Raw genomic sequence first — 72,089 nt, 5'->3', positions numbered from 1 at the left:
CGAGTAGGGAAGTGATAAAGACTGAATTTTTGATGTGGAATGCTACCTAGCATATTTGTCCTTTGTAACTTCTTTCATGTGACATGAATGTTCAGATCCGTAAGATTCAAAATAATAGTTTGCTATTGACATGACAACAATAATACTTCAAGCAAACTAGCAAGGTAATCATGAACTTTCGAAATAACAAGGGCAAAGAAAGTTATCCCTACAAAATCATATAGTCTGGCTAAGCTCCATCATCCCCACACAACGAATTTAAATCATGCACAACCCCGATATTGGCCAAGTAATTGTTTTCGCACTCTTATTTTCTCAAACCTTTTTCAACTCTCACGCAATACATGAGCGTGAGCCATGAATATAGCAATATAGGTGGAATAGAGTGTGGTGGAGGTTGTGAGGCAAAAAGGAGGAGATGGTCACATCGACTCGGCGTAACAAAGGGCTATGGAGATGCCCATCAATAGATATCAATGTGAATGAGTAGGGATTACCATGCAACGGATGCACTTAGAGCTATAAGTATGTGAAAGCTCAAAAGGAGAACTAGTGGGTGTGCATCCAACTTGCTTGCTCACGAAGACCTAGGGCAATTTTGAGGAAGCCCATCATTGGAATATACAAGCCAAGTTATATAATGAAGATTCCCACTAGTATATGGTGGTGACAAAACAAGAGACTCTCAATCATGAAGAACATGGTGCTATTATGAAGCACAAGTGTGGAAAAGGGTAGTAGCATTGTCCCTTCTCTCATTTTTTTCTCTTTTTTTGTTTGGGCTCTTCGGCCTCCTTTTTTTCATTTTTTTGGTGGGCAACTTTGGCCTCTTTTCATTTTTCCTCCCATGGGACAATGCTCTAATGATGATCATCACACTTTTATTTACTCACAGCTCAAGGCTCAGAACAATGATGACTCTATAGGAAATGCCTCCGGCAGTGTACCGGGATGTGCAACGATCTCGCTTGGCGTATGACGTTGAAACATCTCGCTAGCTATCTTACGATCATGCAATGGCAATATGAGAGTGACGACACAAGTCATGAGACGGAACGGTGGGAGTTGCATGGCAATATATCTCGGAATGGCTATGAAAATGCCATAGTAGGTAGGTATGGTGGCTGTTTTGAGGAAGGCATATGGTGGGTTTGTGCACCGACGAAAGTTGCGCGGCACTAGAGAGGCTAGCAATGGTGGAAGGTGAAAGTGCATCTATACCATGGACTCACATTAGTCATGAAGAACTCACATACTTATTGCAAAAGTTTTTATTAGTAATCGAAACAAAGTGCTAAACGCATACTCCTAGGGGAAGGGTTGGTAGGTGTTAACCATCGCACGATCCCGACCTCAACACAAAGGATGACAATCAATAGATCAATTATGCTTCGACTTCCTAACATAGTGGTTCACCATACGTGCATGTTACGGGAATCACTAACTTCAACACAAGTATTTCTAGATTCACAACACCCTACTAACATAACTCTAATATTACCATATCCAAGTCTCAAAACTAATTGAGAGGAATCAAACTTCTCTTTCTAATCAATGCACATGAATATGGGAGTTTTATTATATCCTCTTTCGATGCCTATCATCTTTATGACTACTTTCATAGCACAAGCCAATTACCCAGCTACTCAAGGAGATCACTCTCAAAAAGATATAAGTGAAGATCGAGAGTTCATATTTTTCCAAAATTTGACACCGCCGTGCTCTAAAAAGATCTAAGTGAAGCACTTAGAGCAAAGTTATCTCGCTTAAAAGATATAAGGGAAGCACATGCGAGCTAAATTGCCTAACTCAAAAGATATAAGCGAAGCTCAATGAGTATTCTAGCAGATTCACGATGAGTGCATGTCTCTCTCAAAAGGGTGTGCAGCAAGGATGATTGTGACACAAAAAAAAAGACTCCTATAATACACGACGCTCCAAGCAAAACACATATCATGTGGTGAATAAAAATATAGCTCAAAGTAATGTTACCGATGGATTCAAGAAGAAAGAGAGGATGCCTTCCCGGGGCATCCCCAAGCTTAGGCTTTTTTGTGTCCTTGAATTTGGCTTCAGATGCCTTGGGCATCCCCAAGCTTGAGCTCTTTCCACTCTTTATCTCATTGTCCATGAGAACATCACCCAAAACTTGAAAACTTCACAACACAAAACTTAAACAGAAACTCGTGATATCATTAGCACACGAAAACAAACTACCACCTCTTCAGGTACTGTAGCAAACTTGATTTCTAGTTATATTGGTGTTATATTACTGTATTCTCACTTTTCCATGGCCAGTACCCCCGATACTATCCATAGTTTCATCAAAATAAGCAATCAACACAACAAAAAATAGAATCTGTCAAAAACAGACCAGTCTGTAGCAATATGTATACTTCGTATACTTCTGGTAACTCAAAAATTCTGAAAAATTATGAAAATTTGTGAAATTGGCATATCAACCAACAGAAAAAAGAATCAACTCAAAATATCTTTCTGGATAAAACTGAAAATAATTTAGTGAGCTAAAAGTTTCTGTCTTTTTCAGCACGATCAAACAACCATCGCCAAACTAGTCATAAAGGTTTTACTTGGCACAGACAGAAAAATAAACACAAAAAACACAATCATAACAGAATTATGATGGTGTGGACGCAACAAAACAGAAAGCAAAAAAGCAAAGATAAATTCATTGGGTTGCCTCCCAACAAGCGCTATTGTTTAACGCCCTTAGCTAGGCATAAGGCTACAGAATCACGTATCATCGTCTTTGGTACTCAAACCATAAGTAGCCCTCATCATGGATTCATAAGGCAATCTTATTTTCTTTCTAGGAAAATGTTCCATGACCTTATTTAATAGAAATTGAAATCTAATATTCCCTTCCTTCATATCGATGACAGCACCAATAGTCCTTAGGAAAGGTCTACCAATAATGATAGGACATGTAGGATTGCAATCAATATCAAGCACAATGAAATCTACGGGTACATAGTTCCTATTTACAATAATAAGAACATCATTGATCCTTCCCATGGGCTTCTTAACAGTAGAATCCGCAAGATGCAAATTAAGAGAGCACTCATCAATCTCATTGAAGCCTAGAACATCAAATAAAGACTTCGGAATCGCGGAAACACTAGCACCCAAATCACACAAAGCATTGCATTCATAGTTTTTGATCTTGATTTTGATAGTAGGTTCCCACTCATCATGAAGTTTTCTAGGAATAGAAACTTCCAATTCAAGTTTCTCTTCAAGAGATTTCATCATAGCATCGACGATATGATCGGTAAAGGCCTTGTTTTGGCTATAAGCGTGTGGAGAGTTTAGCATGGATTGCATCAAGGAAATACATTCAATCAAAGAGCAACTATCATAATTGAATTCCTTGAAATCCAAAGTAGTAGTTTCATTACTACTCAAAGTTTTGATATCTTCTACTCCACTTTCAATGCTTTTAGCATCAAGATAGATAGACTCCGAATCATTGGGGCGTTTTTCAACCAAAGTGGATTCATATCCCGCCCCATCATCATCAGGTTTGACACTAGAAAACAAGGATTCAATGGGAGTCGCACCAAGCACTTTAAGATCTTCGTGATTCTCATCACGAGAACACGCCTTTTTAAGCCATTCGTGTCTAGCACGAATTTGGGCGGTTCTTTCCTTACTCTCATTCATGGAAACATGCATAGCTTTCAAAGTTTCATCCATATTGATCTTGGGAGGAGCACATGTCAATTTCATAGCATCAATATCAAGAGACATTCTATCAACGCTCCTAGCCAAAGCATCAATTTTGAGCAGTTTTTCTTCTATGGATGCATTGAAAATCTTTTGCGAGTTGATAAACTCTGTAATATTATTCTCTAGATCAGCGGGTAATTGATTGTAATTTCCATGATCATTGTTGTAGGAATTGCCAAAGTTATTAGAGGGATTACTAGGAAAAGGCCTAGGAACATAGTTTCCTCTAAAAGCATTATTGTTGCCAAAATTATTCCTACCAACAAAATTAACATCCAAGCTCTCATTGCCAGTCCCAATCAAGAAAGACAAGGGCATATCATTTGGATCTAAAGGAGCACCTTTACTAGCAAACAATTTCATTAACTCATCCATCTTAGCACTCAAAGAGTTAATTTCTTCTATAGCGTGCACTTTTTTACTAGTAGGTGACCTTTCAGTGTGCCACTGAGAATAGTTTGTCATGATATTGCCTAGGAGTTTTGTGGCTTCTCCTAATGTGATTTCCATGAAGGTTCCACCGGAGGCGGAGTCCAAGATATTTCTAGAAGCAAAATTCAAACCAGCATAGAAGATTTGTATAATCATCCAAAGACTCAAGCCATGAGCTGGACAATTTCTAATCATAAATTTCATTCTCTCCCAAGATTTTGAAACATGTTCATGATCTAGTTGCTTAAAATTCATGATATCATTACGGAGAGAGATAATATTAGCCGGTGGAAAATACTTGGATATATAAGCTTCTTTGCACTTGTTCCAAGAATCAATACTATTTTTGGGCAAAGATGAAAACAAAGTTTTTTGCTCGATCTCGCAATGAGAACGTAAATAGCTTCAATTTAATCACATCATTATCCACATCTTTCTTCTTTTGCATATCGCACAACTCAATGAAGGTATTAAGATGGGATGTGGCATCTTCACTAGGAAGGCCGAAAAATTGCTCTTTCATAACAAGATTCAGCAAAGCAGCATTGATTTCATATGATTCCGCACTAGTGGCAGGAGCAATCGGAGTACCAATAAAATAATTATTATTAGTATTCGAGAAGTCACAAAGTTTGGTGTTTTCAGTCATGGTGACTTCAGCAAGCAGACAAGCACACAAGTGAACAGAAAGCAAGCGAAAGAAAAGGGCGAACGAAAAAGGCAAATATTTTTGTAAATTTTTGTTTTTCAGAAGTGGGGGAGAGGAAAACGAGAGGCAAAAAAAGTAAATGCAAGAGATGAGTTTGCGACAGTTACTTGGATAAGCTTCACTTGGAATAATCCCCGGTGCTAGAAATTGACACGTTGGAGGAAGACTATTCTTGACTTGATGCTCCCCGGCAACGGCACCAGAAATTCTTCTTGCTACCTCTTGAGCTTGCGTTGGTTTTTCCCTTGAAGAGGAAAGGGTGATGCAGCACAGTAGCAGTAAGTATTTCCCTCAGTTTGAGAACCAAGGTATCAATCCAGTAGGAGTATCAAGGCAAGTCTCCAATGTACCTGCGCAAAAATAGGAAACTTGCACCCAACGCTACAAAGGGGTTGTCAATCCCTTCACGATTGATTGCAAGGTGAGATCGGAAGGCGGAAAGTGCAACAAAGTAAAAGTGTAGGACTGAAAATATGATGTGAAGTAGACCCGGGGGCCATAGTGTTCATTAGAGGCTTCTCTCATGATAGCAAATATTACGGTGGGTGAACGAATTACTGTCGAGAAATTGATAGAACCGCGCAAAGTCATGACGATATCTAAGGCAATGATCATACATATATGCATCACGTCCGAGACAAGTAGACCGATACTTTCTGCATCTACTATTATTACTCCACCCATCGACTGCTATCCAACATGCATCTATTGTATTGAGTTCATAACAAACAGAGTAACGCCTTAAGCAAGATGACATGATGTAGAAGGATAAATTCATGCAATAGATATAAACCCCATCTTTGTACCCTTGATGGCAACAACACGATGCATGCCTCGCTACCCCTTCTGTCACTGGGTGAGGAAACCGCACGGTATGAACCCAAAACCAAGCACTTCTCCCATTGCAAGAACTGTAGATCAAGTTGGCCAAACGAAACCCACAACTCGAAGAGAATTACAAGGATATGAAATCATGCATATAAGAGATCAGAAGAAACTTAAATAAGATTCATAGATAATCTGATCATAAATCCACAATTCATCGGATCTCGACAAACACACCGCAAAAGAGGATTACATCGGATAGATCTCCATGAAGATCATGGAGAACTTTGTATTGAAGATCCAAGAGAGAGAAGAAGCCATCTAGCTACTAGCTATGGACCCGAAGGTCTGTGGTGAACTACTCACGCATCATCGAAGAGGCAATGGTGTTGATGAAGAATCCCTCCGTGTCCGAATCCCCCTCCGGCAGGGCACCAGAACGTGCCCCAGATGGGATCTTGCGGAGACAGAAGCTTGTGGCGGCGGATAAGTATTTTCGTGGCTCTCTCCCGTGGTTTCAGATTTTTCGGGGATTTATAGGCGGAAGAAGTCGGGCAAAGGAGCCACGGGGGGCCCACAAGCCTACTAGGCGCGCCCCCTAGGCCGCGGCTAGGGGTCTTGTGGCCTCCCTCGGGACCCTTTGCCTTGGTTCTCAAGCTCCCTGCATATCTTCTGTTCCGGAAAAAATCTTTTCGTAGGTTTTATTCCGTTTGGATATTCTCCTCTGAAAGATCAAAAACACGGAAAAAATAGGAACTAGCACTGAGTTAATAAGTTAGTCCCAAAAAAGATATAAAATGCATACAAAACATCCAAAGTTTGACAAGATAATAGCATGGAACCATCAAAAATTATAGATACGTTGGAGACGTATCACGCCCCCCCCCCCTCAAGGGGGAAACCCTAAAGAGGGATGATACGTCTCCATCGTATCTACTTTTCCAAACTCTTTTGCCCTTGTTTCGGACTCTAATTTGCATGATTTGAATGGAACTAACCCGGACTGACGCTGTTTTCAGCAGAATTGCCATGGTGTTGTTTTTGCGCAGAGATAAAAGTTCTCGGAATGACCTGGAAATTTACGAGGATTTTTTGTGGAATATATAAAAAATACCCGCGCAAGAATTACCTGGAGTGACGGAGCCAGGAGCCCACAAGCCCAGGAGGCGCGGGCCCCCCTGGCCGCACTTGGCAGGCTTGTGAGGCCCTCGTGGCTCCGCCGCTTCCAACTCCAGCTCTATATAGTCTCTCTTGCCCAGAAAAAATTAAGAGAGAAGAGTTCATCGCGTTTTATGACATGGAGCCGCTGCCACCACCTGTTCTTCCTCTAGAGGGCAGATCCGGAGTCCGTTCTGGGCTCCGGAGAGGGGCAATCGACGTCGTCGTCATCATCAACCATCCTTCATCGCCAATTACATGATGCTCTTCACCGTTCGTGAGTAATCTCATCGTAGGCTTGCTGGATGGTGATGGGTTGGATGAGATCTATCATGTAATCGAGTTAGCTTTGATGGGGTTTGATCCCTAATATCCACTATGTTCTGAGATTGATGTTGCTACTACTTTGCTATGCTTAATGCTTGTCACTTGGGCCCGAGTGCCATGATTTCAGATCTGAACCTATTATGTTTTCATCAATATATGTGTGTTCTTGATCCTATCTTGCAAGTTGTAGTCACCTACTATGTGTTATGACCCGGCAACCCCGGAGTGACAATAGCCGGAACCACTCCCGGAGATGACCATAGTATGAGTAGTTCATGTATTCACTAAGTGCTAATGCTTTGTTCCGGTTCTCTATTAAAAGGAGATCTTAATATCCCTTAGTTTCCATTAGGACCCCGCTACCACGGGAGGGATGGACAATAGATGTCGTGCAAGTTCTTTTCCATAAGCACGTATGACTATATACGGAATACATGCCTACATTATATTAACGAACTGGAGCTAGTTACATATCTCCCCATGTTATAACTGATACATGATGAATGTCATCCGACATAATTGTCCATCACCGATCCAATGCCTATGAGTCTTTTCCTACTGGTCCTTGCTACGGTACTTTACCGCTACTGCTGTCACTACTGCTACTGTTACCGTTGCTACCATTGCTATCACACTACTTTGCTACTGAAACTTTGCTGCAGATACTAAGTCTTTCAGGTGTGGTTGAATTGACAACTCAACTTCTAATACTCGAGAATATTCTTTGGCTTCCCCTTGTGTCGAATCAACAAATTTGGGTTGAATACTCTACCCTCAAAAATTGTTGCGATCCCCTATACTTGTGGGTTATCAAGACTATTTTCTAGCGCCGTTGCCGTGGAGGCATAGCTCTATACTGTGAGTCACTTGGGATTTACGTCTGTTGATCACTATGAGGAATTCGAGAGATCCAAAAACTAAAGTCTTGCCCTCAACTACGAGGACAGGTAAGGAACTGTCATCTAGCTCTGCACTTGATTCACCTTTAGTTATGATTAAGTTTGCGACACCACCACCTACTAGAAATTCTGATATGTCGCCTGTGCTTGATGATGCTACTTCTGCTATCCATGATGCTTATGATGATGCTTTGCTTGATACTGCTTTGCCACTGGGTGCATTCCTTGATGCACAAATTGCTAGAGTTGCTGCTGAATGTGATGATACTTGTGAAACTGCTGAAATTATTGAAGTAGAACCTGTTGTTTCACCTGTTAGAACTAGCTCTCCTAGATATGAATTGCCTGATATACGTGAGGGTTATGTTATGGAGGGAGAGGTAGCTGAGGAATTTCTTGCTTGTAAGGATAGCTATGATCTTGAGAATTTATTGCGCAAGTGGAAAGATAAATCTGTGAACGCTAGAATGAAATACGATCCTAAGTTGGCTACTTTGCCCATCTTTGTTATTGAAAAGGATTATGAATTCTCTATCGATCCTGAGTTAATCACTTTGGTTGAATCTGATCCTTTTCATGGTTATGAGTCTGAAACGGTTGTAGCATATCTTACCAAACTGCACGATATAGCCACCCCTATTCACGAATGAGGAAAAGATCCGCCACTACTATATCCTTAAGTTGTTTCCTTTATCGCTAAAGGGTGATGCTAAGACTTGGTTTACTTATCTTGCTCCTGGTTGTGTGCGTAGTCCCCAGGATATGATCTACTACTTCTTTGAGAAATATTTTCCTGCCCATAAGAAACAAGCTGCCTTGCAGGATATATATAACTTTGTGCAAGTTGAAGAAGAGAGTCTCCCACAAGCTTGGGGGAGGCTTGTCCAGCTACTTAATGCTCTGTCTGATCACCCTCTTGAGAAAAATGAAATACTTGATATCTTTTATAATGGACTAACCGATGCTTCTAGGGACCACCTAGATAGTTGTGCTGGTTGTGTTTTCAGGGAACAAACTGTGGAACAAGCTGAGATTCTATTGAATAATATCTTGAGCAATGATAATGCTTGGACTATTCCCGAACCACCTCCGAAGCCAACTTCGAAGAAAAGAGGTATTCTATTCCTCAGTCCTGAAGATATGCAAGAAGCCAAGAAATCTATGCAAGAGAAAGGTATTAAATCGAAGATGTTAAGAATCTACCACCTATCAAAGAGATACATGGTCTTGTTAAGAATCTACCACCTATCAAAGAGACACAGGTAGTAGAGGTAAATTATCTTCGTAGATTCAATGAGAGTGATATTCCTTATGATAAACCTGCTAGCTTATGCTTAGATAAATTTGATAACTTTGTTGCCAAACAACAAAGTTTCAATGATTATGTTAGCAGGCATTTGAGGCAAAATGCTCGTATGATTGATCATATAAGTTCTTGTGTGGATAGAAATGTCAATGATCTTAAACTTTTGAGTAAACATGCCTCTATGGTCACTACTCAAGTAGAACAAGTACTTAAGGCTCAAAATGACTTGCTCAATGAGTTGAATGACAATTCTATTACAGTCGTCACTAGAGGTGGTAGAATGACTCAGGAACCTTTGTATCGTGAGGTCCATCCTAAGAGGATTGAACAAGATTCTCAAGGAGTTAGCACTGAGGCACCTAGTCATCCTAGTAATAGGAAGAAAAAGAAAGATGATAGGAACTTGCATACTAGCAAACATGCTGCTGTTACACCTGAGAATCCAAATGATATCTCTGTTTCTAATGCCAAAACACAATCTGGTGATGAACATGAGCCTAGTGATAATATTGGTAGTGGTGTTCATGTTGATGCTCAACCTAGCAATGATAAGGATGTGGAGATTGAACCTGTTGATCTTGATGACCCACAACCTAAGAATAGGGGATATTATAAGAACGACTTTATTGCTAGGAACCATGGTAAAGAAAGAGAACCATGGGTTCAGAAATCCATGCCCTTTCCTCCCAAACCATCCAAGAAAAAGGATGATGAGGATTTTGAGCGCTTTGTTGAAATGATTAGACCTGTATTTCTGCAAATGCGTTTGACAGATATGCTCAAAATGTCTCCTTATGCTAAGTACATGAAAGATATTGTGACTAATAAAAGGAGGATACCTGAGGTTGAGATTTCCACCATGCTCGCTAATTACACTTTCAAGGGTGGAAATCCTAAGAAACTAGGTGATCCCGGAGTGTCCACTATACCTTGCTCCATTAAAGGAAACTACGTTAGAACTGCTTTATGCGATCTTGGAGCTGGTGTTAGTGTTATGCCTCTCTCTTTATCGTAGACTTGAATTGGATAAGTTGACACCTACTGAAATGTCTTTGCAAATGGCCGACAAATCAATTGCTTTTCCTATCGGCATTTGCGAGGATGTGCCTGTTGTAGTTGCTAACGTTACTATCTTAACGGACTTTGTTATTCTGGATATTCCCGAGGATGATGCCATGGCGGTCATGTGACAGCCCGATGCCGACGTTCCAGAAGATTCCCCCTTCTTTCCGTTTTCGTCGTGTGTCTATCTTTATTTGTCACATCATCCTCGCATCATGCGCATCATCAGCATTGCATCGGCGTTTCCGTTGCCGCCAGTTTTCAAAAGTTGCATCCGTTGTTAGTTGCCGGTTAACGTCGTTGTTCGTTCCGAGCCTGACCGCACACGCACGCGCCCGCGGCATCGTCAAAACCCTGTTTTAAAAGTGCGTTTAAAACTTTCTCTGATCGAGGTGAAGCTAGGCATGCGGTCGTGATTAGATATAGCTAGGCCGCCTGTCGAATTTAGTCGCGATCGGAGTCCGTCTGGTACCCGAACGGTCGACCGTAGCGGCATCGTCTTCGATTATTCGTCGGACGTTTGTCGGTGTTTTAAATCGCGTTGCCGCGCCGCACCGTTTCCCTCTCTTCCCCGGCTAGCCTACTCTACACGTTCACTTAGCCGACCCCGCGTTCGAGTTCGTACGATTCCGATCGCGTGGGCGAAAACGTGGCCGAATTCGGATAACCCTAGCCCCCCCTTTCTCTGTAAATAGGCACCCCTCCTAAATTTTAGGCTAACCTAACCCTCTCCTCGTTTCCCGTGCTAACACCACCAAACCCTAACCTCCACCTCCCTGTCTCCCTCCTCCAGCCACCGGGCCCGCCCGAGCCCGGGTCAGGCCCGCCGAAACCCATCTGGGCCTGGGGCAACCTCTGCCCAGCCCCCATGGCGCGCCGCCTCGCCTCCGGTGCACCTCCCGCACGCAGCCCCGCCCAGCAGCCCGCACCGCGCCTCCTGCCTCTACGCCGCCGGCGACCCCGCAGCCTGTCGGGGCCGGCCACCGCAGCATCCGGCGGCTCGCCGCGTCGGTACCGCCGACCATGGCCCGAGCTGCCACGACCGCCGCCGCCTGCTGTCGCCTCGCCCCGCCGCGCGGTTTCTCCCGCTTCCCGGCCTGCCGGTGGCCAGATCCGGTGGGTTCTGCGTCCCTTGGCCGCCCGTGCCGGCGCCTCAGCCCCGCCACGTCGTCGCCGGCAACCGCCGCCGCCACCTTCGGCTCCCGCTCGGGAGGACCCCGACGGGAGCGCCTCGTCTCCTCGCGGCGCCACATGGGCCGCAGCCCAACTCCTCCCTCCCGCCTGGGCCCCGATCCGTCCTAGGGTGGCTCCAGGCCCGACCGGCCTCCTTCCCCTTCGGCCTGCAACCAGCGCCCCAGCCCCAGCTCGGAGCCCACCTCCAACACCCCTTCTCCACGGCCCAAGGTGAGCTTGTTCCTTTTTTTCCTCTCTTGGCTATATGACGCCTGTGGCGTGAATTAGTTGTGACAGGCCGTGCGCTATTCGGCCCGGTAGACTGATTAGGCCCGTTAGTAATTGAGGGATTTTTCGGAATTAATATAAATTCCAGAAAAATAACGTATATTTGAATGCCCGTAGTTTCTATTCCGTAAATCGGATCGAGACGTGTAATATATGGTTTTGTGGTAGTTTTGCGCGTAGAATACGAATTTGAAACATGCATAATTGTTTGACGTTGTTTAGCGTGCCGGATGCCTAGAGTAACGTGCTGTTTTAATAGGATACGCCCCGTATTTAATTTTCGCGCAAGTCCGGATTGTTCGTATGCCGTATTAGAAATGCCCATGTTTTAGGACTCATTTTTGCATGTACTTTAGAGCGGTCATTTGTATTTTTACGTGTAGAGAATTGCTGGTAATTTATTTTCCCGTGTATAGGTTATTTTTCTCGCATTAATGTGCGGCATTATTTTGTGTTGCAAACCCCACACATTTTATATGTTTCCGGGGTAAAAAAATCTCATGGATTTTTCTGTGCAATTAGTTTTAGTTTTTGAGGAAGTTAGTTCGCGAGATATTTTGCTATGTTGCCCTTTTGTTTAATTCGTAGGATTTATTCCGTGCGTCGTTTGACGGAGTTGTCAACTAGAGAGTTGATCTTGGATGTTTTGTTTAGCCCATGGTATTTTTGGTTGCAATAGAAATGCATGTTTAGGTGTTGTTTGCTTGCTCTCAAGTTGCTAGAAATAGTGCTGATTTGGAGGAGCTGAAATATTTCTAAGACTGGGATCTGTTATTATTTTGTTGTTGTCTTGTCTTGCTTGCATCTTGTGATCTGTAGCTCTTTTGAGGTTGGTCCAATGGAGTTAGTTGTACCCCTTGTGTTTCTCTAGCATGCTGTAAAGTTTCATGCCATTTGGAGTCATGTAGCTATAGGTTTTGCTGCTGTCAATATTGCTTCAGATCGAAAACTGCACTTTCATGAGGTGTAATTTTCACTAAGTCTGAAATAGTGTGTGGGAAGCCATTTTGTGTCTTCTTTTCCTAGTGCTCCTTGCTGCCATGCTAGTTGTTGTTAGTTGTTTGTAGTAGTGCTTCTTGCCCTCTTCTGTGTCATGCCTTGCTTGAGTTTATCGGAGTTGTGTAGCTCGTAGTTGTGGCGCGTAGAAAATGCCATGTGGCTGATTTTGGCAGATTGTAGTGTTTTCTTGTTTTGCTTGTAGATGTTGAACCATAGCTCCGTTTTGATCGAGTCCTATACGAAACTTGCTTAGAATCTCGTGTAGTTTCTTTTTCTCTTGCTGGTTAAATGTTTTGAAGTGCTCGTAGCCGTCGTTGCACACATATTGCATTCATGCCATCATATCTTGCGGTGTCCGTATCTTTTGAACCGTAGCTCCGTTGGAGATGTTCTTTATGTGTAGGTTGCTTGAAATGACGCGTAGAATCACGTGAACCTATTTGTTTTGCTGTTTAACAACCAATTAAAGGTGTTAGTTCAGATCTGGTCAGATTTGTAATTTAACATGTAAGGTCGTCTCGGAGATGCTATATGTCATTTTCAACCTCATTTAAAATGTCTAGATAGGTAGTTTAATTTGCGCTTCACCTCTTGCCATGTTTAACCACATTTATTATTGCCTTGTATCTAATCGGGATAGAACTAAATAAATAAACGTGAAGTTTCGTCAATATGCAACTTGTTGCATATTGAACTTCACTTAATGTGTAGTATGTGTTTGCGTGAATTGTCATGCCGTGACTTGCATGCATTCAGCTGCTCATGCATCATTTGTGTTGTGCATCGTGTGGTGAATATCGTGTGTTGATGCTTGTTTCCGGTTTCCTCCGTCTCGATAGAGTTCCGCAAGTGTGCCGGATGTGAGGACCGTTCGACTACATCGGTTCGTCTGCTTCACGGAGGCGTTCTTCTTCCAAGCGGGATCTCAGGCAAGATGATCATTTCCCTAGATACCATTACTATCATTGCCATGCTAGTTTACCGTTTCTATCGATTGTGTCTCGTTGCCTACCACATGTTAAATATCAGCCTCTCAACCATGCCATGAAAACCTTCAACCTGTTCGACCTAGCAAACCACTGATTGGCTATGTTACTCCTTGCTTAACCCTGTTGTTAGCGTTGATAGTTGCAGGTGCATTGCTTCCATGTGAAAGCATGGGTTCCTTGTTATATGACCATATTAGATGCTATTTAATTTAATGCACCTATATACTTGGTAAAAGGTGGAAGGCTCGGCCTTTCTAGCCTCGTGTTTTGTTCCACCTTTGCCCCCTTAGTTTCCGACTACCGGTGTTATGCTCCATAAATGAGTGCTCCTAACACGATCGGGGTTGTTATGGGGACCCCCTTGATAATTGGTTTTAGATTAAGACTGGTCTGGAAAGGCCCAACTTTGGTACTACATTTGCCTAATAACCTAATAATAATGCATAGGGACCCGCCGGCACCCGCGAACTATTTAAATCAACCCCCGGGCCAGTGCTCCTCATGAGTGTTGGCCCCACCTGAGCGATGTCCGGCGCCCCTCCGGTCACTCGGAGGTTTAGCGATCCCGACGTCTAGCTCATCCGCCGTAACCTGAGAACGAGGTACGCGACTCCTATCGGGATCATCGACACGACGGGCGGCCTTGCTGGATTAATTTTACCTTTGATGAGATATCTTGTGCATCGGGATTCCGGTGATGCTTTGGGTAATCTCAGAGTTGAGGTTTTCCACTAGGGAATCCGACGAGATCGCGAGCTTCGTGATTGAGGATTTCTATGCGGCTTGTGGTAATTTGTGATGGACTAGTTGGAGCACCCCTGCAGGGTTAAATCTTTCGGAAAGCCGTGCCCGCGGTTATGTGGCAACGTGGAAGCTTTGTTTAACACTGGTTCTAGATAACTTGAAGTTAACTTAATTAAAAAATGGCAACTGTGTGCGTAACCGTGACTGTCTCTTTCATGAGTTCCTTCTCCGATCGAGGACACGGTGGGGTTATGTCTGACGTAGGTAGGTGTTCTGGATCATTCATTTGATCATCAGTATTTCACGTCCGTTATGCTAGATCTTCCCCCTCTTATTTCTTGTATTCGTAAGTTAGCCACCAAATATATGCTTAGTCGCTGCTGCAACCTCACCACTTAACCTTACCTCACCCATCAAGCTTTGCTAGTTTTGATACCTTTGGAAATGAGATTGCTGAGTCCCCTATGGCTCACAGATTACTACAACACCAGTTGCAGGTACAGGTAAAGGTTACTTGACGCGAGCGCGTTGATTGTTCATTTGGAGTTGCTTCTTCTTCTTCTTCTTCTTCATCGATCTAGGATGGGTTCCAGGCCGGCAGCCTGGGATAGCAAGGATGGACGTCGTTCTTCTTTTGTCGTTTGTTTTTGTCCGTAGTCGGACCCTGCTCTTACTCTTGATGATTATGTAATGTACTGATGTGACTCTGATGTAGCTTGTGGCGAGTGTAAGACAATTCTGTATATATATCTCTTCTTTTCAGTACATGTACTTGTAACGATATCCATTCTTGCGACAGGACGAGATGCGCTTCTGTCCCTGACGAGGCCTTCGTGCCAAATTGAGGATAGGGTCGCATCTTGGGCGTGACAAGTTGGTATCAGACCAGTACCGACCTAGGAGCCCCCTTGATTGATCGAACTTGGCCGAGTCGAGTCTAGTGAAAAAAAAACTTTGAGCCTAGTTATATATCGGAGAGTAGGATTATTTTTTCTCCTCTTCTATGCTCTGGTGAGGAATCTTGACGTAATATTTAATTCTACTCCTCTTCTCACTCAAATTTTTTTTAGGATCACGCGGATATTTTGGAATCTATATGATGCCGATGTGCCGGAGTTCTGTCTTGGTGCCTCCTATCTGCTTTAAGTTTCAGGGGAGTTGAGCTCCAGGGGATTCTCGAGCACACCGTTATCATTCAGATTTGTTAGTATCTCAGAACGAAGGATGTTCGTAATTGCTTCAATACTAGTAGTGGCGAGATAACCCCGATGTCCCCAGTACTCGTGTAGATTGTTCGGGAGTACTGCCATACTTTGTATCGTTGTGATCACGAGGGTTTGTTGTAGATGAAGGTCCGAGATTCTGGTTGTGTGTCGACGGATGTGATATAGGTGACGGGTTAGTATAGGAGTTGTGTGATATTACTCCTTGTATCCGTGTACCAGATTGCATGACCAGATATTTCGGGAATTCATAGGTGGGAATTCAAGTAGCTACTTATAGGACATTCTTCCAACAAATGCATGATGTTAGGTTGGGGTTCGTTGTCTAGTGGATTCGTTTGTTCACGGTCGACTTACAGTGGTACACGTTGTGTCTTAAAGAGTCCTTGTAGCTTTCTACGACTCGGGGACGCTTCGTATGTCGGGTGCACTGCCTTGCACTTGATGGCTACTGTAAAATCGAGCCCGTGCGATCCTGTCCACAAAAATATCGGACGAAATCTTTCTCATGAGTTTGTTCTGGCTAATTGCAAGCCGCACCCTTTGTTTTGTTGACTATGGTAATTCAAGTTGCTTCGATGTCAAGTGGTGATTTCAGATCTTTCCAAGAGGTGTTCTCATATTTTTATGTGAATGCAATTCTTGCTCAATCAGATTGTCTTATCATTTCTTGTCAACCGGAGTCGTCCTGCTAATTCTTTTTCTACCGGTGTGTTTATATTCAAGTGCACTCAATCCTCTCCTATTTTGCAAGATCATTCTCTGAATTCTTTCCGGAGTTATCTCATGTGTCTCAAGTTGTCTTTGTTTTTCCCCGCCCTCCCGCCCTTTTTCTTGGTGATTGGATTTCATCCAAGCGCATTCATTTCATTGTGCTTCCACTATCTCTTCTTCCTTTCGTAGCCGGTGATTTATTGTGAAGATTCTCACGAGATTCGTGTCATATTTGTTCATTCTTGTCATCTTTTCTGGTGAATTTAATTAATATGTCCGTGTTCATCATATCCTATTTATCCGTGTAATTCTTTCCTATGTTGGAGGTTCTTATCATCCTATCTTGTTATTTATTCCTCTCTTTTCTATCCGGAGCGTTGAAGTTATCTCAGTACTCCTGCTTTTCAATCCTTTAATTATTTCGAGGTTCTCAACCTCATCTAGTTCTCTTCATACCGGTGCAATATCTCCCTTCTAAGCAATCTTTTCTAACGGTGGTTTCTTCGAGTGGGTCCATAACCCACAGGTTTTCCCAGGATCTTTCCTGATTTTTTTTAATTTTTCCCGGAGATCTTTAATTCATTTCAATTATGACGTAAGTATGAATTTCATCAGTCATATCCCTTTTTCAAGATCTATTTCAATTAATTCATTCTTTGGCTCAACCTTTCACTCTTCATTATTCCGGAGTGTCTCGGTATTCTTAGTGTTGTTTCTCGTCATCATTCTCAGCTTGCAATTTGAAGGAGTGTTTCTCTCAAATATTTGTCCATTCTTGCGAAGACTGTCACCTCAGCTTCGTGTATCCTCTCATTTGTTGCCAATCATGAGTATCCCTTTCTTCGTTTCCGGTGCATTTCTGAGTTGTTTTTATTTCTCGTTCCTCCGAAGGCCATCATTTCAGAAGATTCTTCATTCTCAGCTTTCAGCTTTCATCCTCAATTCTTCTCCATTGTTGTCTCTTCGTTCGTCTCTCGATTATCCGGTGCCTTGTTCAAGTTTTCTCTCAGCTGGCTTATGATCTCTTCATTCTCTTGTGTCTCCATGCTTTCTTGATATTCCATTCAATTGTGAATTCTTACCGGTGCTTCCTTCAATTATGCTTCAAGTGGTGCTTTTCTCTCTGTCTCTCCAAGATTCATTTCTAGAAGAATAAGTTGTTTGCTAAATCCGTTGCTTGTCATCAATTAAACTTGATGAAGGATAAGCATAACATAATTCTTATTCTTGTTCATAAGTAATCTGAATTCTTCTTCCGGAGTGGCTCATGGTTTCAATTCTTTTCTCGTGTGCTATCTTTCTTTTCTGGAGTTCCAAGTTCTTTTAAGTATCTCTTTGTGAGGCTTCATCTAAATCTTGGCAAGGTCATAATCTTATTCTTTTCTACCTTGATATCTTTGCATCATTCATTCGTATACGGAGGTCCTTCTTGGTGGTTCATCAAGGTTTCAATCCATTTTCAAGTGTTCTTCAAGATTCTTGTTGGAGAACCTCAAGTATCCTTTCTCTCGCATTTATATGTGCAATTGTTCTTCATTTATCCTTTGAGGTGGTATTATAGCATTCTTGTTAGTGTAGGAGCCTCGAAGAGTTTTCCTTTCAAGAATGATACAAATAAATCCATCAATTCTATGGTCATGAGATATTTTCAACCCATGATTTCTTCGTTGAGTTATCTTGGTTTGGATTTCACCTAAAGCTTTTCCTATGGATTGTTGCTATTATGGTGCTTGTCATTAATCCAAGTTCTCATTGTATCCTCTTGGTGTAAGAATTGTTCATATCTTGTTTCTCCAAATCTATCCTTGTTTCTTTTAGTGGTTGGTTGTCACCTCTTATATGTTGAGATGATCTTCATAAGCCCACTATTGTCTTGTTCTTTTCGTTGTAGGTTTTCCAACTACTCCGTCTATTCTTCCATCCGGAGGCTCTTTAATTCTATTGTGATGATAGTTGGCATTCTTTCTTCATTCTCTTCTTCCGCTTGAGCTAGTTCCTATTCTATCTGTTCCGGAGGCATTGTGATGTTGCTCTTTTTGGTCTATTATGTTGTTCTGTCAAGATCATGGTGTTCCCTTGCTCTATTTAGTTGTTGGTTATGTATGTCATCTAATTCTCTCTTCTTATCGAATTTTTTGTCCCATTTTCCTACCGAAGTGCTGCCGAAATTTTCCGTGAATTTCTTGCTTCTTTCTCATATCATTCCTCATCTCTTTGCAACCTTCAAGGATCGTTGCTTTCACTCGTTTGTCAAAGAAGCAACTAAGTTTTTGCCTCTTGTTCTTTCTCATCCTCTCCCCCTTTCATTCTTGGATCTCGGGGCGAGATCCTCTTGTAGTGTAGGAGAGTTGTGACAGCCCGATGCCGACGTTCCAGAAGATTCCCCCTTCTTTCCGTTTTCGTCATGTGTCTATCTTTATTTGTCGCATCATCATCGCATCATGCGCATCATCAGCATTGCATCGGCATTTCCGTTGCCGCCAGTTTTCAAAAGTTGCATCCGTTGTTAGTTGCCGGTTAACGTCGTTGTTCATCCGAGCCTGACGCACACGCACGCGCCCGCGGCATCGTCGAAACCCTGTTTTAAAAGTACGTTTAAAACTTTCTCTGATCAAGGTGAAACTTGGCATGCGGTCGGGATTAGATATAGCTAGGCCGCCTGTCGAATTTCTTCGCGATCGGAGTCCGTCTAGTACCCGAACGGTCGACCATAGCGGCACCGTCTTCGGTTATTCGTCGGACGTTTATCGGTGTTTTAAATCATGTTGCCGCGCCGCACCGTTTCAATCTCTTCCCCGGCTAGCCTACTCTACACGTTCACTTAGCCGACCCCGCGTTCGAGTTCGTACGATTCCGATCGCGTGGGCGAAAACGTGGCCGAATTCGGATAACCCTAGCCCCCCCTTTCTCTATAAATAGGCACCCATCCTAAATTTTAGGCTAACCTAACCCTCTCCTCGTTTCCCGTGCTAACACCACCAAACCCTAACCTCCACCTCCCTGTCTCCCTCCTCCAGCCGTCGGGCCCGCCCGAGCCCGGGTCAGGCCCGCCGAAACCCATCTGGGCCCGGGCCAACCTCTGCCCAGCCCCCATGGCGCGCCGCCTCGCCTCCGGTGCACCTCCCGCGCGCAGCCCCGCCCAGCAGCCCGCGCCGCGCCTCCTGCCTCTACGCCGCCGGCGACCCCGCAGCCTGTCGAGGCCGGCCACCGCAGCATCCGGCGGCTCGCCGCGTCGGTACCGCCGGCCATGGCCCGAGCTGTCAGGACCGCCGCCGCCTGCTGTCGCCTCGCCCCGCCGCGCGGTTTCTCCCGCTTCCCGGCCTGCCGGCGTCCAGATCCGATGGGTTCCGCATCCCTTGGCCGCCCGTGCCGGCGCCTCAGCCCCGCCATGTCGTCGCCGGCAACCGCCGCCGCCACCTTCGGCTCCCGCTCGGGAGGACCCCGACGGGAGCGCCTCGTCTCCTCGCGGCGCCACATGGGCCGCAGCCCAACTCCTCCCTCCCGCCTGGGCCCCGAGCCGGCCCAGGGTGGCTCCAGGCACGACCGGCCTCCTTCCCCTTCGGCCTGCAACCAGCACCCCAGCCCCAGCTCGGAGCCCAGCTCCAACACCCCTTCTCCACGGCCCAAGGTGAGCTTGTTCCTTTTTTATTTCTTTTCTCTCTTGGCTATATGACGCCCGTGTCGTGAAAGTTGTGACAGGCCGTGCGCTATTCGGCCTGGTAGACTGATTAGGCCCGTTAGTAATTGAGGGACTTTTCGGAATTAATATAAATTCTAGAAAAATAACGTATATTCGAATGCCCGTAGTTTCTATTCCGTAAATCGGATCGAGACATGTAATATAGGGTTTTGTGGTAGTTTTGCGCGTAGAATACGAATTTGAAACATGCATAATTGTTTGACGTTGTTTAGCGTGCCGGATGCCTAGAGTAACGTGTTGTTTTAATAGGATACGCCCCGTATTTAATTTTCGCGCAAGTCCGGATTGTTCGTATGCCGTATTAGAAATGCCCATGTTTTAGGAATCATTTTTGCATGTATTTTAGAGCGGTTATTTGTATTTTTACGTGTAGAGAATTGCCGGTAATTTATTTTCCCGCGTATAGGTTATTTTTCTCGCATTAATGTGCGGCATTATTTTGTGTTGCAAACCCCACATATTTTATATGTTTCCGGGGTAAAAAAATCTCATGGATTTTTCTGTGCAATTAGTTTTAGTTTTTGTTTAATTCGTAGGATTTATTCCGTGCGTCGTTTGACGGAGTTGTCAACTAGAGAGTTGATCTTGGATGTTTTGTTTAGCCCCTGGTATTTTTGGTTGCAATAGAAATGCATGTTTAGGTGTTGTTTGCTTGCTCTCAAGTTGCTAGAAATAGTGCTGATTTGAAGGAGCTGAAATATTTCTAAGTCTGGGATCTGTTATTATTTTGTTGTTGTTTTGTCTTGCTTGCATCTTGTGATCTGTAGCTCTTTTGAGGTTGGTCCAATGGAGTTAGTTGTACCCCTTGTGTTTCTCTAGCATGATGTAAATTTTCATGCCATTTGGAGTCCTGTAGCTATAGGTTTTGCTGATGTCAATATTGCTTCAGATCGAAAACTGCACTTTCATGAGGTGTAATTTTCACTAAGTTTGAAATAGTGTGTGGGAAGCCATTTTGTGTCTTCTTTTCCTAGTGCTCCTTGCTGCAATGCTAGTTGTTGTTAGTTGTTTGTAGTAGTGCTTCTTGCCCTCTTCCGTGCCATGCCTTGCTTGAGTTTATCGGAGTTGTGTAGCTCGTAGTTGTGGGGCGTAGAAAATGCCATGTGGCTGATTTTGGCAGATTGTAGTGTTTTCTTGTTTTGCTTGTAGATGTTGAACCGTAGCTCCGTTTTGATCGAGTCCTATATGAAACTTGCTTAGAATCTCGTGTAGTTTCTTTTTCTCTTGCTGGTTGTATGTTTTGAAGTGCCCGTAGCCGTCGTTGCACACATATTGCATTCATGCCATCATATCTTGCGGTGTCCGTATCTTTTGAACCGTAGCTCCGTTGGAGATGTTCTTTATGTGTAGGTTGCTTGAAATGACGCGTAGAATCACGTGAACCTATTTGTTTTGCTGTTTAACAACCAATTAAAGGTGTTAGTTCAGATCTGGTCAGATTTGTAATTTAACATGTGAGGTCGTCTCGGAGATGCTATATGTCATTTCCGACCTGATTTAAAATGTCTAGATAGGTAGTTTAATTTGCGCTTCACCTCTTTCCATGTTTAACCACATTTAATATTGCCTTGTATCTAATCGGGATAGAACTAAATAAATAAACGTGAAGTTTCGTCAATATGCAACTTGTTGCATATTGAACTTCACTTAATGTGTAGTGTCTGTTTGCGTGAATTGTCATGCCGTGACTTGCATGCATTCGGCTGCTCATGCATCATTTGTGTTGTGCATCGTGTGGTAAATATCATGTGTTGATGCTTGTTTCCGGTTTCCTCCGTCTCGATAGAGTTCCGCAAGCGTGCCAGATGTGAGGACTGTTCGACTACATCGGTTCGTCTGCTTCACGGAGGTGTTCTTCTTCCAAGCGGGATCTCAGGCAAGATGATCATTTCCCCAGATACCATTACTATCATTGCCATGCTAGTTTACCGTTTCTATCGATGATGTCTCGTTGCCTACCACATGTTAAATATCTGCCTCTCAACCATGCCATGAAAACCTTCAACCTGTTCGACCTAGCAAACCAATGATTGGCTATGTTACTCCTTGCTTAACCCTGTTGTTAGCGTTGATAGTTGCAGGTGCATTGCTTCCATGTGAAAGCATGGGTTCCTTGTTATATGACCATATTAGATGCTATTTAATTTAATGCACCTATATACTTGGTAAAAGGTGGAAGGCTCGGCCTTTCTAGCCTGGTGTTTTGTTCCACCTTTGCCCCCTTAGTTTCCGACCACCGGTGTTATGTTCTATAAATGAGCGCTCCTAACACGATCGGGGTTGTTATGGGGACCCCCTTGATAATTCATTTTAGATTAAGACTGGTCTGACAAGGCCCAACTTTGGTACTACATTTGCCTAATAACCTAATAATAATGCATAGGGACCCGCCGGCACCCGCGGACTATTTAAATCAACCCCCGGGCCAGTGCTCCTCATGAGTGTTGGCCCCACTTGAGCGATGTCCGGCGCCCCTCTGGTCACCCGGAGGTTTAGCGATCCCGACGTCTAGCTCATCCGTCGTGTCCTGAGAACGAGGTACGCGACTCCTATCAGGATCGTCGACACGTCGGGTGGCCTTGTTGGATTAGTTTTACCTTTGACGAGATATCTTGTGCATCGGGATTCCGGTGATGCTTTGGGTAATCTCAGAGTTGAGGTTTTCCACTAGGGAATCCGACGAGATCGCGAGCTTCGTGATTGAGGATTTCTATGCGGCTTGTGGTAATTTGTGATGGACTAGTTGGAGCACCCCTGCAGGGTTAAATCTTTCGGAAAGCCGTGCCCGCGGTTAGGTGGTAACGTGGAAGCTTTGTTTAACACTGGTTCTAGATAACTTGAAGTTAACTTAATTAAAATATGCCAACTGCGTGCGTAACCGTGACTGTCTCTTTCGTGAGTTCTTTCTCCGATCGAGGACACGGTGGGGTTATGTCTGACGTAGGTAGGTGTTCAGGATCATTCATTTGGTCATCTGTAGTTCACGTCCGCTAGGCGTAGATCTTCCCCCTCTTACTTCTTGTACTCGTAAGTTAGCCACCAAATATATGCTTAGCCGCTGCTGCAACCTCACCACTTAACCATGCCTCACCCATTAAGCTTTGCTAGTCTTGATACCTTTGGAAATGAGATTGTTGAGTCCCCTGTGGCTCACAGATTACTACAACACCAGTTGCAGGTTCAGGTAAAGGTTACATGACGCGAGCGCGTTGATTGTTCATTTGGAGTTGCCTCTTCATCTTCTTCTTCATCGATCTAGGATGGGTTCCAGGCCGGCAGCCTGGGATAGCAAGGATGGACGTCGTTCTTCTTTTGTCGTTTGTTTTCGTCCGTAGTCGGACCCTGCTCTTACTCTTGATGTTTATGTAATGTACTGGTGTGACTCTGATGTAGCTTGTGGCGAGTGTAAGCCAACTCTTTATATATCTCTTCTTTTCAGTACACGTACTTGTAACGATATCCATTCTTGCGACACGACGAGATGCGCTTCTATCCCTGACGAGGCCCTCGAGCCAAATCGAGGATAGGGTCGCATCTTGGGCGTGACAAGGGCTATATGCACAAAATATTATGATGTGACGACGGCCAGATCTTTCAATGAGAGTGGGGGTAACTATCGATTTTGTGGATTCTAGAATTGACGATCCGGCTATACCGTACTCGACGATACACCTCGACAATTGCTAAACTAGTCTTCGATGGTTATTGATGTTGCATAGAAATGATCAACCTAAAAAGGATGTTCATGTTCCTGCAAGGCTGCAAACAACCAAAGAACTGGCAAGAAAACACTACCATTGCTAGGTACAACAAATGAAGCTCGAAATATCAAAGATGTCGACTAAAGGGGGAGTCAATAGGCTATTGAAAAATTTAATTTATTGTCGACTCTAGGGACCACGGAGTTGTAGGTTCTTAAAATGCAACAAGGTGAACAACCTATGTGATATTATAGCAAGCAACAAGATAAACAAACTACCACACGAGTATATATAAGAAAGTGGAAACACTCAGAGAGATAACCAATGCTCGGAGATGAAGATGTAATCGAAAGTTCACGCTCTTAGGGCAATGCTAATATTCATTGGAGTGGACATGGCAATCATGGCCTCGGAGTGACAACTTTCTCACCCTTCTTCTCCGAGAGCCTCAGTCAAAATTGGCCTTACTCCCTTCACTAGTAGTAGGTCTCCAGGTGATCTCCAAACTCTCACAGATTTCTGAGAGTAAATCCATGCACTTGGAAGCTCCTTAGAAGATCCAACCATCTGGGATTCCCAAGAAATATAAGAATAATAAAATCCACAATGAAAACAACGAAGAATCAACTTTTGATTGGTAAAAATGTGTATCAATGTCTCATGTCTCGATCCCTAACTTAGTTCAAAGACTGGAGCTCTAGGGCTGGGGATCTCAAGTTTTTGGATGTCCAACAATGGTGGAGAGAAAGAAAGAGTCATCACCTTCCTCATGGGGAAGAAGGGTACTTGTCATAAGTCCCCTTCAAAATATGTCCGTTAAGCCAATTCGCCTAGTGCCCGGAGGCTATGAGTCAATCAGCGACAAAGTCATTTTTTTTGCCATAGAAGTGCCTACATGATGACACACGTGGCACTTCTAACAATTAGTGTTTTTTCTGAGCAATTAGTGTTGTTGACGTGGCACTTAACTAACTATTAGTGATGTTGATGTAGCACAAACTTTACGTCCTAGATATGCAACCCATTAGAGGCCCATGCTGCCATAAACGGGCCAACCCATGTTTACGTTCGAAAAAATGGGTCAACCCACACTACTAGGGAAATACTTATAGATAGAACATCGATAGTAGCGCTGGAAAAATAGCAGCGCTGCTGCTAGTAGCAGTAGTGCCGAGTTTGGACATCGTTATAAATGAAGCCTTAGCAGTAGCTTGTAAATATAGGCAGCACTACTGCTAAGTGGGATCCAACGAGTCCACCGACGCTAGCTGTAGTACTAGCGCTGCCCAAAATACAATAATGTGCTAGACCAATACAGAATCATTTTTGCATCTTGCTTGTATTCCATTTCACGGGGCACCTAATTGCGAGGTACCCTTTCGGGCATAACTTAAAAAACCAAACCAGACCGGACCGGCAGTCGGACCGGAAAAAACCAGTACCGACGTCTCTTTTGTTTTTTAAGCTAAAAAGACCGATCTGCAATCAGATAAAAAAACTCATGTAAATCGGTTGGGTTTTGCATGAACTAGAGGTATAAAATCGGCGGTAGAACCAGTGCCACACACACAAATAAAAAATAACAAGAGCCAAAGGAAATTCAAACCTAGGATCCTATATATAGGTGTGTAAGTTACACCTTTGGCCCAATAACCATCTTGACTAGCCAACTTTCTTGTTAAATTTAAGTAAAGGATACACCTATTTAGTACCCACTAGTACAAAAAAATTATTATTTGTGGCAAAAAAACCAGACATCGAATCGGTGAACCGACGGTCCGACCAGTAAAAACCTGAACCAGCGGCCTCCTCGGTTTGATTACCAGTTCGTTTTTTAAACTATGCTTTCAGGGTTTGGCACCATTTAGGCATATGGGCACTCCCAATGCGCCACGTGGTGCGCCCCAACATCGCCATGTGTCGTGGACGCACCTGCAAGAAACACATATTTGTTTTTTTTAAATGAGGGAGGCATGAGATTGTGTTGGTATTTTCTAGATTCTCATAAAAAAATAAATTACTCCCTTTGATCCATATTACTTATTGATCTTGTACTAGGTGAGGGGCAAATAATATGGATCGAAGGGAGTACCTTTTTTCTCCTTGCATGAAGCGCAATGTGTGAAAAAATAGTTGTGCTTCACGACGAAGGTGGAGAATAGTTGTGCTCCCTGAAAGTAAAAATAAAAATTGGGCTTCACGGAAAAGCACGGTTGTGCTTCCGCGGGAAGCTCACGATGGAATGGGTGCTCTAAATTTAAAAGGCAGCCCCTTCTAGGAGGCCAAATATGGATGACGCTTTATAAATTACGCCAACGTAGCAGAATATGGTCTGTTAGTGCCTTTTTTACTTGAATCGTCATACTGAGAAGTTATTATAGCGATTTGGCCATTATGATGACTGTTGGAGTGCTCTTAGATGTGCAAAAGCGTAGCAACTTTGTTCTAACCATATATGATGCTTACACCATGAGGGGGCACATTATCCGATTGCGGAGATGGGTTATCAATAAGCCTAACCTTGTTATCCATGATAGGGTCCGGTTCCCAACTTAACAGGTGAGTTCGTTCCCATGACATGTAGGTCTAACCAAATTTGGTCACCCCAAGTCCCCATAATTCATCATTTTCTAACCTTTTGTTGTTGTTCCATGTCAAATGAAACAAGCCCATGGCACACGTCCTGCTCCTATGCCGCCATCTCATGGCCACGACGACCGTTGCCTCTCCCCACGAGGAGCGTCCACCGAGCGCTTGACATGGGCATTGTTGGTGGTAGTCGAAGCACCGGTTTGATGTGGACAAGCCTTCTCTGGTTAGCGGCGATGACGTGAACAATATCACCGAGATCGGCGTAATGCATGTGTTAGAATCCGACTCATGGATTTCCCTTCATCGGTGGACGATACACGTGTCGTTACTATATCATATTGTAAATTTTCCTTTTTTGCGAGCTTCTTTTGAAATTTTGAACTTTTGTCTCTCATTTCTGTATTGTGATTTGTTATAACATATGTCGAGGAGTCCTCCCTTGGTGGCTTAAGTTTATCAAAAATTAATGGTGGTTGCTAGACCAATGCACTTTGAAACCATTAGGCTTCGGTACAATGCAATGTGCTAGGAGAGGTGCTTAAAGAAATAAATAATTTTTCATAACCATCAATGCTTATTTATAAAATATAGATGCTTCATTAGATACCCCTCCCTTACAGATAAGTATCGATGCTTAAGAAAAAGTCGGTTTATTTTACTAAAAACCTTGCATCGTAGGCCTTTGCAATACGTTTTCCACAAGTGGAGACGGATAATGAGTAAGTTGTGACCCTGTTATCCATGAGAAGTATCCGGTTCCCATCTTAGAGCATGGTTAATAGAGCAGTCAGTTGTTGGCTATAGTACCCTGCCATGTCATCTAAGCATTCACCTATATAATGGATTAGCTTTTAGGTTAGGCCCTATTAAATATTTAAGCATTTAAATGCTTGCATGTGCACAACAGCTCCAGTATCCATCATACAATACATCTTTGTGGCCATTTCATCAAACAACATTCATATATATGCTCCTCCATAACAAACAGATTACTATTACTATGAAGGACTAAATAGCAGATCAACTTGAAGTATCAGTGATCATAATAATGCCCAGATAACACAATTCTTTCTAGCAACATTGCCCTCATTACCTGCTCGCACACAACACACCAGGACAACAACAATTAAGCATTACACTCTTTCTAATACAAGCATTAACCAAAAGTACTTCAAATAAGTCTTTCAAACTAAAGCATTAACCAAATAGTCCGCCAAACAAGCCATTATCTATTGATCTTGGTAGAAAGAAGCTTCGAACCAGTTTGCGTCAACAATCTGTAGCAACAATGCAAGGTGAAAAGTACCAAAATCAGTATAACATCCAGTTTCGAATTGAAGGAAAAGAATGCACACATTCGGTTTCGAAATCTCTATTTGTCATGGTTTGATTATAAGAACAAGTATTGGCCAGATCATTACCTGTAAGTAGCACCTGCAGCAATCACCACATCATAGCATAGTCTTGAAATAAAATGCATGTAAGATATCATGGTCATCCTCAATGTAATAATAAGAAGAAAAAATAATATGAACATGCAAACATAAAAAACCTACCGTGACTATGCCAAATATGCTCGACCAAATCATTTTTAAGTTGAGTATGTCGTGGACGAGAACGAATACTAGCTTTTCTACGCAACACATCAGCGACACACAAATTACCACCAACATTCACTTGAGGGGGTAGAGCCAATGAAGCCCCTGGAATCTCATTCAAGTCAATATGAATGGTAATCTGCTCTTTCTCATCTTCTATTATCATATTGTGAAGAATCACACAAGCTCGCATGATCCTTCCAACACTTTTTCTTTGCCATAGTCATGCAGGCCGACGAACAATGGTAAAACAGGATTGCAATACCCCCAAAAGCACACTTCACATCTTTCCTTGTTCCTTCTTGCTGCTTGGCAAACAACTTATGCTTCTGTGTTTGGGGAAGTGGTATAGGCTTCATGAAGGCAACCCATTCTGGATATATACCATCAACAAGGTAATAACCTGTGTTATACTCATTTCCATTGACGAAAAACTGAACCTCGGGGCTTCTCCTTTTAATGCATCAAGAAACAATGGGGATTGCTTGAGCACATTAAGGTCATTGTTTGACCCAACAATACCAAAGAAAGCATGTCAAATACAAAGACCCTGGGAAGCAATAGCTTCTAGGACCATTGTTGCCCCTCCATGCTAAAGGACACTTCTCCCATCATCAATGCATGCAATCGATACTTCCTAACATTCCAGGAAAACCGCGAGCCTCATTACCTGAAGTAAACGCTCGACATCCTCTCTAGTGGGGCGTTGCAAGTACTCCCCACCAAACACCTCAATACCCCCTCGTGCAAACTTGTCCAAGTACTCCAATGTTGTACACTTCCCAATCTTCAAATACTCATCCAAGGTATCTGCATGAATGCCATATGCTAATACTACCTGTGTCTATAGGGTTCAGTATATGCTACCATTCTTGAACAAATTAGCAATCATACAAACAGAAAACGCTTACCATGCTTGCAGATCATAATCATCAAGATTCTTAGCCGTGGGTTCAGCAAATGCAGTCTCCAATCCCAACGGATGGTCTCCACAAAGGATCTTGAGTCGACGAACCAACCGTATCTGGTGGCTATACCCCAGCGATCCTGCATGGTAGGGAGAAGACCGCCATGGACTGTGGTGGTCGTCGGGTAACCAGGCGCTAGGACCAAACATAGGCGTCGGCCGTCGGAAAGATAGACGATGGTGCTTTCATCCGCTTGGACTGTCCCGCCATCTCGTAGTGGTCGCCGACGCCGATGGGTTGAGATCAACGGCTGCGGAGCTTGCGTCTAGGGTTTGGGGTGTGAAGATTTGGGGACGATTTTGGATGGCTTAGGAGCTGATTTACGCGGGAGTTTGGCACTGTTTGGATCCTAGGGTTAGAGTTAGAGTTGGTTAGATTGAACTCATCTAACCCTCAAAAATCCAAACATGATGGGTTAGAGTTGGTTAGATGCATCTAACCCACTCAAAAAATCTAACCCACCCAAGAGGTGCTTTTTTGGGTTAGAGTTGGGTGGGGACCAGAAAAAGTTACTTTTCTCTCTCCCTCCACCACACAAAATCCTAGATAAAGGAGTCAAATGATTGAAAAAAGTGCATTTATTGGCAATCTAACCCTTCCATCCAAACACCTCTTTGATTAGAGTTAGTTCAGGGTTAGTCTAGAGTTAGAATCTAACTCTAACCTCTAACCGAGTTAGAGTTTCCAAACAGGGCCTTTATTAGAGTTGTTTTTAACAGGCATTTGTTCCCAACTTCCCATGACATGTCGATGTGGGTACCGGTATACCCACCCAAATGTAGGTCACCACCGTAATTCGCCGTTTCCGATTTTTTAATGCTGTTCCCCATACAATGGAGCAAGCCCATGGCGCGCTGCCTGCTCCTCCGCCGCCACCTCACGGCCGCTTCTGCCGCCGCCGCCGCCGCAGCCACGCCGCCACTCCCCGCGAGGAGCGTCCACCGGGTGCTCGACAGGAGCGCGCACACCGACCGTATCCAGGAGCTCGCCCGGCTCGGCCGCCTGCGGGAGGCCCGGGAGGTGTTCGACGCCATGCCACACCGCAGCATCTTCGCCTGGAACACCATGATCTCCGCCTACTGCAACAATGGGATGCCCAAGGACGCGAGAGCCCTCGTGGATGCCATCTCCGGAGGGAACGTGCGCACGAGCACCATCCTGCTGTCGGGGTATGCCCGCCTCGGCCGCGTGCTGGATGCCCGCAGGGTGTTTGACGGAATGCTCGAGCGGAACACCATAGCATGGAACGCCATGGTCAGCTGCTATGTCCGGAACGGGGACATCACCATGGCGCGCAGGCTGTTCGACGCGATGCCGGGCAGGGATGTCACGTCGTGGAACTCGATGGTCACTGGGTATTGCCACAGTCGACAGATGGTGGATGCATGGCATCTGTTTGAGCAAATGCCAGAGCGCAACCTGGTTTCTTGGACAGTGATGATCTCTGGGTATGCTAGAATCGAGCAGCATCGCAAGGCTTGGGACATCTTTTGCATGATGCACCGTGAAGGCCTGTCGCCAGACCAGTCAAACTTTGCGTCCGTGCTTTTAGCTGTGACGGGTCTTCGGGATCTTGGTGTTCTAGAGGGCCTCCGCCCTCTAGCCCTTAAGACAGGCTTTGAGAGTGATGTGGTCATTGGGACATCCATGTTAAATGCTTATACTAGGGATGCAAGTGCGCTTGACACTGCAGTAAAATTCTTCGAGGGTATGCCAGAGAGGAATGAGTACACATGGTCAACCATGATCGCTGCACTATCTCATGGTGGTCGAATTGATGCTGCTACTGCCGTCTATGAAAGAGATCCTGTAAAGTCCATTCCATGCCAGACAGCACTGCTCACAGGCTTAGCTCGATGTGGCAGGATTACTGATGCAAGGATTTTATTTGATCAGATTCCTGATCCTATTGTTGTGTGCTGGAACGCCATGATTACTGGGTCTATGCAGAACGGAATGGTTGATGAGGCAAAGGAGCTGTTCGATAGGATGCCTTTCAGGAACACCATATCCTGGGCTGGAATGATTGCGGGGTATGCACAGAATGGAAGGAGTGAAGAAGCTCTGGATTTACTCCAAGCGCTTCATAGGAACGGGATGTTACCTAGCCTATCTAGTTTGACTAGTAGCTTCTTTGCTTGTTCAAATATTGGAGCTCTTGAGACAGGAAAACAAGTGCATTCACTTGCTGTTAAGGCTGGTTGCCAGTTCAATAGCTATGTTGGTAATGCTCTTATTACTATGTATGGCAAGTGCGGAAACATGGAGTATGTGAGACAAGTCTTTAATCGAATGAGAGTGAAAGACACTGTGTCATGGAACTCCTTTATTTCTGCACTTGTACACAATAATATGCTGGAGGATGCAAGACATATATTTGACAATATGCTCAGTCGGGATGTTGTCTCTTGGACTACAATAATATCTGCATATGCACAGGCTGAGCGGGGGAATGAGGCAGTGGAGTTTTTCAAAATAATGTTACACGAGCATCAAGTACCAAATTCCCCCATATTAACTATACTTTTCGGCATTTGTGGAAGTCTTGGTGCTCCTAAGCTTGGGCAACAAATCCATACAGTAGCCATCAAGCATGGAAGGGATTCAGAACTTATAGTAGCTAATGCTCTCATGTCAATGTATTTCAAGTGTGGTTCGGCAGATTCTCATAAGGTTTTCAATTCAATGGAGGAACGGGACATATTTACATGGAATTCCTTCATTACGGGTTGTGCACAACATGGCCTTGGAAGAGAAGCCATCAAGATGTATAAACATATGGAATCCGCAGGGATGTTGCCAAATGAGGTCACTTTTGTGGGGCTTTTAAATGCATGCAGCCATGCTGGTTTGGTAGATGAAGGTTGGCATTTTTTCAAGTCAATGAGCAGGGATTATGGACTAACTCCTCTGCTGGAACACTATGCGTGCATGGTGGATCTACTTGGGCGAACTGGTAATGTGCAAGGAGCTGAACTATTTATATATGATATGCCTATTGAGCCAGATGCAGTGATTTGGAGTGCTCTTCTTGGGGCATGCAAGATTCACAAGAATGCAGAAATCGGTAGAAGGGCTGCTGAGAAACTCTTCGCTATTGAGCCATCAAATTCTGGCAACTATGTCATGTTATCAAACATATATTCTTCTCTAGGGATGTGGGTAGAGGTTGCAGAGGTACGTAGAATTATGAAACAACAAGGTGTCACAAAAGAGCCTGGCTGTAGCTGGATGCAGATAAGGAACAAAGTGTACTCATTTATCACTGGAGATAAACAACATGAGCAAATTGAAGAGATAGAATCTACCCTAAAGGATTTGTACACTTCGTTAAGGACTACAGGCTATGTTCCTGACACTGAATTTGTTCTCCATGACATCGATGAAGAGCAGAAGGAGAGTTCCCTTCTGTACCACAGTGAGAAGCTTGCTGTTGCTTATGGCCTTCTTGTTACACCCAAGGGCATGCCTATACAGATAATGAAGAACCTTAGAATATGTGGTGACTGTCACACTTTCATCAAGTTTGTGTCACATGTCACCAAGAGAGATATTGACATTAGGGACGGAAATCGGTTTCATCATTTTAGGAATGGAAGTTGTTCATGTGGTGACTTTTGGTGATACCCTGTTTTGACTTCTTTGTTTTCTACAAGCCCCAAAGAAGATACATTATGATGATTCCAGATGAGATGTTGGGTTGCCATTCAGAAGTTTTTGTTGAGTTATAACACACAAAGCAGAGAAGAATATACTGACTGACTTTGTTGCTATGCTGTGTCCTGCTAACGGGTTCCTGGATGCAATATTGAGATAGTCAACAATCTGTTAACCCCCCTAGAAACGCCTGGACTGGAATCTGGTGAGTGCTTAAAATATTTGCTTTTCGCTGCATGTCAATTATCAATCTATTGTACAGCAAACCTTGTGATCATTTGCATGGTAGCTTAACAAGAAGAAACAAAGGGAAGCTAGATAGGTGCAGCTGAAAGACTTCAACACCACCTCATTGCTCGTGCAAGAGCGCGATGTTGCATGACAGATAAACTATCAATGTATATCAACTGTATGCAGGCAAGTTGACACTATTGATGAAAAGTGACATTTCCTGTGTCGCCTAATTCCTGTTCTCTTACCATGTGTGTTCAGTGTAACGGCCTAGTCTTAGTATTGTATAGGATTCTTTTCTATCAATGCAATGAAACGCAAAGCTTTTGTGTGTCCTTGGGAAATCCTATGGCTCGACAAAAGAAGAAATGGACACTGAATTCATACCTCTTCCTATGTTGACACTTGGACAGACGTACTCTCTACCAAAACCATTAAAGATGTGACTAACATGTATGGATAACTTTTGGCTGCAGTTTTTGTAGGTTAACACAGGATAAGCCTGTTGAAAATTTATTCAGGACATTTACATAATGCACGTGCAAAGCATATTGTTGATTGGAAGTATGGAGTCCATAATACTTTCCGCCTCCAGTAACCCATACCTCATTCAGTTCTATCATGTTGGCCATATTGTTCTTCGCATGGATTCAATTGTTTATGAATGAAGTTATAGCTAGGGCTGTCAAAAGTGTTCTAGGTTGACAAACTATTGAGGCTTGTTTCGAGCCCAGTTAGCTGAGACAGAGGTTGTATTAGGTTAGAATTCACACTTGTGTAATACTATACCATATAAATGTGCCAGGTCGAGCTTGAGCATATGATATACTCATATATATGTATTTACAGAGTAATTAGGCCTTAGGAGTTGAGGCTAGCAACACCACCATGATGTCTGTTTCTCTCGGTAACATGTATATTGTTTAAACAATGATGTCACGTTGAAGATTTGAAGTGTCTGAGTTGCTTGTATTCAATTTCATGTGCTAATCACCATTGTTCTTTTTGGTTGTGGCAGGGAACTATGTCTGAGTGACAATGATGTTATGTGTGTCATCTTTCATGGGTTGCTCATTCTGGTTATGTTGAAAGTCCTTTATATTCTTGTAAACTGAGAGTTTGCATACCCTACACATGATCTGGCTCTAAAGATAACTTAGACAAGACTATCAGTGGAAGCTAACTTTTCATCTTATATTCAGTTTATTCACAAGGCTTGCTGACATCCTAGTCTTAGTGTTGTATGGGTTTCTTTCTATTAATGCAACGAAGGGCAAAGCTTTTGCGTGTTCCTGGGAAAAATAATCCTATGGCTTGACAAAAGTATGAGAAGGCTGGCACTGGATTCATACCTCTTCCTGGACAGACGTACTCTCTACCAAATGAAAGCATTACAGGCGTGACTAAGATGTATGGATAACTTTTGTCTACAGTTTTTGTAAGTTAACATGTGATAAGTCTGCTGAAGATTTATTCAGGGCATCTACATAATGCACCCGCAGAGCAAATTGTTGATTGGAAGTATGGGGTCCATAATACAGCAAAACTTTCAGGTAACCCACACCTCATTCAGTTCTATCATGTTGGTCATAATGTTCTTCACTGAGATTCAATTGTTTATGAATGAAGTTATAGCTAGGGCTGTCAAAAGTGTTCTGGGTTGACAAACTATTGTAAGCTTGACTCGAGCCCAGTTAGCTGAGATTGACCTTGTATAGATAGCTCGAGTACCATACTAATGTGCCAGGCTGAGCTCGAGCATATGATATACTCATATATATGTATTCACAGGCTAATTAAGCCTTAGAAGTTGAGGATGAGCATGATTGAGCCTATAGTGTCTGTACTCACATATGTGTTTTGTAGAATTGACCATGCTTATCAAATCCAGCTTGAGTCAATTCGAGTTTTAATCGAGCCTATAATGTACGTACTCACATATGTGTATTTGTAGTCCTTATCAAATCCAGCTTGAGCCGATTCGAGCTTTGATCGAGCCCAACTCCTGTATGTTGTTTAAACAATGATGACACATTGAAGATTTCAAGTGTCTGAGTTGCCTGTACTCAACTTGATGTGCTATTCACCATTGTTCTTCTTGGTTCTGGCAGGGAACTATGGCCGAATGACGATGATGTTATGTGTGTCATACATATATCATGGGTTGCTCATTTGATTATGTCGAAGGGCCTTTATATTATTTAATTTAAATTGAGGAGTTTGCAAACCCTACACGTGACCTGCCTCTGAAGATAACTTAGACAAGATTATAGGTGGAAGCTAACTTTCCGTCTTGTTCACAAGGCTTGCTGACATCCTAAAATTTCAGAGTTTGTAACCATATGGGAGATTCAAGTGAAAGTGCAAGCACGCTCGTAGCATTTGCTGATGGGGAAATGGATGCTGCTGCAAATTTATGCCGATTGTGTTTCCACCCATATTCTAGGCAAAAAATAAATTGCAGCAAATAAGTAGTTTCTGTGGTAAAAAATGGCTACGTAACACTCCGAGCATGGCACCGAAGGAAATGCAAGCCAGAGCTCAGAAGGAAATGCCAGCCAGAGCTCAGAAATGCCATTTCGCTTCCAGTGAAATAGCTTTTCTACATTACTATTTTAGTTTATTAGGTTGGTTCGTTCGTGCGTGCTTGGTTACTTCATTTCGTTCTTTTTCCTGCTGTGCAGTGTTTGCTCAAGTCACAAGCTTGCCTGATTTTCTTCTCCAGAGTCAGTTGATTCGTATGTTGCAGACCACAGAGATGATCAAAGTGGTGATTTTTCTGGGAGTTTACAGCATGGTGCGTCTGGATTTGGCTGCCCTGCTACTTCAAGGTTGAGCAATGAGGCTCTCTTTACAGACTCCAAATATGGACATGTGTCGCCAATGAAAATGGGAGCCTGGAGCTCCTATTCTAATTGAAAATAAATAAATACATGTGCATGCGGCGATGCATAACAAAGCCATCAATTTTTGCGTGAATATGATAGCAGCCTTTTTGTAGTAACACAATACTATGATATACTCCCTTCGTTCCTAAATATAAGTCTTTTTAATGGTTTTACTAGTGAACTACGTACGAATGTATATAGACATATTTTAGAGTGTAGATTCAATCACATTGCTCCGTATATAGACCTTTAGTAAAATCGTTTAAAAGACTTATATTTAGGAACGGAGGGAGTAGTAGCAGCCTGTTGTGCGAGGCAAGGCAGCAGAAGATAGATTTCTGACTTGTGCCTGTGTGTATCCAATCTACGTGCCTCTGTTTTCAGGAAGCGGTCCAAACAGGCCGATTTTTTTTTTTTGAGAAACATCATCCAGCTTTATTTAAGTTCCTTTCATAGGGATTTCATCCGATATTACATGAAGAATACAATCGGGGGGTCATTAGGCCAGAAACTATTACTATCCCTAGAGATGCCCTCTTTAGCAAGTAAGTGTGCAGCATTATTACCCGTACGTTTAATCCAAGACACTTTGAATCCCTGCAAAGTACGACCCAGCAACTTAATCTCCTTCACGACAGTACCAGCCAGACTTAAATTCTTGACCTGCTCGTTCACCATAGCCGCTACTGCCATACTGTCAACTTCGACGTGCACCTTCAGCGCTCCCGTTTGGATTGCCAGCTGCACCGCCTCCCGACAAGCAAGTAACTCCGCCACCTCAGGATGAGAAACATCCCTGAACACATAGCAGACGCCTCCTCTATAGGCTCCATCATGATCACGAAGAACTACACCTCCCCCTCCACGATTGCGCGCTTTGGCTAAAGCTCCGTCAGAGTTGGCCTTCAACCATCCTCGTTCAGGTGGGTTCCATCTCGCCACCAGCGTTGGAGTAACATTCCTAGGCTGACGAGCGTGGATGTTTAACCACTCCATAGTGTGTTGGTAAATGTTGTTTGCAACACTTTTTGGATCAGCAATCCTCTGGCCATCTCTTGCCTCGTTTCTAGCTAGCCAAAGTCCATACAATGCATCGATTGTTAGTTCCTTTTCGCTTTCGCCTGCCTGTGCTAGCCAACTTAGCAGCCAGGAGGCAACAGCACGGTGATCTCCATCCGGGACCGGCGGCAAAGTCACCAGGGCACCCTTCTCAGAGTTTAGCACCTCCCAAACTGTGACAGCCCGAGACCGACGTTCCAGAAGATTCCCTTTCCTTTCCGTTTTCGTCGTGTGTCTATTTTATTTTTGTCGCATCATGCGCATCATCAGCATTGCATCGGCATCCCGTTGCCGCCAGTTTTCAAAACTCGCATCCGTTGTTAGTTGCCGGTTCTCGTCGTTGACCGTTCTGAGCCCGACCGCACTCGCACGCGCCCGCGGCATCGTCGAAACCCTGTTTTATAAGTGCGTTTAAAACTTTCTCTGATCGGGGTGAAACTTGGCATGTGGTCGTAATTAGTTCTAGCTAGTCCGCCTGTCGATTTTCGTCGCGATCGGAGACCGTCTGGTACCCGAATGGTCGACCGTAGCAGCACCGTATTCGGTCTACCGTCGGACGTCTTTCGGTGTATTATAGATCGTTGCCGGGTGCCCATTTCCCTCTCATCTTAGCCAACACCCCTCTACACGGCCTAAACCTAAACACCTAACCCTAGGACGTTTCCGGAGCGTCCGATCTCAATTGGAAGGTCCGAAAACGCCCGAAACCGCTAAACCTAGCCTGTTTTTCTATATATATGAGACTCCCCTCTCTTCTCCTCGTTTGCTGTGCCCAGCAACCCTAGCCGCCACCTGAGACAGCCTCTCCCTCCTCTCTCCTCGAGCGGGCCCGCCAGGCCCAGATCCGGCCCGCCCGGGCCCGAATCGCCCCGCAGTCGCCGCCTGCCAGCATCTCGAGGGGAGGAGCCCACGAGCTCGTGCCGAGCACCATGGCTTGCCGTCGCGTGCGCAGGTGCCCCCGCGCCTCCAGCTTCCTCGCCGCCTGCCCGGGTCACCGCCGTGCCTCCCCGTGTCCCCGGACCTCGCCGGCAGCCGGAGCTCCTCCGCCGCGCCCCTGCAGCTCGCTGGAGGACCACCTCACCTGGGACGCGAGAGCAGCGCCCGCTGCCATGGAGGCCTCGACGCGGCCGGCCGGCGAGCAGATCAGGTGGATCCCGCGCCTGATCCATCTCCTTGCGGTCTCCCCACCGAACCTCAAGCCCCGCCGTCCGTGCTCCCGCCGCCGATGTTTTTCCCTCGCCTCGACTGAAGGATGGGGAAGACGCGAGCGCAGCGCCCCCTCCCGGCTGGGCCGCGCCCCCAGGCCCACCTCCTGCCCGACCGGCCGAGGCCCATCTCGCGCCAGCCCAGTGAGGTGAGACCCCCCGTTCCTATGTCGTGCCCCGAGCGGGATGCAACTATCTCGCGCTTGCCCTGTTAAGCCCATGCGCGATTAGGCAGAGTACCAATTATCTAGGATTCTCGGATTTAATATAATTCAGGTAAATATTTAGTTCTTCAAACTTCCGTAGTTTTAAATCCGTCTGTCGGATCGGAGCGAGTAATATATGTAAAATGTGTAGAATTTCGCGTAGAATCCGATTTCACAACTTGTATTTTTATTTGACGTTGTTTAGCGTGCCATATGCCTAGATACGTGTGTTGTCTTTATTGTTTCGTCCCATAGATATTTTTCGCGCAAGACCGGATTCCTCGTATGCCGTAGAATAAATGTTTATGTTTTAGGAACCCCTTTTCCATGTATTTTAGAGTAGGCGTTGGTATTTTTGCGTGTAGGGTTTGCCTAGTTTATTTCCTCGTGTATAGGTTATTTTCTCGCATTTATGCGTGGCATTATATTGTTGTGCAACCCCACATATCTTATATGTTTTCGGGGTAGAAAAATCCATTAGTTTTAGCTTTTGAGCAAGTTAGTTCGCACGATATTTTACCGTGATTCCCTTTTGATTATTTCGTAGGATTATTTCCGTGCTTCGTTTGACGGAGTTGTCTACTAGGGAATTGTTCTTGGGTGTTTAGACTAGCCCCTGGTATTTTTGGTTGCAATAGAAATGCATGTTTAGGTGTGGTTTGATTGCCCTCAAGTTGCTAGAAATAGTGCTGATTTTGAGGAGCTGAAATATTTCTAAGTCTGGAATCTGTTATTATTTTGTTGCTGTCTTGTATTGCTTGTGTCTTTTGATCTGTAGCTCTTTTAAGGTTGGTCCAATGGAGATAGTTGTACCCCTTGTGTTTCTCTTGCATGCTGTAAATTTTCATGTCATTTGGAGTCCTCTAGCTATAGGTTTTGCTGCTGTCAATATGGCTTCAGATCGAAAACTGCACTTTCATGAAGTGCTATTTTCACTAAGTCTGAAATAGTGAGTGGGATGCCATTTTGTGTCTTCCTTTCCTAGTGATCCATGATGCCATGCTAGTTGTTGTTAGTTGTTTGTAGTAGTGCTTCTTGCCCTCTTTCGTGCCATGCCTTGCTTGAGTTTATCGGAGTTGTGTAGCCCATAGTTGTGGGGCGTAGAAAATGCTATGTGGCTGATTTTGGCAGATTGCAGTGATTTCTTGTTTTGCCCGTAGTTTTAGAACCGTAGCTCCGAATTGATCGTGTCCTATAAGAAACTTGCTTAGAATATCGTGTAGTTTCATTTTATCTTGCTGGTTGTATGTTTTGAAGTGCTCGTGACCGTCTTTACACACATATTGCATTCATGCCATCATATCTTGCGGTGCTTGTATCTTTTGAACCGTAGCTCCGTTGGATATGATCTCTATGTGTAAATTGCTTGTCTCGACGCGTAGAATCACGTGAACCTATTTGTTTTGCTGTTTAACAACTAATTAAATGTGTTAGTTCAGATCTGGACAGAATTGTAAATTAACATGTGATGTCGTCTCGGAGGTGCTATATGTCATTTCCGACCTCATTTAAAATGCCTAGATAGGTAGTTTAATTACGCTTCACCTCTTGCCATGTTTAACCACATTTAATATTGCCGTGTACTTAATCGGGATAGAACTAAATAAATAAACGTGGAGTTTCGTCAATATGCAACTCGTTGCATATTGAACTTCACTTAATGTGTAGTGTTTGTTTGTCGTGAATTGTCATGCCATGCCTTGCATGTTTTCAGCTGCTCATGCATCATTTGTGTTGTTGCATCGTTTGGTGAATTTCGTGGGTTGATGCTTGTTTCCGGTTTTCCCCGTCTCGATAGAGTTCCGCAAGCGTGTCGGATTGTGAAGACCCGTTTGACTACGTCGGTTCGTCTGCTTCACGGAGGCATTCTTCTTCCAAGCGGGATCTCAGGCAAGATGATCATTTCCCTAGATACCATTACTATCATTGCCATGCTAGTTTTATCGCTTCTATCAATTATGTCTCCTTGCCTACCACATGTTAAATATCAGCCTCTCAACAATGCCATGATTATCCTCAACCTGTTCGACCTAGCAAACCACTGATTGGCTATGTTACCGCTTGCTTAACCCTGTTGTTAGCGTTGCTAGTTGCAGGTGCAGATGCTTCCATGTGATAACATGGGTTCTTCGTTATATCACCATATTAAATGCTGTTTAATTTAATGCACCTATATACTTGGTAAAAGGTGGAAGGCTCGGCCTTTCTAGCCTGGTGTTTTGTTCCACCTTTGCCCCCTTAGTTTCGGCTACCGGTGTTATGTTCCATAAACGAGCGCTCCTAACACGATCGGGGTTGTTATGGGGACCCCCTTGATAATTCGTTTCAGATTAAAGCTGGTCCGGCAAGGCCCAACATTGGTTCTACATTTGCCCAACATAATAATTTTGTTAATATTGAAATGCATAGGGCGTCATGAACCCGAGGAGTAATTTTACATAAACAGGGGGGGCCAGTGCTGATGGTGTTGGTCCCAAACGGTCTGCCTGCGGGGCCACCACGGGGAAACCCGAGGTTTAGCACCCGTAGCTAGTTCCATCCGTCGTGTCCTCAGAACGAGATACACGGCTCCTATCGGGATCGTCGACACGCCGGGCGGCCTTGCTGGATTAGTTTTACCTTTGACGAGATATCTTGTGCATCGGGATTCCGGTGATGCTTTGGGTAATGTCAGAGTTGAGGTTTTCCACTAGGGAATCCGACGAGATCGCGAGCTTCGTGATTGAGGATTTCTATGCGGCTTGTGGTAATTTGTGATGGACTAGTTGGAGCACCCCTGCAGGGTTAAATCTTTTCGGAAAGCCGTGCCCGCGGTAATGAGGCAACGTGGAAACTTTGTTTAACACTGGTTCTAGATAACTTAAAGTTAACTTAATTAAAATATGCCAACTGTGTGCGTAACCGTGATTGTCTCTTTCGTGAGTTCCTTCTCCGATCGAGGACACGGTGGGGTTATGTCTGACGTAGGTAGGTGTTCAGGATCATTCATTTGATCATCAGTAGTTCACGTCCGTTATGCGTAGATCTTCCCCCTCTTATTCTTGTACTCGTAAGTTTAGCCACCAAATATATGCTTAGCCGCTGCTGCAACCTCACCACTTAACCATGCCTCACCCATTAAGCTTTGCTAGTCTTGATACCTTTGGAAATGAGATTGCTGAGTCCCCTGAGGCTCACAGATTACTACAACACCAGTTGCAGGTACAGGTAAAGATTACTTGACGCGAGCGCGTTGATTGTTCATTTGGAGTTGCTTCTTCTTCTTCTTCTTCATCGATCTAGGATGGGTTCTAGGCCAGCAGCCTGGGATAGCAAGGATGGACGTCGTTCTTCTTTTGTCGTTTGTTTTCGTCCGTAGTCAGACCCTACTCTTACTCTTGATGATTATGTAATGTACTGATGTGACTCTGATGTAGCTTGTGGCGAGTGTAAGCCAACTCTTTATATATCTCTTCTTTTCAGTACATGTACTTGTAACGATATCCATTCTTGCGACACGACGAGATGCGCTTCTATCCCTGACGAGGCATTCGTGCCAAATTGAGGGTAGGGTCGCATCTTGGGCGTGACACAAACCATAGCAGAATGTGGGCATCGCCAGAATCTATGTAGAGTGGTTTCCTCTCAGCCACAAACCGTACATAAGATCCCTGGTTTTATCCTTCTGCGTTGCAACTCCGCTCCAACTGCCAGCCAAACAGGCCGACTTTAATAATAAATAAACTAATATAATGGCGGCTGTACATCGTTGTTTACTTGGACGTGTTTGCCACACGGCTCCATAACCACCGCAGTCAGTAGATTCTGGTTCTGGCCCCGGTCAGCGAATGGCTAAACGGTGGACAGAACCGATAGCCACTGCTGCACGGGCGCACCGACGGCCGAGGCAGGCGGCCTCCGAGTCCCCGGCCGTCTAGTCTAGGCAGCAGCGGTCCATCCATCTTTTCAGCAGAGCTTCAATGCCGTCCATGTCCAGGCAGCTAGCATTCGTGCTACAAAATATCTGGCAGAACGTTAAGAGCATCTACCGACCCCTCATGCCTTCTTAAATGTCCGGACAGGTCGTCCGGTCATAAAATGAATCAGATCTTTTAAAACCGGTCTCAAACGTCTGGATTGACCGACAACCTTCATATCAAGCTCAAATATGGGGTAGATATGGACGCATCCTGATAAGTTCATCACGTCGGCTTGACGACATGGACCCATGTGAAATCGCCCGGAAACTCGGCGGTCCGACGGACGCCTCCTCCATCATCGTAGCGTGTACGGCTGGCGCCGCACCGGCGGGCTGCATAATCCTAGCCTGGCTATTTGAGCCGACCGTTGGCACCCAAATCTTACCCTTCACATTTTCCTCCTCCCATTTGCTGCAGTCGTCAGCCCTGCCCCCACGCCGCCGGCACTACACGGTCCAACACCAACTCTGGCTCCTTGAGCAGGTCCGAATCCGAAGGGATGCGGGGCTACCTCTGGATTTGGAGGAGGTTTTCGAGGACGGGGAGGAGGTGGAGGAGGAAGAGGAGGAGGAGCCGGTGTTGTATGTGTGGGGAGGGGGAGGAGTCGACAAAGGAGGCGTCGACGATGAAGGGGGGCGTGGATCTGCAGGCGGAACAATAGGTCATCCTCAACTCCATCCGCTTGGAGTTGGCTACGGAGGCTAGGCGTCTTCGTCGACAGCAGATGGAGGCGGCACGGGCTGCGGGGGAGGAGGCTCAGGCTACGATGGACAAGGATGACGAAGAATAGGATAATACGTAGTACGTAGGATTTTCTTTTACATGATTTTATATGAATTTAAGGACGAAATATGAGAGAGTTGAATGTGGATAAAATAAAATTAAAAGATCAGTGTCTATGAACACATCCGGACGCATCTACGGAAGTTAGAAGGCCCGGATCTATAAACCATGGGTGTAGATGCTCGCTTTAAGAGCATTTACAGCCGGACTGGGCAAATCCGTCCTCCTATACGCCCGCAGACGCATCCGGACGATCCCTTATATTTCGCTCCGTGCATCCACATACCTCATATCCGGACTTCCAAATCTATACAAAGCCATGCACGTCGATCATCCAATAATAAATGTCGCACGTAAAACAAATGTTAATTCCGAACATAAAAAGTGTTTACATCAATTTTATTTGAAATGCACAATCAATCATCTGTTCTTTGATTTCCATCGTGGGTCCACATATGGTCCACCAGATCATTAAGTTGTTGCATGTGCATGTGATGATCTCGGAGATTCTGATGCATCCGTAGAAAATTCATAAGCTGCACTGTATCTTGATCTTCAGGGATTTCAACTTGTTCTCCAGGTGCTTCAAAATTAATGGTTTGGGCTACACCATCACCCTCATCCTCGACGATCATATTGTGCAAAATAACACAACATGTCATCAACTGCCCCAAAGTTTCTTGTTCTCACATCATTGCAGCCCCACGAACAATTCCCTAACGCGCTTGCAGCACTACAAAAGCCCTCTTCCACATACTTCCTAGCTGCTTCGTGCATTTTTTGTGAAGTGCTTTGTTTTCTGCCATGTGGTTCGGATATGGTCTTCACAAATGCAGCCCATTGAGGATATATGTCATCGGCAAGATAGTATCCCATGTTGTAGTCTCGATCGTTGACGGTGTAGTTGCATGGAGGTGATTACCCGTTGCAAAGCCTCTTGAACACCGAAGATCGTTGAAGCACGTTGATGTCGTTGTGAGAACTTGGCATTCCAAAGAAAGCATGTCAAATCCATAAGTCATGTGATGCCACCGCCTCTAGTATAATGGTGGCCTCTTTTGTGTGACCTTGGTACATTCCTTGCAAACCTTTGGGGCAGTTCTTCCATTGCCAATGTATGCAATCGATTCATCCGAGAATTCCTGGAAACCCTCTAGCCTCTCCAATGGAGAAACAACTTCTCCGTGTCCTGTGCATTTGGCTCTCTCTGATACACTGCAACAAACACCTCCACCACAACACTTGCAAACTTGAGAGTAGTTTTCACGCATGTGCTCACCCCATCTTGACCATCTCATCAACGACATCTGCCGCAGTACCAAGTGCAAGCATCCTCATAGTAGCCGTGCACTTCTACTTGGCACATAAAGAGAGTTGACCGCAACAATCCCTTGTGAGAATGAAGCAGCCATCGTGTGCCTCCACTCCCTCCATAATGCACAAAAAGAATGGATTTCGCATGCGAAAATGACAACGAAAAAATGTATCATTCGGGAAAGTTGGTTGTGAAACAAACTAATCCTTCTGCAATAGCTATCCCGATTGATGACTCTTCTCCCTTTGATTGAGCCCTTGAAATTGAGAATGTGCTCCACTTCTCGGTCCATGTCCTCTTGCATGCTCATGAGCATCATCATGTCCACTTCTTCGTCCGAATCCGATGAATCGAAGAACTCATCTTGAATCAGTTGATCAAGCTCTGTCTGTCCATACTCCTCGCCGGTCTAAGTATCGGCATCCATCGTTTCCCCTAAAATATTGACCAACAAATCCGGTCAAACATTTGTTGGAATTATGCCCTAGAGGCAATAATAAATGTATAGTTATTATTATAATTCCTGTATCAAGATAATAGTTTATTATCCATGCTATAATTGTATTGAATGAAGACTCATTTACATGTGTGGATACATAGACAAAACACCGTCCCTAGCATGCCTCTAGTTGGCTAGCCAGTTGATCGATGATAGTCAGTGTCTTCTGATTATGAACAAGGTGTTGTTGCTTGATAACTGGATCACGTCATTGGGAGAATCACGTGATGGACTAGACCCAAACTAATAGATGTAGCATGTTCATCGTGTCATTTTGTTGCTACTGTTTTCTGCGTGTCAAGTATTTATTCCTATGACCGTGAGATCATATAACTCACTGACACCGGAGGAATGCTTTGTGTGTATCAAACGTCGCAACATAACTGGGTGACTATAAAGATGCTCTACAGGTATCTCCGAAGGTGTTAGTTGAGTTAGTATGGATCAAGACTGGGATTTGTCACTCCGTATGACGGAGAGGTATCTCGGGGCCCACTCGGTAATACAACATCACACACAAGCCTTGCAAGCAATGTAACTTAGTGTAAGTTGCGGGATCTTGTATTACGGAATGAGTAAAGAGACTTGCCGGTAAACGAGATTGAAATAGGTATGTGGATACTGACGATCGAATCTCGGGCAAGTAACATACCGAAGGACAAAGGGAATGACATACGGGATTATACGAATCCTTGACACCGAGGTTCAAACGATAAGATCTTCGTAGAATATGTAGGATCCAATATGGGCATCCAGGTCCCGCTATTGGATATTGACCGAGGAGTCTCTCGGGTCATGTCTACATAGTTCTCGAACCCGCAGGGTCTGCACACTTAAGGTTCGACGTTGTTTTATGCGTATTTGAGTTATATGGTTGGTTACCGAATGTTGTTCGGAGTCCCGGATGAGATCACGGACGTCACGAGGGTTTCCGGAATGGTCCGGAAACGAAGATTGATATATAGGATGACCTCATTTGATTACCGGAAGGTTTTCGGAGTTACAGGGAATGTACCGGGAATGACGAATGGGTTCCGGGAGTTCACCGGGGGGGGGGGGGGGCAACCCACCCCGGGGAAGCCCATAGGCCTTGAGGATGGCACACCAGCCCTTAGTGGGCTGGTGGGACAGCCCAAAAGGGCCCTATGCGCCTAGGAAAAAAAATCAAAGAGAAAAAAAAGAGGAGGTGGGAAGGGAAGGAAGGACTCCCACCCACCAAACCAAGTCCAACTCGGTTTGGGGGGGGAGTCCTCCCCCCCTTGGCTCGGCCGACCCCTTGAGGGTCCCTTGGACCCCAAGGCAAGGTCCCCCTCCCTCCTCCTATATATATGGAGCAATTAGGGCTGATTTGAGACGACTTTCTCACGGCTGCCCGACCACATACCTCCATAGTTTTTCCTCTAGATCGCGTTTCTGCGGAGCTCGGGCGGAGCCCTGCTGAGACAAGATCATCACCAACCTCCGGAGCGCCGTCACGCTGCCGGAGAACTCTTCTACCTCTCCGTCTCTCTTGCTGGATCAAGAAGGCCGAGATCATCGTCGAGCTGTACGTGTGCTGAACGCGGAGGTGCCGTCCGTTCGGTACTAGATCGTGGGACTGATCGCGGGATTGTTCGCGGGGCAGATCGAGGGACGTGAGGACGTTCCACTACATCAACCGCGTTCTCTAAACGCTTCTGCTGTACGATCTACAAGGGTACGTAGATCACTCATCCCCTCTCGTAGATGGACATCACCATGATAGGTCTTCGTGCGCGTAGGAAAATTTTTGTTTCCCATGCGACGTTCCCCAACAGTGGCATCATGAGCTAGGTTCATGCGTAGATGTCTTCTCGAGTAGAACACAAAAGTTTTTGTGGGCGGTGATGTGCGTTTTGCTGCCCTCCTTAGTCTTTTCTTGATTCCGCGGTATTGTTGGATTGAAGCGGCTTGGACCGACATTACTCGTACGCTTACGAGAGACTGGTTTCATCGTTACGAGTAACCCCCTTTGCTCAAAGATGACTGGCAAGTGACGGTTTCTCCAACTTTAGTTGAATCGGATTTGACCGAGGAGGTCCTTGGATGAGGTTAAATAGCAACTCATATATCTCCGTTGTGGTGTTTGCGTAAGTAAGATGCGATCCTACTAGATACCCTTGGTCACCACGTAAAACATGCAACAACAAAATTAGAGGACGTCTAACTTGTTTTTGCAGGGTATGCTTGTGATGTGATATGGCCAACGATGTGATGTGATATATTGGATGTATGAGATGATCATGTTGTAATAGGTAATATCGACTTGCACGTCGATGGTACGGCAATCGACAGGAGCCATGGGGTTGTCTTTATACTAATGTTTGTGCTTGCAGACGCGTTTACTATTTTGCTAGGATGTAGCTTTAGTAGTAATAACATGAGTAGCACGACAACCCCGATGGCGACACGTTGATGGAGATCATGGTGTGGCGCCGGTGACAAGATGATCGTGCCGGTGCTTTGGTGATGGAGATCAAGAAGCACGCGATGATGGCCATATCATGTCACTTATGAATTGCATGTGATGTTAATCCTTTTATGCACCTTATTTTGCTTAGAACGACGGTAGCATTATGAGGTGATCTCTCACTAAAATTTGAAGACGAAATTGTGTTCTCCCCGACTGTGCACCGTTGCTACAGTTCGTCGTTTCGAGACACCACGTGATGATCGGGTGTGATAGACTCAACGTTCACATACAACGGGTGCAAAACAGTTGCGCACGCGGAACACTCGGGTTAAGCTTGACGAGCCTAGCATGTGCAGACATGGCCTCGGAACACATGAGACCGATAGGTCGATCATGAATCATATAGCTGATATGATTAGCATAGGGATGCTTACCACTGAAACTATACTCAACTCACGTGATGATCGGACTTGGGATAGTGTAAGTGGATCATGAACCACTCAAATGACTAGAGAGATGTACTTTTTGAGTGGGAGTTTAGCATATAATTTGATTAAGTTGAACTCTAATTATCTTGAACATAGTCTAAGTCCACTTTGAATATATTTGTGTTGTAGATCATGGCTCACGCAAGTGTCATCCTGAATTTTAATACGTTCCTAGAGAAAGCTAAGTTGAAAGATGATGGAAGCAACTCTGTAGACTGGGCTCGTAATCTTAAGCTAATCTTACAAGCTGGGAAGAAGGATTATGTCCTTAATGCTGCGCTAGGAGATGAACCACCCGCTACGGCTGATCAGGATGTTAAGAACGCTTGGTTAGCGCGTAAGGAGGACTACTCAATAGTTCAATGTGCAGTCTTGTATGGCTTAGAACCGGGACTTCAACGTCGCTTTGAGCGTCATGGAGCATTTGAGATGTTCCAGGAGTTGAAGTTTATCTTTCAGAAGAACGCCCGGATCGAGAGGTATGAGACCTTCGATAAATTCTATGCTTGCAAGATGGAGGAAAACTCGTCTGTCAGTGAACATGTGCTCAAAATGTCTGGGTACTCAAACCGTCTAGCTGAACTGGGGATTGAACTCCCGCAAGAAGCTATCACTGACAGAATCCTTCAATCACTGCCGCCAAGCTATAAAGGCTTTGTGTTGAACTACAACATGCAAGGGATGAACAAGTCTCCCGGCGAGTTGTTTGCGATGCTGAAAGTCGCAGAGTCTGAACTCCGTAAAGAGCATCAAGTGTTGATGGTGAGCAAGACCACTAGTTTCAAGAGAAACGGCAAAGGCAAGAAGGGCAATTCGAAGAAGAGCGGCAAGCCTGTTGCCAATCCGCCGAAGAAACCCAAGGCTGGACCTAAGCCTGAAACAGAGTGCTTCTATTGCAAGGGTATGGGTCACTGGAAGCGCAATTGCCCCAAGTATCTGGCAGATAAGAAGGCGGGCAAAGAAAAATCAGGTATATTTGATATACATGTTATTGATGTGTACTTAACTAGATCTCGTAGTAGTGCCTGGGTATTTGATACCGGTTCTATTGCTCATATTTGCAACTCGAAACAGGAACTGCGGAATAGGCGAAGGCTGGCGAAAGACGAAGTGACGATGCGCGTAGGAAATGGTTCCAAGGTTGATGCAATCGCCGTTGGCACATTGTCACTTCAGCTACCATCGGGATTAGTGATGAACTTAAATCATTGTTACTTAGTGCCTGCGTTGAGCATGAACATTATATCTGGATCTTGTTTATTGCGAGACGGTTACTCTTTTAAGTCTGAGAATAATGGTTGTTCTATTTCTATGAGTAACATCTTTTATGGTCATGCACCGAATGTGAGAGGATTGTTCATATTGAATCTTGATAGCGATACGCATATACATAACATTGAGACCAAAAGAGTTAGAGTAAACAATGATAGCACCATATTTTTGTGGCACTGCCATTTAGGTCATATTGGTGTAAAGCGCATGAAGAAACTCCATGCTGATGGACTTTTGGAGTCACTTGACTTCGATTCACTTGGCACGTGCGAACCATGCCTCATGGGCAAGATGACTAAAACTCCGTTCTCCGGAACAATGGAGCGTGCAAGTGACTTGTTGGAAATCATACATACCGATGTGTGTGGTCCAATGAGCGTAGAGGCACGCGGCGGATATCGTTATTTCCTCACCTTCACTGACGATTTAAGTAGATATGGTTATGTCTACTTGATGAAGCACAAGTCTGAAACATTTGAAAAGTTCAAGCAATTTCAGAGTGAAGTGGAAAATCATCGTAACAAGAAGATCGAGTTCCTACGGTCTGATCGTGGGGGTGAATATCTGAGTTTCGAGTTTGGTGCTCACTTAAGACAATGTGGAATTGTTTCACAGTTAACACCGCCTGGAACACCACAGCGTAATGGTGTGTCCGAACGTCGTAATCGTACTTTGTTAGAGATGGTGCGATCTATGATGTCTCTTACTGATTTGCCGTTATCATTTTGGGGTTATGCATTAGAAACAGCTGCATTCACTTTAAATAGGGCACCATCAAAATCCGTTGAGACGACACCATACGAACTGTGGTATGGCAAAAGGCCAAAGTTGTCGTTTCTTAAAGTTTGGGGATGTGATGCTTATGTCAAAAAGCTTCAGCCTGAAAAGCTGGAACCCAAAGCGGAAAAATGCATCTTCATAGGTTACCCAAAAGAGACAGTTGGGTACACCTTCTATCTCAAATCCGAGGGCAAAGTGTTTGTTGCTAAGAACGGAACTTTTCTCGAGAAGGAGTTTCTCTCGAGAGAATTGAGTGGGAGGAAGATAGAACTTGACGAGGTTGTCGAACCTCTCATCCCTCTGGATGGTGGTGCAGGGCAAGGGGAAACCTCTGTCATTGCGACGCCGGTTGAGGAGGAAGTTAATGATGATGATCATGAAACTCCAGTTCAAGTTTCTGTTGAACCACGCAGGTCGACGAGATCACGCGCTGCTCCAGAGTGGTACGGTAATCCCGTCTTATCAATCATGTTGTTAGACAACAATGAACCTGCAAATTATGAAGAAGCGATGGTGGGCCCAGATTCCAACAAATGGCTAGAGGCCATGAAATCCGAGATAGGATCCATGTATGAGAACAAAGTGTGGACTTTGGAGATACTACCTGAGGGCCGCAAGGCTATTCAGAACAAATGGATCTTTAAGAAGAAGACGGACGCTGACGGTAATGTGACCGTTTATAAAGCTCGACTTGTGGCAAAGGGTTTTTCACAAGTTCCAGGAATTGACTACGATGAGACTTTCTCTCCCGTAGCGATGCTTAAGTCCGTCAGAATCATGTTAGCGATAGCTGCATTTTTCGATTATGAAATCTGGCAGATGGATGTGAAAACGGCGTTCCTTAACGGTTTCCTTAAGGAAGAGTTGTATATGATACAACCCGAAGGTTTTGTCGATCCTAAAAATGCTGACAAGGTGTGCAAGCTCCAGCGATCCATTTATGGACTGGTGCAAGCATCTCGGAGTTGGAACAAACGCTTTGATGAGGTGATCAAAGCATTTGGGTTTATACAAGTGGTTGGAGAATCTTGTATTTACAAGAAAGTGAGTGGGAGCTCTGTGGCGTTTCTAATATTATATGTGGATGGCATATTACTGATTGGAAACAACATAGAGCTTTTGGAGAGCATAAAAGGTTACTTGAATAAAAGTTTCTCTATGAAGGACCTAGGAGAAGCTGCTTACATACTAGGCATTAAGATCTATAGGGATAGATCAAAACGCCTGATAGGACTTTCACAAAAGCACATACCTTGATAAAGTTTTGAAAAGGTTCAAAATGGAACAATCCAAGAAAGGGTTCTTGCCAGTTTTACAAGGTACGAGATTGAGTAAGACTCAGTGCCCAGCAACTGATGAAGGTAGAGAGCATATGCACTCCGTCCCCTATGCTTCAGCCATAGGTTCTATCATGTATGCAATGCTGTGCACTAGACCGGATGTTAGCCTGGCCATAAGTATGGCAGGTAGGTTCCAGAGTAATCCAGGAGTGGATCACTGGACAGCGGTCAAGAATATCCTGAAGTACCTGAAAAGGACTAAGGAGATGTTTCTCGTATATGGAGGTGACGAAGAGCTCGCCGTAAAAGGTTACGTCGATGCAAGCTTTGACACAGATCCGGACGACTCTAAGTCGCAAACCGGATACGTATTTATTCTTAATGGGGGTGCAGTAAGCTGGTGCAGTTCCAAGCAAAGCGTCGTAGCAGATTCTACATGTGAAGCAGAGTACATGGCTGCCTCGGAGGCGGCTAAGGAGGGTGTCTGGATGAAGCAGTTCATGACGGATCTTGGAGTGGTGCCAAGTGCACTGGATCCAATAACCTTGTTCTGTGACAACACTGGTGCCATTGCCTTAGCAAAGGAACCAAGGTTTCACAAGAAGACCAGACACATCAAACGACGCTTCAACCTCATCCGCGACTATGTCGAGGAGGAGGACGTAAATGTATGCAAAGTGCACACGGATCTGAATGTAGCAGACCCGCTGACTAAACCTCTTCCACGGCCAAAACATGATCGACACCAGAACTGTATGGGTGTTAGATTTATTACAATGTAATTCACATGGTGATGTGAGGGCTAGATTATTGACTCTAGTGCAAGTGGGAGACTGTTGGAATTATGCCCTAGAGGCAATAATAAATGTATAGTTATTATTATAATTCCTGTATCAAGATAATTGTTTATTATCCATGCTATAATTGTATTGAATGAAGACTCATTTACATGTGTGGATACATAGACAAAACACCGTCCCTAGCATGCCTCTAGTTGGCTAGCCAGTTGATCGATGATAGTCAGTGTCTTCTGATTATGAACAAGGTGTTGTTGCTTGATAACTCGATCACGTAATTGGGAGAATCACGTGATGGACTAGACCCAAACTAATAGACGTAGCATGTTGATCGTGTCATTTTGTTGCTACTGTTTTCTGCGTGTCAAGTATTTATTCCTATGACCATGAGATCATATAACTCACTGACACCGGAGGAATGCTTTGTGTGTATCAAACGTCGCAACGTAACTGGGTGACTACAAAGATGCTCTACAGGTATCTCCGAAGGTGTTAGTTGAGTTAGTATGGATCAAGACTGGGATTTGTCACTCCGTATGACGGAGAGGTATCTCGGGGCCCACTCGGTAATACAACATCACACACAAGCCTTGCAAGCAATGTAACTTAGTGTAAGTTGCGGGATCTTGTATTACGAAACGAGTAAAGAGACTTGCCGGTAAACGAGATTGAAATAGGTATGTGGATACTGACGATCGAATCTCGGGCAAGTAACATACCGAAGGACAAAGGGAATGACATACGGGATTATACGAATCCTTGACACCGAGGTTCAAACGATAAGATCTTCGTAGAATATGTAGGATCCAATATGGGCATCCAGGTCCCGCTATTGGATATTGACCGAGGAGTCTCTCGGGTCATGTCTACATAGTTCTCGAACCCGCAGGGTCTGCACACTTAAGGTTCGACGTTGTTTTATGCGTATTTGAGTTATATGGTTGGTTACCGAATGTTGTTCGGAGTCCCGGATGAGATCACGGACGTCACGAGGGTTTCCGGAATGGTCCGGAAACGAAGATTGATATATAGGATGACCTCATTTGATTATCGGAAGGTTTTCGGAGTTACCGGGAATGTACCGGGAATGACGAATGGGTTCCGGGAGTTCACCGGGGGGGGGGGGGGGCAACCCACCCCGGGGAAGCCCATAGGCTTTGGGGAGACACACCAGCCCTTAGTGGGCTGGTGGGACAGCCCCAAGGGGGCCTATGCGCCAAGAATAAAGAATCAAAGGAAAAGAAAAAAAAAAGAGGGAGGAAGTGGGAAGGGAGGGGGACTCCTCCCACCAAACCAAGTCCAGCTCGGTTTGGGGGGGGAGTCCTCCCCCCCTTGGCTCGGCCGACCCCTTGAAGGTCCCTTGGACCCCAAGGCAAGGTCCCCCTCCCTCCTCCTATATATATGGAGCAATTAGGGCTGATTTGAGACGACTTTCTCACGGCTGCCCGACCACATACCTCCATAGTTTTTCCTCTAGATCGTGTTTCTGCGGAGCTCGGGCGGAGCCCTGCTGAGACAAGATCATCACCAACCTCTAGAGCGCCGTCACGCTGCCGGAGAACTCTTCTACCTCTCCGTCTCTCTTGCTGGATCAAGAAGGCCGAGATCATCGTCGAGCTGTACGTGTGCTAAACGCGGAGGTGCCGTCCGTTCGGTACTAGATCGTGGGACTGATCGCGGGATTGTTCGCGGGGCGGATCGAGGGACGTGAGGACGGTCCACTACATCAACCGCGTTCTCTAAACGCTTCTGCTGTACGATCTAGAAGGGTACGTAGATCACTCATCCCCTCTCGTAGATGGACATCACCATGATAGGTCTTCGTGTGCGTAGGAAATTTTTTGTTTCCCATGCGACGTTCCCCAACAACATTATGTCTAACACATCTGGCACAAGGCATAGCAAGAGAGTTGCCGGACGTACCGCGGTGTCTTCTGGGACGGTGTCGATGTCCTATGCGGAGAGGTCAGGAGAGATGACCCCTTTGACTGAGCGGTCGGGGTGGCAGAGGCTACTAGGCGACGGAGCGCGCGCGGTGGCAGAGCTGTGAGAAGGACAACATGCAAAGGAAGAAGAGAGGAAAATAGGAAATGGATCAGGCAGTTTTGCAGGTTGGATTTGGTGCAATTTGCGATAGGGTCGGGCTGTCGGGTCCGATGAGAGGGCATGCCCAGGCGCACCCGAGTTCCGCATGTCTGCCTCATATTTGAGTTGGAAATGAGGGTGTCGGTCAGTCCGGATGTTTGAGACTGGTTTAAAAGGCACGTCTGGATCGAATTTTTGTGACCGGGGCAGTGACCGGCGGCCTGCCCGAACGTTTGAGAAAGGGTTTGAGGGTCAGGTTGTGGATGCTCTAAGAGGCGTGCATTTTTTTTACAGCGCGTGCAAGGGCTTTTTTTGCGTCCGAGTAGGCAGTTGCTTCAACGAACGCTGCAAATTTTAGCACACCGGTGTAGCACTTCAACAGGCTCGCTGAAAATAGCGCGCCATGTTGGGTTACGTTGCATAAATTCAAAATTTTCCTACGCATATTCAGATCTTCCTATGGAGATACCAGCAACGAGAGAGGGGTAAGAGCTTCTTCATACCTTTGAAGATCGCTAAGCGGAAGCGTTGCTAGAACGCGGTTGATGGAGTCGTACTCGCAGCGATTTCGGTCTAGTGCCAAACTATGACACCTCCGCGTTCAACACACGTGCAGCCCGGTGACGTCTCCCGCACCTTGATCCAGCAAGGAGGAGGGAGAGGTTGGGGAAGAACTCCAACAGCACGACGGTGTGGTGTCGATGGAGAGACGAGGTCTCCCGGCAGGGCTTCGCCAAGCATCGGCAGAGAGGAGGAGGAAGAAGGGCGGGGCTGCGCCAAGGGAGAGGGAGAAGTCTATCTCCCAATGGCCAAAAGTGCCCGGTATATATAGGGGAAGGGAGGGGCTGCGCCCCCTTGAGGGTTTCCCCCTCCTGGGGGGAGACAACCCTAGATGGTGGCTGGTGCAGCGGCCAAGGGGGGGAGGAGGGGTGTGGCGCACCCCTGGTGGGCCTTAGGCCCACCTGACTTAGGGTTTGCCCCCCTTTTCTCTCCCCTGCGCATTGGGATGAGCGGGGAGGCGCACCAGCCCACCTAGGGGATGGTTCCCTTCCCCACTTGGCCCATCTTACTTCCCGGGGTCGTTGCCCCCCTTCGGTGGACCCCCGGGGCCACCTCCGGTGGTCCCGGTACGTTACCGGTGATGCCCGAAACACTTCTGGTGTGTGAAACCATCCATCCTATATATCAATCTTTACCTCCGGACCATTCCGGAGCTCCTCGTGACGTCTGGGATCTCATCCGGGACTCCGAACAACTTTCGGTAACCTCGTATAACAATTCCCTATAACCCTAGCGTCACCGAACCTTAAGTGTGTAGACCCTACGGGTTCGGGAGACACACAGACATGACCGAGACACCTCTCTGGCCAATAACCATCAGCGGGGTTTGGATACCCATGGTGGCTCCCACTTGCTCCATGATGATCTCATCGGATGAACCACAATGTCAAGGATTCAATCAATCCGTATACAATTCCCTTTGTCTGTTGGTATAGAACTTGCCCGAGATTCGATCGTCGGTATAGCAATACCTTGTTCAATCTCGTTACCGGTAAGTCTCTTTACTCGTTCCGTAGCACGTCATCGTGTGACTAACTCCTTAGTCACACTGAGCTCATGATGATGTTCTACCGAGTGGGCCCAGATATACCTCTCCGTCACAAGGAGTGACAAATCCCGATCTCGATTCGTACCAACCCAACAAACACTTTCGGAGGTACCCGTAGTGCACCTTTATAGTCACCCAATTACGGTGTGACGTTTGATACACCCAAAGCACTCGTATTGTATCTGGGAGTTGCACAATCTCACGGTCGAAGGAAAAGATACTTGACATTAGAAAAGCTTTAGCATACGAACAATACGATCTAGTGCTATGCTTAGGATTGGGTCTTGTCCATCACATCATTCTCCTAATGATGTGATCCCGTTATCAATGACATGTAATGCCCATGATCAGGAAACCATGATCATCTATTGACTAACGAGCAAGCCAACTAGAGGCTTGCTAGGGACACTTTGTGATCTATTTATTCACACATGTATTACTGTTTCATGTTAATACAATTATAGCATGAACAATAGACGATTATCATGATCAAGGAAATATGATAATAACCATTTTATTATTGCCTCTAGGGCATATTTCCAACTGTCTCCCACTTGCACTAGAGTCAATAATCTAGTTACATTGTGATGTATCAAACACCCATAGCATTATGGTGTTGATCATGTTTTGCTCGTGGAAGAGGTTTAGTCAACGGGTCTGCAACATTCAGATCCGTGTGTACTTTACAAATATCTATCACTCCACTCTGGACATGGTCATGGATGGATTTGTAGCGACGTTTGATGTGCTTCGTCTTCCGGTGAAACCTGGGCTCCTTGGCTATGGCAATGGCCCCAGTGTTATCACAGAAGAGTGTCATTGGACCCGACGCGCTTGGAACCACTCCAAGGTCGGTGATGAGCTCCTTCATCCAAATTCCTTCATGAGCTGCTTCTGAAACAGCTATGTACTCCGCTTCACATGTAGATGCTGCCACGACTTCTTGCTTGCTGCTGCACCAGCTCACTGCCCCACCATTCAACACATATACGTATCCGGCCTGTGACTTAGAGTCATCCGGATCTGTGTCGAAGCTAGCGTCGACATAACCCTTTACGACGAGCTCTTAGTCACCTCCATAAACGAGAAACATTTCCTTAGTCCTTTTCAGGTACTTAAGGATATTCTTGACCGCTGTCGAGTGTTCCATACCGGGATCACTTTGGTACCTCCCTACCAAACTTATGGCAAGGTTTATATCAGATCTGGTACACAGCATGGCATATATTAGAGAGCCCACGGCTGAAGCGTAGGGGACATAACTCATCTTCTCTCTTTCTGCTGCCGTGGTCGGCGACTGAGTCTTACTCAATCTCATACCTTGCAAAACTGGCAAGAACCCTTTCTTTGAGTTTTCCATATTGAACTTCTTCAATATCTTGTCAAGGTATTTACTTTGCGAAAGACCTATGAGGCGTCTTGATCTATCTCTATAGATCTCGATGCCTAATATGTATGCAGCTTCTTGAAGGTCCTTCATTGAAAAAGTCTTGTTCAAGTAGGCCTTTATGCTCTCCAGCATTTCTATATTGTTCCCCATCAATAATATGTCATCCACATACAGTATGAGGAAAGCTACAGAGCTCCCACTCACTTTCTTGTACAGACAGGCTTCTCCGTAAACTTGTATGAACCCAAACGCTTTAATCACCTCATTAAAGCGAATGTTCCAACTCCGAGATGCTTGCACCAGCCCATAGATGGAGTGCTGGAGCTTGCACACTTTGTTAGCACCCTTAGGGTCGACAAAACCTTCTGGTTGCATCATATACAACTCTTCCTTAAGGTTCCCGTTAAGGAACGTTGTTTTGACGTCCATTTGCCAAATTTCATAATCATAAAAGGCGGCAATTGCTAACATGATTCGGACTGATTTCAGCTTTGCTACGGGAGAGAAAGTCTCTTCGTAGTCAACTCCTTGAATTTGTCGAAAACCCTTTGCGACAAGTCGAGCTTTGTAAACAGTTACATTACCGTTTGCATCAGTCTTCTTCTTGAAGATCCATTTATTTTCTATGGCTCGCCGGTCATCGGGCAAGTCCACCAAAGTCCATACTTTGTTCTCATACATGGATACTATCTCGGATTTCATAGCTTCAAGCCATTTGTTGGAATTCGGGCCTGCCATCGCTTCTTCATAGTTCGAAGGTTCACCGTTGTCTAACAGCATGATTTCCATCACAGGGTTGTTGTACCACTCTGGTGCGGAGCGTGCCCTTGTGGACCTTCGCGGTTCAGTATTAATTTGATCCAAAGCTGTAATGCCCCAAGTGTAGAACTTTCCCTTCTTGTAACCTTCCATGTGGGGTCACCTTGTCAGAGATCTTGGTGATATCATTTTGTGCCATGAATTCATGTGTGTTCCCTAGTGCTTACTTCCCTTGCATGCATGAATTACATATCATTCCTTGCCATACTTATGATTGCATGCCATGATCATGTTGCATTTGAGTTTAATAGGAGTAGTGTTGTGGTGATGTGAGTGCATGTGATCTTGCTAGGGTTAAGTGGTGGTATTGCACTATCTTGTGATGCATGTGATAATGGTGTGTGAGTGTAGGAGTGAGTGCTAGTCATTTTAAGCTCTTGCTATTTAAACTCTTTTCCCCTCCTATTTTTTTTCCCATGTCAAAATTCCTTCTTCCCAAAAATGATTCTAAAATGTCTTGTGATTAGAGTTAATTGTGATTATGAGGAGGTGCAATTTTGCTGATTTGATCTTTGAATTTTAAAGGTGCAAATAAACCCAAAACAGTAGATTAATTACTGTTTTGCATTTATTTCAAAAGGCTCCAAATATTGTGTTCCTCTTTTATTTTATTAGGTCATATGTTTGCAAGACCAGGGGGATTTTTTTCTTTTATTTATTTTCCCTACTAGGTGGTTGTGTATTTTTCTTTTCTCTCAGGCCCTACTTTTATTAGAAATCAATCTCAGGAATTCTTTCTCTCTACCTAGAGCCAACTTGGGCCATATCCCTCTTCCCTGGCCCAAGTGCCTTCGCTCCAGCAGCCCACTGGCGAGTAGCTTTCTTCTTCCTCCCGACGTCACTCTCGTACGACCAAGCCTCCACCTCCCGATTGCCTCCCCCTCAATCCAGCGGCTCGGGCTCGCCTCCCGAGACCATATAAGGAGCCCAGGTCCTCCTCCTCCACCCTAGGGTTCCCTCTCCTTCTCCCCAGCGCCGCCACCTTCCCCCTTCTCTCTTTTCTTCCCCTGGTAAGTTTCTGTAGAAGTAGCAGAGAAGAGAGAGTCGCCGGCGCCTACCCCCGCGTGCATCGTCGGGCAGCACGGCCGCCATGTCCGGGGGCTCGGGGCGGCTCCTCGCGTCCCATTCCCGGCATTAGGACCCCGAGGAGCGACCCCCCCTGTCGAGCTCGTCCTCGTCAACGAGCCGAACCGGGCGTCTCCTTCCCTGCTTCGGTCTACGGCGGAGGAACTTCTTCAGCGTCTCCTTCCCCGGTCCGGCTTCCTCTCCGTCAGTTCGGCGCCCCCTCTTCGCCCCAAGGTGAGGCTGCACGTCGCCCCTGTGCTTCTTCCTCCTTGGGTCGGCCGGAGTCGCCGTGATGCTTCGATTTTCTTCCCTGTCAGTAGGTCGGCAACAGTGCGCGCGGTGCAGTAGCTGGGCGAGTTATGTGCGTGCGTGTTCGTAGTAGCAGCCGGCAGCAGACGTGTAGCCTAGCAGCGCAGCAGTTCCCGCAGGGTGGTGCGCCCGGAGCTCTCTGTCCCGTGCTCCCAGGCGGACGGTGCAGCGTAGCAGGAACACCGCTGCAGTTCAAGGCAGCCAAGGAGGCACCTCCTAACGTGCTCAGGGCGAAAATGGATCCCCCGGGAGTCCCGCGGGCCCCGCCGACGGTTTCCCCTGCCGGTGGTGGCCGGGAGTGGCGCCGCCAGCGTCCTCGGGTCCGGCCGCCGGCGGGATGCTTCTCGCGAGATGCGTGTATTTCTGCTTTACTTTCTAGTCTTAGCCAGACTCCAGTTCGTAGCCTGATGGTAGTACCTCTCTGTCATATGCATGCGCCTGATGAGAGGTCCAGGGTTAGAGTCCCCCCTCGGCGCCTTTTGTTGTTTTGCTTGATTATTTGTGTCAATGGGCCTGCAGTTAACTTACCTTGCTATTCCCTCCTCTCTTGTTAACAACCGTAGCAGCAGCGTAGTGGTGTGTTGTGGTGTTGTTGTATCAGGGGGCTGGGGTTCGAATCCCAGTCAGCCCAGATTTCTTTTTCCTTTGTTTTTTTTCCTGTTTTGCAGTCATTTTTTTCCCTTGCTATGTGAGCAACCCCATGTCCAGCTCAGAGAATATTTTGCCCTATGTATTTCTCCCTTCCATGTTAATTGTAGGAGGTGTAGGAGTAGTTTGTGATGATAGTAGTGGTATGAATCCATGCCTATGTTCCTCCCTTCCATGTCACTTGTTGGAGGTGTAAGAGTAGATTGTGATGGTAGTAGTGGAGTGGGTCTAGGGGTTTGTGAGATGGTGCTTGAGGTGTGATGTGTGTGCAAGTGTGTGTATCTTGGTGTTTTCACTTGTGTGCCTTGCTAGTCTAGTGCATGTGGGTGCTAGTTGTCCTTGTGTTGGTGGCCTTGGGCAAGTTTGTGGAATGTTTGGGTGCCCTCTCTCACCACCTTAAATTCTGTGTGAGAGCTTATCCTAGTGCTCATTGCCATCATTACATGTGTAGGCATGGAGATGATGTTGTTGTGAGTGCACACCACTTGTGGTACCTACTAAAAGTGTTTGAGAGATGATGCTACCGAGTTACTTGCTTAGTTTCTTACCCCCTCTAGTTTTCCTTAGGTTTAAGGGCATGATGTTGTTGTAAATGAAGTGGAATATATGTGAGAGTGTGCACCATCACATGCCCATATGTGGAGGTGTGCATACTCTCTTGTTAGCTTAGAATCCCATTGTGTTGTGCTTGAATCTAGTAGTATTGTGATATGGGTGTTGGTGTTGTTGATGTGCATGACACAAACATGGGGTTCAAACCCCCATGTCACTTTGTCATTGTGCACATGAAACCCTCCTAGGTAATTGTCATCTTAGAAGCATACCTTATGGATTGCATTTGCACTTTGTTGAAAGTTTGGGCCTTGTTCCCATGGTATAGAAGGAGCCCAAAGGCATGGGTCTTGGTGTGCTAGTTGTAGGGGTTTGTGCTCAACACCATAGTGGTGTCAAACACCTCTTGGGGACATGTGTGTGCAAACTATGCCTAGACAAAGTGGGCATGTGGCTGGAAAACTCCAGATTTTTGAACTCTGAAAATTTCACTAAGTCTGGAATGCTGAGAACATTTTCTTCCCCTGTAGATAAGGTTGTGCTGGTCATTCTATTAAGAACTGGACTTAGTTCAGTGCTAGTGTTTTGAACCTGGTATGGTTGTGAAGCTTCCTGTCAATTTTCAAGTCATTTGGAGTCCAGTAGCTTGTGTTTTGATTGCTGTCAAAAAGCTTCAGAATAGAAACAGTAACTCAGGTGCAGGAATTTTCACTAAGTCCCTGAGAACTGATGGTTTTGGGAAAGTTTGTGGCCTTGTATCTTCTAGAGTTTAATTCATTTTGCTGTGATTCTTGCTGGATATGGTAGTGTTCTTGGTTGGAAACAGCCACATATATTATTTGTCATGTTTGAAGACCTGTAGCTATGTTGCATGTTGCTCACAAACAGCAAAGATGCAGAAACTGGCAGATTGCGTAGTTTTGACTTTTTGTTCAAAGTTTGTGTTCAATTGTTGTTGGGGTGTTCTACCTTGCTCCATTTCATTCATGTTGGGTTATTATATGTCTTGGCAACCTGGGAACACCAGATTTGTGCCAATTGTGTGTGTGGTGATGAATCTTTCACGTAGTGCTTCATATCGTGTTTCGTTGTTTCCCGTTGATCCGTAGCTCCGTTTGCAAAGTTCTTTATATGGTTTTGCACCGTTTTTACGAGATGCATCTGTTCATTTCATTCCCATGCATGTCCAAATAGTTTAGTGCAAAGTTCTGCCCAGGAACTTGTTGTAGTTATTCTTGCTTGTGCTAGTGTTAGAAATAGGGATGCTTGCTCAACGTTCATCTCATGCATCATGTGATTGTTGAATTTTGTGGTGCTGCTGTTCATTGGCTGTTGTTCTTGCATTGGGTAGCACCAGGAGCGGAGACCGAATACGTGGAGTCAGGAGAGTACGTGCAGGACGATCCAGAACCATTCCAAGCTGAGGATATCACTGGCAAGATGACATGACCTTGATCCCATATCTAGACTTTTTATGGTAGTTTCGATTCCACGTCATATTGCTCGCTGCCTACCACTGAAAATATATTGCCTCTTCTTATGCCATGAGCCTAAACCCCTTACTCTTTCCTAGCAAATTTGCATGGCTAGGTAGGCTTGCTCAGCTACTAATGTTAGCATTGTTAGTTGCAGGTGTTTATAACTCATGAGTTGTCATGAGCTTGATATCATTATATTAATTTCTGTTATTTAATTAATGTACCTATATATTTGGTAAATGACGGGAGGCCTAGCCTTTTGCCGGGTGTCTTGTTCCGTTATTGCTGCCTTAGTTACCGGTTACCGGTGTTTGATTCCATATTGATCGCTCCTAACACGTTCGGGGTTGTTATGGGGACCCCCTTGATAAATCGCGTAGTGTTAAGGCTTGTCCGGCAGGACCCAACATTGGTACTATTTGCTAATCACTTAATAATAAACTGCATAGGGAATAGCTACCCCGAGGTTTCTTAATCAACAACCCGGACCAGTGCTCCTCATGAGTGTTGGTACAAACCAGAGCAGCTTATTACGCTCCCCGGGGCAACTCGGAGTTTTGGCGTGGTAACCATCGCTCATCCGGCGTGTCCTGAGACTGAGATACGCGGCTCTTATCAGGGTCGTCGACACGTCGGGAGGTCCTGCTAGTCTTGTCTTGCCTTAGCGGTATATCTTGCGTACGGAATCCCGGTGAAGCTTTGGTTTTCCCCAGAGTTGAGGTTTTCCTCTAAGGAATCCGACGAGATCACGAGATTCGTGATAGAGGATGCCTTTGCGGCCTGTGTTCGTTTGTGATGGACTAGTTGGAGCACCCCTGCAGGGTTTAATCTTTCGGAAAGCCGTGCCCGCGGTTATGTGGCAACTTGGAATATTTTGTTAACATCCGGTATTAGAAAACCTAAATATAAACTAATAAAATATGCCAACTGTGTGCGTAACCGTGACTGTCCCTTCGAAGATCTCTCTTCGACCGGGAACACGGTGTGGTTATGAATGCCGTAGGTAGGTGTTCAGGATCACTTTCTGATCAAGTATTCACGATCGTTAGTATGGAACACTGTCACTTCTCCTTTGCGTAAGCTAGCCTCTTATTCAACCTTAGGATGCAGCAGCCTGAAACACTTCACCCCTTCCTTACCCAATAACATGACTAGTTCTGGCACCAAGGTCTTAGATTGCTGAGTCCCCGTGGCTCACGGATTCCTCCGACACTCCCAGCAGGTACAGGTACCCCAGAGGCAGATGATCCCGATGGCGCCCAGCTGGCGTGGCAGTACGACGAGGAGACAGATCGCCTTTACGTGAACTATCCAGAGGACTGAGCCGTGGTCGTGATCGTGGGCCTGCAGCGGGTAGCATAGCATTTTCCTTGTGTTGTAGTCCGTACCGGAACTACCTTGTTTGTATCTGCGTTGTACTCTGTATTTTAATAAGAAGACAGTTGAATCCCAGATTGTCTACTGTAAGTATTATTAATTGCTATGTTTACTTGCTTGCGAAACACTTAGATGCGCTTCTTTCCTATTCGGGGCCTCGACCCCCAGATCGGAAAGGACCGCATCTTGGTCGTTACAAAAGCTTCATGATCATCGTCATTAACTTCCTCTTCAGTTGGTGTAGGCGCCACAGGAACAACTTCCCGCGCTGTGCTACTATCCTGTTCGAGAGGGGGTGTAATTACCTCATCAAGTTCTACCTTCCTCCCAGTTACTTCTTTCGAGAGAAACTCTTTCTCTAGAAAGGATCCGTTCTTGGCAACAAAGGTTTTACCTTCGGATCTAAGATAGAAGGTATACCCAATAGTTTCCTTAGGGTATCCTATGAATACGCATTTCTCCGCTTTGGGTTCGAGCTTTTCTGGTTGAAGTTTCTTCACATAAGCATCGCAGCCCCAAACTTTAAGAAACGACAACTTAGGTTTCTTGCCAAACCATAGTTCATACGGTGTCGTCTCAACGGATTTAGACGGTGCCCTATTTAAAGTGAATGCTGCAGTTTCTAATGCGTATCCCCAAAATGATAGCGGTAAGTCGGTAAGAGACATCATAGATCGTACCATATCTAATAAAGTGCGATTACGACGTTCAGACACTCCTTGCGTTGCGGTGTGCCAGGCGGCGTCAGTTGTGAAACGATTCCACACTTCCTTAGGTGTGTGCCAAACTCGTGACTCAAATATTCTCCTCCACGATCAGATCGTAGACACTTAATTTTTCTGTCACGTTGATTCTCGACCTCACTCTGAAATTCCTTGAACTTTTCAAATGTCTCAGATTTGTGCTTCATCAAGTAGATATACCCATACCTACTCAAATCATCGGTGAGAGTGAGAACATAACGATAGCCACCGCGAGCTTCAACGTTCATTGGACCACACACATCAGTATGTATTATTTCCAATAAGTTGGTTGCTCTCTCCATTATTCCTGACAATGGAGTCTTAGTCATCTTGCCCATGAGGCACGGTTCGCATGTGTCAAATGATTCAAAGTCAAGAGACTCTAATAGTCCATCAGTATGGAGCTTCTTCATGCGCTTAACGCCGATATGACCAAGGCGGCAGTGCCACAAGTATGTGGGACTATCATTATCAACTTTACATCTTTTGGTACTCACACTATGAATATGTGTAACATCACGATCGAGATTCATCAAGAATAAACCATTCACCAGTGGAGCATGACCATAAAACATATCACTCATATAAATAGAACAACCATTATTCTCTGACTTAAATGAGTAGCCGTCTCGCATTAAGAAAGACCCTGATACAATATTCATGCTCAAAGCTGGTACTAAATAACAATTATTAAGGTTTAAAACTAATCCCGGCGGTAGATGTAGAGGTAGCGTGCCGACGGCGATCACATCGACTTTGGAACCATTACCCACGCGCATCGTCACCTCGTCCTTGGCCAGTCTCCACTTATTCCGCAGTTCCTACTTTGAGTTGCAAAGTGAGCAACAGCACCGGTATCAAATACCCAGGAGCTACTATGAGCGCTGGTAAGCTACACATCAATAACATGTATATCACATATACATTTAACGTTGCCGGCCTTCTTGTCCGCTAAGTATTTGGGGCAGTTCCGCTTCCAGCGACCCTTTCCCTTGCAATAGAAGCACTCAGTCTCAGGCTTGGGTCCATTCTTTTTCTTCTTCCTGGCATATGGCTTACCGGGCGCGGCAACAGATTTGCCGTCTTTCTTGAGTTCTTCTTACCCTTGCCTTTCTTGAAACTAGTGGTCTTGTTGACCATCAACACTAGATGCTCTTTGTTGATTTCTACTTCTGCAGACTTGAGCATCGAGTACAACTCGGGAATGGTCTTCTCCATCCCTTGCATGTTGTAGTTAAGCACAAAGCCTTTGTAGCTTGGTGGGAGAGACTGGAGGATTCTGTCAATTATAGCATCATTCGGAAGTTCGACTCCAAGTGAAGTCAGGCGACCATGTAACCCAGACATTTTGAGTATGTGCTCACTGACAGAACTGTTCTCCTCCATCTTATAGCTAAAGAACTTGTCGGAGACTTCATATCTCTCGACACGGGCATGAGCTTGAAAAACTAGCTTCAACTCCTGGAACATCTCATATGCCCCGTGTTGCTCAAAACGCCTTTGGAGCCCCGTTTCTAAACTGTATAACATGCCACACTTAACCAGAGAGTAGTCATCACTCCGCGTTTGCCAGATGTTCAGAATGTCCTGGGCTGCAGCGGGAGCGGGAAGGTCACCTAGCGGCGCATCAAGGACATAAGCCTTTTTAGCTGCTTCAAGGATGAGCTTCAAGTTGCGAACCCAGTCCGCATAGTTGCTACCATCATCTTTCAGCTTGTTTTTCTCTAGGAATGTGTTGAAATTGAGGTTGACGTTGGCCATCTACAATATTTATAAAGACAACTTTTAGACTAAGTTCATGACAATTAATTTCATTTAATCAAATTAAGTATGAACTCCCACTTAAATCGACATCCCTCTAGTCATCTAAGTGATACATGATCCATATTGACTAACCCGTGTCCGATCATCATGTGATACGGACTAGTCACCATGGTGAGCAACTTCATGCTGATCGTATTCAACCATACGACTCATGTTCGACCTTTCGGTCTCTTGTATTCGAGGTCATGTCTGTACATGCTAAGCTCGTCGGGTCAACCTAGGTGTTTCCCGTGTGTAAATCTGGCTTACACCCGTTGTATGCGAACGTTAGAATCTATCACACCCGATCATCACGTGGTGCTTCGAGACAACGAACCTTCGCAACGGTGCACACTTAGGGGAATACGTTCTCGAAATTTTAAGAGGGGTCATCTTATTATGCTACCGTCGTTCTAAGCAATAAGATGAAAAACATGATAAACATCACAATGCAATCATATAGTGACATGATATGGCCATTATCATTTTCGCCCTTTCGACCTCCATCTTCAGGCATCTGATGATCATCATCGTCACCGGCGTGACACCATGATCTCCATCATCGTGTCTCCGTGAAGTCGTCACGCCAACTACTACTATCACTACTACTATAGCTAACCGTTAGCAATGAAGTAAAAGTAGTAAGCACATGGCGTTGCATCTCATACAATAAATTAAGACAACTCCTATGGCTCCTGCCGGTTGTCATACTCATCGACATGCAAGTCGTGAAACCTATTACAATAACATGATCATCTCATACATCATACATGCAACATCACAACTTTGGCCATATCACATCACATGTCAAACCCTGCAAAAACAAGTTAGACGTCCTCTAATTGTTGTTGCAAGTTTTACGTGGCTGATTTGGGTTTCTAGCAAGAACGCCTTCTTACCTACGTGACAGCCACAACGATGATATGCCAAAGCTATTTACCCTTCATAAGGACCCTTTTCATCAAATCCAATCCGACTAGAGTAGGAGAGACAGACACCCCCTAGCCACCTTTATGCACGGTGTGCATGTTTGTCGGTGGAACCAGTCTCACGTAAGCGTACGTGTAAAGTCGGTCCGGGCCGCTTCATCCCACAATACCGCCAGAAAAGAATAAGACTAGTAGCGGCAAGCAAATTGACAAATCATCGCCCACAACTTTTGTGTTCTACTCGTGCATAGAATCTACGGATAGAAAACCTGGCTCTGATACCACTGTTGGGTTACATAGCATAAATTCAAAATTTTCCTACGCATATTCAAATCTTCCTATGGAGAGACCAGCAACGAGAGAGGGGAAAGAGCATCTTCTTACCTTTAAAGATTGCTAAGCGGAAGCGTTGCTAGAACGCGGTTGATGGAGTCGTACTCGCAACGATTCCGATCTAGTGCCGAACTACGTCACCTCCGCGTTCAACACACGTGCAGCCCGGTGACGTCTCCCGCACCTTGATCCAACAAGGAGGAGGGAGAGGTTGGGGAAGAACTCCAGCAGCACGACGGCGTGGTGTCGATGGAGAGACGAGGTCTCCCGGCAGGGCTTCGCCAAGCACCGGCAGAGAGGAGGAGGAAGAAGGGCAGGGCTGCGCCGAGGGAGAGGGAGAAGTCTATCTCCCAATGGCCAAAAGTGCCCGGTATATATAGGGGAAGGGAGGGGCTGCGTCCCCTTGAGTGGCGGCTAGTGCGGCGGCCAAGGGGGGAGGAGGGGTGTGGCGCACCCCTGGTGGGCCTTAGGCCCACCTGACTTAGGGTTTGCCCCCGCCCCCCTTTTCTCTCCCCCGCGCATTGGGCTGAGTGGTGAGGCGCACCAGCCCACCTAGGGGATGGTTCCCTTCCCCACTTGGCCCATCTTACCTCCCGGGGTCGTTGCCCCCCTTCGGTGGACCCCCGGGGCCACCTCCGGTGGTCCCGGTACGTTACCAATGATGCCCGAAACACTTCCGTTGTCCGAAACCACCCGTCCTATATATCTTTACCTCCGGACCATTCCGGAGCTCCTCGTCACGTGCGGGATCTCATCCGGGACTTCGAACAACTTTCGGTAACCTCGTATAACAATTCCCTATAACCCTAGCGTCACCGAACCTTAAGTGTGTAGACCCTACGGGTTCGGGAGACAGGAAGACATGATCAAGACACCTCTCTGGACAATAACCATCAGCGGGGTCTGGATACCCATGGTGGCTCCCACTTGCTCCACGATGATCTCATCGGATGAACCACGATGTCAAGGATTCAATCAATCCCGTATACAATTCTCTTTGTCTATCGGTATAGAACTTGCCCGAGATTCGATCGTCGGTATACCAATACCTTGTTCAATGTCGTTACCGGTAAGTCTCTTTACTCATTCCGTAGCATGTCATTGTGTGACTAACTCCTTAGTCACATTGAGCTCATGATGATGTTCTACCACTAGTGGATAACGGGCCTTTGGCCGGGACCCTTTAGTCCCGGCCTGCCTCTGGGCCGGGACTAAAGGCCCGGCCACGTCGCCCCAATTCTCAATGCCTCCCTCGAGGCTCTAGTCCCGGCCCGTAAGGAGCCTTTAGTCCCGGTTTGTGTCCCAAACCGGGACTAAAGGGCTACGCGTGGGCAGCGGTGGTGGCAACCGTTCGTATCCCCCTTCAGTCCCGGTTGGTGGCTCAACCCGGGACTAAAGGCCTAACACGTGGCCTGCCGTAGTGGTGGCAACCGTTGGTATACCTCTTTAGTCCCGGTTAGTGGCTCAACCCGAGACTAAAGGCCCTAAACGTTTTGTATCCCGCGTCGTTTCGGGCGATGAAAAGCACGAACCGAAGCAGAGTCGCCATTTCTCTGTTTCTTCTTCTCTCTCACTCTCGCTCTCTGTTCTTCTCCTCTCTTCTTCCCTTCTCTTCTTCCACCATGCCAACTCGCTTTGGAGAGGTGCTCGCACATGGCACGACCATGCTCGATGTCGTGTACACGAACGAGAGCAGTGAGATGCCGTATTTTCTTGAACAGTTGAAGGAACGATGGCTTGACGCCGCAATGGATCATGAGAAGTTCTTGGGGCTTGATCTGGAGTACACGGCCGATCAACGCGGTGTTGCCGTCATCCAACTATGCTTCGCACACCATGTCTTGATATTCCAATGGGCGAGGTAAGTTTTGAGGCTTTCTTTGATCCAATGTAATGACATTGTAAGTTTATTTGTTTCAATCATAGTTGGTTCCCTTCAAATAGTTGTAGTGAAATTTTTTTGATTAGTTGAAGGGGAACACAATCTGATTGGAATAGTGTTCCATAATCTGAAAAATTGTATTAGAATCAACTAGTGTTTAATATGTTCCATTGGAATCATAGTTGGTTCGCTTCAAATAGTTGTAGTGAAACAATTTTGATTAGTTGAAGGGAACACAATCTGATTGGAATAGTGTTCCACAATCTGAAAAATCTGATTGGTTCAATATGTTCCATTGAAATCATAGTTGTAGTGATACAATTTTATGCGGTGTTCTTTGATCCAAGGTTATGAAAATTGCATATAGCTAGTGATCTCTCTAGGTTCCATTGGATAGCAATATGATATGTCATAGTCATGAAAATTGCATATAGCTAGTGATCTCTCTAGGTTCCATTGAATAGCTAGTGATCTCTCTAGGTTCCATTGAATAGCTATAGTGATCTCTCTAGGTTCCATTGCGTATGTTCTATTTGAATCCTAAAGATAATTTTCTCTTTAGTTGTAGTGAAACATGTTTCCTTATTGCAGCAGTATGTAACATTTGTTCCATTTTAATTTGTTTCTGTTGCAGTAGTGACAAGCATTGTCCAGAACTCATGGACTTCATTCATAGCGGGATCACTTTTGCTACCGTTAACATAACGAACGACAAACTGAAGATGAGGTACAGCTTCGGTATTGAGATACCAACTGGTTGCATCATTGATCTCCAAACGGTATTCACGCTTCGACATGTCAGGACTTCGATGGCTCATATGGCAGTTGCCTTGATCGACGAGGAATATGGTGATATGAAGACCAATTTCCCAAAGTCTCAACACAAACTTTGGGAGAAGACCCCACTTGATCGTATCAACATTGAGTATGCAGCAAAAGATGCATACGTTTCATACGAGTTGTATCGCAAGATTCGAGTCGTCAACTATGGCCAGCGTCACCTCGAATAAGGTGGACATTCTGATTGGACTAGTATCAACTATGGCCAGCTATATATCTATGATAGCTATTATTATGTAATGTTTGGACTAGTATCATCTACTGCTTCGACCAATTTATATATGTCTAGTTTATGTTTGTGCCATTATAGTTTCCAAATTTGAATGGTTTAGCCCTTTCTAACTTCATTTGCTACTTTTGAATGGTTTAGCCCTTTCTAACTTCATGGTATCATGCATTTCGACCACATATATATACAAAAGGTCTTCAGTTCAAAAAAGTTCAAAAAATGAAATCCCTTTTGTAACAGATCTGTTTTTGATTAAAATAGTCATTTAAAAATGAAAGACCATTAGTCCCACGTGGCATGCAGCAGAACCACGTGGCATGCCGCGGAACCACTTTTGTTGTGGAGGTCGCTTTTCCTTCTTCTCCTTGTGCTAGATATTTGTTATGCATTAGGGAAAGAAGGAATAGCGACCATCATCGACGGTGAAAAAATCAGGTGAGGGAGTGTCCACCATACATGAGAGAAGAAGAATGCCGACTGTTGTTGTGGGGGTTGCTTCTCCTTCTTATCTTTGTGCTAGATATTTGTTATGCACAAGGGGAAGAAGGAGTAGCGACCATCATCGACGGTCGAAAAATCAGGTGAGGGAGTGTCCACCATACATGAGAGAAGAAGAATGTCGACTATTGTTGTGGGGGGTCGTTTCTCCTTCTTCTCCTCGTGCTAGATATTGGTTATGCACTAGGGGAAGTAGGAGTAGCGACCATCATCGACGGTTGAAAAATCAGGTGAGCTAGTGTCCACCATATATGAGAGAAGAAGAATGTCGTCTCTTATTGTGGGGGTCGCTTCTACTTCCAAAGAGATTGTGCATTTTGTACACGAAGTGCATCCAGTTTTTAACGTAACCCTCTCAACTTTCTCACACATGCTATGTGGGTGAAATGATGATAGCATGCCAACTTCCAACATTTTTAGAGTTCATTTGTAGTGCTTTTCAATTTCAGGGTCAACTAGCTCAAAAAAATAAGTAAATGCACGAAGAATACCAAATGAAGTCAGAAATTGTTGAAATTTTGTTATGTGCCTTTGAATGGTGCATTTTGAACACACAAAAAGTATGGAGTTCAAATAAGTTCAAAAAAATGAAATCCCTTTGTAAGAGATGAGTTCTCGTTCGAAACGCTCATACTTCGAGAGAGATTGTCCGTTTTATACACGAAGTGCATCCAGTTTTTGTCGTAGCCCTCTCAACTTTTTAACACATGCTATGTGGGTGAAATGATGATAGCATGCCAACTTTCAACATTTTCAGAGTTCATTTGTAGTGCTTTTCAATTTCAAGGTCAACTACCTCAAAGAAAAATAAGTAAATGCACGAAGAATACCAAATGAAGTCAGAAATTGTTGAAATTTTGTTATGTGCCTTTTAATTGTGCATTTTGAACACACAAAAAGTATGGAGTTCAAATAAGTTCAAAAAAAATGAAATCCCTTTGTAAGAGATGAGTTCTCGTTCGAAACGCTCATACTTCGAGAGAGATTGTCCGTTTTGTACACGAAGTGCATCCAGTTTTTGTCGTAGCCCTCTCAACTTTTTAACACATGCTATGTGGGTGAAATGATGATAGCATGCCAAATTTCAACATTTTCAGAGTTCATTTGTAGTGCTTTTCAATTTCAGGGTCAACTAGCTCAAAAAAATAAGTAAATGCACGAAGAATACCAAATGAAGTCAGAAATTGTTGAAATTTTGTGATGTGCCTTTGAATGGTTCATTTTGAACACACAAAAAGTATGGAGTTCAAATAAGTTCAAAAAATGAAATCCCTTTGTAAGAGATGAGTTCTCGTTCGAAACGCTGATACTTCGAGAGAGATTGTCCGTTTTGTACACGAAGTGCATCCAGTTTTTGTCATAGCCCTCTCAACTTTTTAGCACATGCTATGTGGGTGAAATGATGATAGCATGCCAACTTTCAACATTTTCAGAGTTCATTTGTAGTGGTTTTCAATTCCAGGGTCAACTAGCTCAAAAAAAAATAATAAGTA

At 45.1% G+C, this 72,089-nt stretch overlaps 1 protein-coding gene across 1 annotated transcript; it reads left to right on the top strand.

Annotated features, from left to right (window-relative positions):
* Window positions 1-29,956: 29,956 nt before the first annotated feature.
* LOC123448961 (pentatricopeptide repeat-containing protein At4g14050, mitochondrial-like) lies at window positions 29,957-33,441 on the top strand. Its single transcript, XM_045126024.1, has one exon. It carries the CDS (start codon window positions 29,974-29,976, stop codon window positions 32,779-32,781), a length of 2,808 nt encoding a protein of 935 aa, XP_044981959.1. The 5' UTR covers window positions 29,957-29,973; the 3' UTR covers window positions 32,782-33,441.
* The last annotated feature ends 38,648 nt before the right edge of the window (window positions 33,442-72,089 follow it).

This window comes from Hordeum vulgare, chromosome 1H, assembly GCF_904849725.1.
Source record: "Hordeum vulgare subsp. vulgare chromosome 1H, MorexV3_pseudomolecules_assembly, whole genome shotgun sequence".
Taxonomy (NCBI): domain Eukaryota; kingdom Viridiplantae; phylum Streptophyta; class Magnoliopsida; order Poales; family Poaceae; genus Hordeum; species Hordeum vulgare.
The sequence above is the reverse complement of the archived record's forward strand: the minus strand, read 5'-3'. Positions and strand labels throughout refer to the sequence as shown.

Excerpts from the sequence above, each read along its gene's own strand:
- LOC123448961 (XM_045126024.1), top strand. The coding sequence starts at position 29,974 with ATGCTGTTCCCCATACAATGGAGCAAGCCCATGGCGCGCTGCCTGCTC.